This window comes from Megascapheus bottae, chromosome 1 (genome assembly GCF_031878675.1).
Source record: "Megascapheus bottae isolate mThoBot1 chromosome 1, mThoBot2.hap1, whole genome shotgun sequence".
Taxonomy (NCBI): Eukaryota; Metazoa; Chordata; class Mammalia; order Rodentia; family Geomyidae; genus Megascapheus; species Megascapheus bottae.
The window spans coordinates 101,122,999-101,194,373 of record NC_143509.1 but is presented as its reverse complement, the minus strand read 5'-3'; the positions used below and the strand labels follow the sequence as shown (position 1 = coordinate 101,194,373).

The window sequence follows — 71,375 nt, the reverse complement described above, 5'->3', positions numbered from 1 at the left end:
GCCCCCAGGTCCTGCCTCCTGCCTCAGTTCCCTAGGACTCCACATAGCGTAGGCTGGGAATATGGTGTCCACCCACCCCTACATCTGACCTCTGCTGCTTTATTACATGTGCTGCAGAAATACCACCCCTATGTGCAGTTACACCAGCCTTGTTACGTGGCTTGAGCAAACAGCCATGGAAAGCTAGTGAGAGCCTGCTCAGCCTTTACACACTTCCTGTTCCTGGAGCTGTAGGTTCAGGCAGCTCTGCACCCAGTCTTGGATAACAAGCGAGGAAACTGAGGCCCAGAGTGGCAGCTCACCTTCTGAAGGTTGCACAGTCAGCCTGAAGGCTGGACTCTCAGAGTCCAGGCCTGGACTGACTGCTACCCGGCCTGCCTCAGCTGAGGGCCTGGCATCATAAAGGAAAACATAAATTTATCCTTTGCAAAGCTTTGAGCTGAACCACACATCTAGAGAGACTGTCCAGAGAGCCGATAAAACTACAGGAGTACTTTGGATGGAAGAGAGGGGGAGGGTTTGCAGAATTACAAGAATTAGTGATAGTGCATGTGCACACACACACACAGGCTTGGGACTTGGTCCAGCAGTACATGGCTTGCTCAGCTTGACCCCCAACACTGCAAAGAAATAAATAACCAAGTAGGAATGTGGGAGCTCCTGGGTTCTTGCAAGACAGGAGGTTTAGCTGCACACCTCGGCCCTGGTAGAGGTAATACCTCTATCATCCAAAAGGTGGCGCCAGAGCTTCCTGAACCTGACCACCCTTTGCCTTCCCAGGCTGCCTTGGAGCTTCTTTGAATTGTTGGGTAGCTTTGAGCTTTATTCCCAAACAGAAAACTTCACCTCCACTCCCTGTGCCACAGAAGCCAGCTTCCAAGCTTTTGGCTGGATGTGGACCAGGTCTCAGGAGATGAGTGGCCTCAGGCCTGCTAAGTACCCACTAGTAGGTGAGCATTGTGCAATCCCCAAATTCTCTCAAGGAAGACCCAGCTGAGTAGGTCCTTGTGTTTCTAAGCCCCAGGGCACAGGCCAAGGCTGGGACTGAGGAGAGGGTGTCAGTCTGATGGGCCAGCCCTACACTGGAGCTGGGGTGGGCAGCCTGTCCCTCACCTGGCAGACAAGGCTGCCAGCATGCTCCCCCCATCCCCCCGATGTCACCAAAGGAATGGGTGGAAAAGCCTGCCTGGTGACCATCCGTTTTCCTGGTATTTGCTTTTCTCTTGAAAACGGAAGCTGATCCGATTAATTGAAGGTTTCAGTGAGTTGTGTGCAGGCAAACTGGGGATTTCGGGATGACGAATCTCAGTAATCCCGGGATCTACATGGCTCTGCCCTTACAGGAACAGTGAATGTAGTTGTCCTTGTAGCCTGTCCAGGAAAACAGAAGAGGGCTTTGATTTCAAGTCCTTAAATCCCTGCCTTTCCATCCTGCTTTGCAAGCCTTAGCTCAGGTGTGGAAAGAAAGAAAGAAAGAAAGGAAGGAAGGAAGAAAGAAAGAAAGAAAGAAAGAAAAAAAGAAAGAAAGAAAGAAAAGCAGTGACAGGGTGGCACAGCTGGGCTGAAGTTAAGAAGCTCAGCACCTAATTCTCCCCCCACCCCCACTTTCTCCCTCCTTTTCCCACTCCTTTCCTCCCTCCCACTCCCTCTCCTTCCTACCCCCATCTGCCATCTCTTCCTCCTAATATCTTTTTATTTTTCTTTCCTTTCCTTTTCTCCCCCCCACTTCCTATCTTCCTTCCCCTTTCCTTCCTTCCTTCCCCTTCCCCCTTCCCTTCCTTCCTTCCCTATACTTTTCTTCTTGCCTTGCCCTGGCTGTAGGCAGGATCTGTTGTAGAGGCTTCCTCTGTGGAGGCCAGAGTGGCTCAGATCTTCCTGGGTGTGCAGAAATGACTCGAGGCTCTTACGAAACACGAGGATTCCAGAGCCCACATCTGGGCCGAGCCTGAGAGCTTGTGTCTCAGGATGGCAGGCACGCAGGATGCACCGCTGCTCTGACAAGTCGGCTGGCAGGCCGTGGTAAGGCCCAGCTTTCGATAAAGCTGGGGACTGCTAGACGCCTAGGCTCTGGGCCACCTCAGAGCAGTGGCTCTACATCCTGCAGTGGGAACCACGGCTCTTTGTGATACTTTGACTTCATGGGCCTCGGACAAAGTGAGAGCCGCTGGACCAGGTGGTGGAAAGGAGTGGTGCATGCTGGAGATACACTGCGCGGACATTGCGTTATTGGAAGACAGTACTGGGGGTTGGGGATTTTACAAAGAACAGAGGTTCATTATCTGACTATTTTGTAGAGAACCCCAAGGTGAGATGGGAAGCCAGCCCAGCCTTGCAGACCAGGGAAGTCAGGGCTTGCCATGTCACTACCACTCTCCTGAGGACTAGGCTTCAGTCCTCTGCCCTGGTCCTCAGGGAGATCTCTTCTAGGACCAGAATGATCACTCATCACACTCCACTCTCAAAGGCCCTGCCACCCCCCTAACACTTTCCCACTTAGGAGCAAGCTTGTCTAGCATGGGCACTCCTTCCCAGATGGCCTCCAGCTGTCCCCTAGAGGACTAACCGCTCCGATCTGCGAGTTGAACAACTCTCTGAAGATGAGATTAGAGCTTGGCAAAGGTTTGTCCCCCACTGAGGCAACATGGCGGGTATGGGAATTGGGGATGGGCTGGGGATGAAAGTATGCTGGCACCCATACTGAAGTTCAGGTCCTCTTCCCCCAAGAGTCACACCAGCTCGGAAGGCCTCGCTCTCCCGAGGGCTGACCTCTCTCTCCTGTGACCTATCAGTCGCTCCATGGTGCTCGGCTTTCCTGCCTCCTCCCCTCACTGCAGAGCAGCTGGGGTCCTGGGGATGACACCCCCATGGTCTTGCCAGATGGGCGCTGTGGCTCTCTGCTACAATCCTAGGCACTCGAGAGGTTGAGATCTGAAGACTGTGGTTCCCTGTCCGGGCAGAAAAGTCCATGAAATACTTATCATCAATTGACCATCAATCCAGAAGTGGAGCTGTGGTCAAGTGGTAGAGTGCTGACCTTCTGTGAAAAAGCCAAGTAAGCGTGAAAAACATTCAGGTCAATACCCAGATTGTCACGGAAAACAAAACCACCACCACGGATAAAAATCATTTGGTCCTGGTGCCAAAGCTGCCAAGTGTGGGACCAGGGCCCAGCCCGGCCGGTGGGCCCTCTCCTCCCGCCGGCCTTCTCCCCTGCTCTGCCCTAGTGTGTGGGCCCTCCTCCCGTGGCCTTCTTCCGTGCTCCCTGTGGACCCATTTGTCCCTCTGGGGCGGGGCTCAGGTATATTTCCTGTCTGGGGTAAAGAATAGCTCCTCCTTCTGCTGACTTCCGGTGGCCATGCAGTCTCACTGTGTGTCTGGAGAGTTCTCTGTGTTCCACCCCAGTGACGAGGGCTTTGAGGTCATGGGATGTACTGTTTGGCTGACTGACTGTTGACTAAATGGATGTATGAATGAATGAATGAATGAGTGACTAATGTAGCAATTGTCCATTTTGACCTTGGGCTTCAGCATCTCTGGGAATTTAAGATCTGCCTCTGACTTTTTGAGTTTTTTGTTGTTGTTGTTGTTGTTAGTCTGTTTTTATGTATGCCAATACTGGGGCTTCAATTCACAGCCTGGGCACTGTCCTTTAGCTGTTTTGCTCAAGGCTAGAGCTCTACCACTTGAGCCACAGCTCCACTTCTGGATTTTTGGTAGATAATTGGAAATGAGAGTCTCACAGACTTTCCTGCCAGGATTCGAACTATGATCCTCAGAATCTCTAACTCTCCAGTAGTGAGAATTATAGATGTGAGCCCCCTGCACTCGGCATATGTAGCATGTGTCATTTTATCTCTCTCTGAAAGATACAGGGTGACTGACACATATATCATGTCACAGAGTTAAACCAAGTTCTGATGGTCTGGTGGTCTGTGTGCTCAAATTGCTACCATTGGGGGTGGGATTTATCCAGATGGCTTCTGTGTGCACTCACTGTCCAGGCCTTTGTTCTATGCTCTGTAATTCTCTAAAACGATCTCCAAGGTCAAGTCCCACAGTTTAGACACTGGCTGGCATAGGATAGACTGACCTTATTAAGAAAGCATGAAGATAAATCCATTGAGGTTTGTGTGGGTGACACCAGAGACCCAAGATGCATTTTTCTGTAGTGTGTGTGGGCAATGAATCAGGTGAAATGCGCTGTTGGTTACATCTTGAAATCAAGCCAGGCTCCAGAAACCAGACCCTCCCTCCTTCCACTTGTAATGGAATGCATGCCAGTCCTGGCATTGCTCTGATACCTGCCTCATGATGTGCTTTCCATGGCTCCAGCCTTTGGGATCCACCCTGGCCACATTCTCCAGGTACTTGGCAAACCCCAGTCCACTTTGCTTCCTGGAACTGTGGCCAGAGACACAGGAAACAGGCAAGAGAGTCATTATTTCCATAACTCCACAGTTTTCTTGTTAAACCGCATCTCTCCATCCAGCCTTCACCTCAAAACACACACACACACACACACACACACACACACACACACACACACACACACACACACAAATGGAGAATATGTTTTCTTTACAAACCTCGGTTGAATATCTTGGCTGGCTTGTCATTTTCTCTCAGTAGATTCCAGGAAGCAAAGATGCATTCGTCTCTTCTTAGGCCCCGTCCCCCTGGGTTTCCAGACATGGCCCGCCCACCTGGGCAGAGGGGAGCGAGGGGTCAGGTGCATGCTCTGGTTTGGTTTGCTTTCTTATTCCCCTTACACAAAAGCATATGTTTAGCTTTATGTTTTTCTCTTTAATGTCAAGAAAATGGTTCCTTTAATACAATTTGTTATCATGAAGGTGAGGTACAGAAATTGCTGTTTCATAAGTCAGATAATGAACACGTTTCTTTTTGGATAGTGTCACCCTTCCCTCACTCTCTCCCAGTCCATGAATGTTTATCTTCTCTGTTGTTTGTAGAGGAGGGAATAACCGGGAAACCTGACTGCTTTTCCTACAAAATTACAGGGTCTGGCGCATCACAGCATGTGATGGGCTTATTGGGGTACCTGGGCCTTCAGGGAAGGGAGAGCCTGCCATGGCAGTCTTCCTTCTCCACAGAACCCTGCCTTCTGGTCAAGGCTCAGTGATACTCTATAAGCTGTCCTAAACAGCGGCTGCTAGAGCCAGGAGTTCTTTCCTTCAATCCATCAGACTGGGAAATCAAGGCCTATGGGGCAACTCATCCTCTCTCCACATGAGGAGCCCTCAGTGCTCTGGGCAGAAGCTGCATGTGTGACTCAGTCACAAATGTTTTGCAGTTGGCCCTAGAGGGGGCCTCAATATATGGACCCACCATTTTCTGAAATAAGTTGAGTTTCTAAAAGCCTCAGCCAAGCAAATAAGCAATGTGCACACTAAATGTAGCACAATCAAACAGAGAAAGCCAGAGAATTCAGCCATCGTGAACCAGGCACTGGTGACTCATGCCCATAATCCTAGTTACTCAGAAGGCTGAAATCTGAGGATCGAGGTTTGAAACAAACCCAGTCAAAATATCAGGAAGACTCTTATTTCTGATTAGCCAACAAAAAAATGAAAACAAAAATCAGAAGCGAAGGTATGACTCAACTGGTAGAATACTATCTTTGAGCAAGGGAGAGTGCAAATCCCTGAGTTTAAGCCCCAGTGCTAGCAGGAGGGGGAGGAGGAGGGGGAGGAGGAGGAGGAAGAAGAAGAGGAGGAGGAGGAGGAGGAGGAGGAGGGAGATCCAGCACTACTAAACACATAACCCAGGCACCTCAGAGCTCTCTAGGTCCCAAGGCACCCAGCCCACCATCACTTCTTTCCCAAGAAAAGACTTCAGACATGACAGGAAGTGCTGCCATTTTCCTTTGGGAATCGACTTGAGAACAGAGGAAGGCCCAATGTAAAGGGATTGTCCACTGTGGTCTGCATCTCTTCTTTTCTTATTCTGCAAACTCTGCTTCTCATGTAGCACCCTTCATAGATAGGGCTTCTTTAACTTGTCAGGAAGATGATGAATGATCTTGTCTTGACCTTGACTGAGAGCCATCCTCCTGCCTTTCCTTCAGGAGCAGCCACAACATCCAAAGACTGAGGATGGCTCCCTACAGAAAGCTGTGAAATAAGCGACAGTCCCAGAGTTGTTGCCTACCAAGATCATTGCTGGAGAAAGCAATTGCTACCATTACTGGATAATTGCATGACGGCTCTGGGCTGGGTCTCATATTTATATATACATATGTATATGTGTGTATATATATATATATATGTGTGTGTGTGTGTGTGTGTATTTGTGTGCAGGGGGTGGTCATGGGGCTTGAACTAGGCCTGGGCGCTATCCCTGAGCTCTTCAACTCAAGGCTACCGCCCCACTTCTGGGTCTGGGCGTTGTCTCTGAGCTCTTCAGCTCAAGGCTACCCTTGAGCCAAGCCCCACTTCCCATTTTCTAGAGGTTAATTGGAGATAAGAGTCTCAGGTCCTTTTATTCCAGGGCTGACTTTGAACCTTGATCCTCAGATCTCAGCCTTCCGAGTAGCTAGGATTACAGGCGTGAATCACTGTGCTGGCTTCATATATATATTTTATCTCTTTATATTTTCTTTTTTTTTCTGTGTATGTGGTACAGGGGAATCGAACCTGGTGCATGCTAGGCAAGCACTCTACCACTAGGCTAAACTCCCAGCCCCTCTTTATATTTTCAAAGCTAGAAAAACTTAGGCTTAGAAAGGGCAGGGGTGGGGGAAGGGAAATGGGGACCAAGACATAAGAAAGGTTATTGATGTTTGTGAAGTAATACACCTTCTATCTGGTAACCCTTCTAATAATTACAATAAAAATATATGAAAAAAAGAAAAACTTAGGCTTAGAGAGATTAGAGTGTTGGACAAGGACAAAAACCTCACAACTCCTAAGTGACAGGACTTGGGGCCTATACAGTAGTCACCTCTTCTTAATCATTGCTCCTCTCCTTTCTTGACACCATGTGAAGATTTGTCCCTGGTGCTTTGGGCCAACGGAGAGTCTGCAGTGGAGAGAGAATATCCATTCCCGATATGCCATGCACTGTTTCATAATAAACACAGAAAGAAACTAGCAGGGTCAGAATCGAGAAGAGGGAGCTGAAATCGTGTTAAAGGACAAAGCTATGTCCTGTTGCAAGAATTTGACCCTCCTCAGCACGCCACAAAGACACTGGAGCGCTCTGTCGGTCCCAGTGGGCTCCTGTGAAGTGGCCCCTGCATCTGCATCTGACCAGCGCTGTCACTTGTGCCACACCTGTTCTCTCTTGTGACATTGTCTCAGGGAGGTCACACTCTTCTCGCTGCCATTGCCCTGTCCCTGGGACCCTGCCCCCATCACCCTGTGACTGATCTGAAACAAAATCTTGTATCTTATTTTAATCCCAGGAAATACTAGACATCAGAATACCCCCTGGCTGTCCTGCTCCATTTCTGCTAAACTCAATTTCTGGCATTAGTTATCTCTAAGTATTGAGCTTTATCTTCATGAAGTGTGTGAATTTGGAGTCCCCGTGGCTTGGCCAGAACCCCTGTTGTTTCTCTCTCTCTTGGTTTCTTCATCTTGAAGATAGAGACCATCACAGCACCTTTCTGTCAAGGGCTGGGACTTCATTATCTTCAGAGGACATAGATAATGGTCTCGAACCTGCCAGGAAGCCCCCTGGTGTGCACTTTATCCTTACTGTACTCCTCCCCTCACTCCCCAGCTTCTCCAGGCTTCTCCTCCATGTTTCAAGGCTTTGCTCACTGCCTCCTTCACCAGCTGGGCTTCTCAGCAGCTGCATCTTTCTAGAAAGCCGTCATTCCCCTTCCTTTTCGTCTGCGAGGCTCTCAGTTCTTCAGGGAGATGCCTCTTTATTCCTCCTCACTCACTTGGCCCTGGGAAGGTTTTTGTTTTCAATGCTCATGCTGCGACTTGAACTCGCAGCCTGGGTGCTGTCCTTGAGCCTTTTTTATTTTATGTTATTTTATTGCTCAAGGGTCGCACTCAATCACCTGAACCCCAGCTCTATGTCTGGCTTTTGGCTTTTTTGTTGTTGTTAATTGAAGATAAGAGACTCAGCTGACTTTCCTTCCCAGCCTGGCTTCAAACCCCAGTCCTCAGATCTCAGCTTCCTGAGTAGCTAGGATTACACCGTGAACCACTGGTGCCCAGCTGCTGTGGAAGATTTTTCTTTGTAGAAGTTTAGTGTCCATCCCTCTGATGTGACCTCCAGGCGAGTGGCATTGCACGTGACACATAGCTGATCGCGGATTCTATCCACGGTGAGTGTGTGGTGAGCTCCTGTCCTCTCCCAGCCCTTCCGGCGGCCGAACTTCCCTGTTCTGCCCTCGCTAGCCCTGGGTAGATGGGCAAGATGGACACTGCTGGAGGTTGTGAAGATTTTGCTAGGGTTGAAGCTTTGCTGGGGCGGGGAGAGGAGGGCCCCAGTCCTGGGGTTTTCCCATTCCCCGGGCCTCTGCGCACAGGTTTGTTGAGATAATGCAACACAGCGACTCCACTGTCAAGTGGAAAGAGCCATTATTCCCTCCACTTGTCAACCCGAAGGAGAGACTCCCAGATCTGACGAGCACCAGACCGTGCTCACAGGAATCTGGGCCCTGTGTCCGTATCCCGTGCTCCAGTGTCCAGTGGCAGCAATCAGATAAGCTAAGGGGAGTCTGCTCGTGTCCTCCTCTCTCCAGCTGATGGAGGAGAATTTCTGTCTGCTCCATTTCCTACACGTCAGAGCTCCATTCTCCGGGAGATGGCAAGGTGGCTTACAGGAAGGGGACATTCATTAACTACAGTGTTCCCGAGACCCATGGGGTGGAACTGCGGAGCAGGCAGAGGGAGGATGGGAGCTGGGAGGCAGGGAGGCAGCTTCCGCTTCCTGTGGGAACAGAGCAGCCTGCATGGAGGCCTCGCTCAGGGTGGAGGAGGAAATGGCCATGTGCTGTACCTGTGTGCCCTCCCTCACTCTGCCCCCGTCAGTCTGCCCCCGAGGTGCCTGGCAGCACCCCATCCTTCACTGTCCTCCATGAAAGGAGAGCCAGGGCAAGAGCCACCCCTCCTCTAAGCCAGGCCTGACCTCCTCCTTCTTCTGCTGATGTTTGAGTCTGCCATTTTCCTGCCCTATCTCTTGCTTCTTAGCCCCGTGGTGAGGCTGAAAGAGTCTCCTGAATGAGGGCTGAGCTTGTATAGAACAGGTTGTGTGTCTGGGGCTATAGGAATTGTGGTCTGGGACACGTGACCCTGTGTGGCTATGGGGTCTGAATAACTGAGGAGAGTAAAGGGTAGTGATTAAGGAAATGCTCTCTTCTATTGGAGATTTTCCTTTTGAGATCTCCTAGTTTCTGTAAGTAAAATTTCTCTCTAGCTGAATGCTTGCACAATTCACATCTTTGACAAAGGCCTGCGTTCTTCTCCTCCGTGGCCTTCTCCACCCTCCTGGTTTCTCATAGGGAAGGCCAATCAGAGGGAACCCAGGGCACTGTAGCCACCGGGTGTGAAGTCATAGCCTAGCAGAAGGGGAGCCTGGGTCTCCAGACCTTAGGGTCTGTGCACACTGCGATCTCTAGAGAGCAGGAAGTCAGTTGGGGGGCAGAGGATTACGGATCAGGGTGGTGGCTTAATTGTGCATGAATCTGGAGTAATCATTCATGCCATACGACCTGAAATGGTTGGCCGGCCAGAAGAGCAGGAGCCTGGGTTTACGACTGACTGCTCCATGACCCCCCAGGGAGGCAGAAAGTCCTGGCACAGGCACAAGAGAGCCACGGCTCAGCGGAGTTTAGTTAATGCGTCGTCATCATCAACAACATAATTACAGTTATTATTAGTCTGTTTATTTGTGTCTCAGGAGTTCAGGCTCCAGCTTCAGCTGACAGAGCTGTAAGCTGGCTCCCATGTGAACCCCCTCACCCTGCTCCCCTGCCCTCCAGTCTGCAGGACCATGTGTAAATCCGGCACAGGCTACAGTTTTCCAACAGTCTGATAGTCATTTGAAGGGGGCCAGAGATAGAGTTAGCGTTCTGCAAGTAGAAACAAGCCCACATCAGCTTGGTGATGGGGCGGGGTTAGGGTCTTTGACTTAAGGTCACTCTTTCTTGTTGCTGTCGCAGTTCCTTCCTTTTCCTCCTCGTCACTCTTGGCACTGGCTCAGGCTCTCGCTATGGAGCCCGCACCAGTGGGTGCCACTCAACCCAAGTGACCCTGGGGCAGACACAGCATAAACACATCTCTCATGAGTTAACCATCTGGAATCAGTGAACAAACATTGGGTTGAAACCCTAGAACTGGGTGTTATTTAAAAGCTATCACCCACTCCCAGCCCTTCACAGAGCTCAGGGCTGGCTGGATTGTAATATATGTGTCTGTCTCATCCAGATCCACAAGAAGGGCCAACATTTTATCAACACTCAACAACCAAGTAAACACTTGCAAGCACTTACATGTCCCTGGCTTTACTCTGGGTGCTCACAGAGGAAGCGCTCTGGGAGAGAGAGTGATGGACACCTCAGGAGGAATAACCACTTGGTTCTGGGCAGTAGTGGAATGCTTGGTCCCCAGAACTGGCCCTCACTGCCAGACATCTTCGTGGATTAGAAAGACGTTTGCCACCTAAGTCAGTTGTGGTCATTTTCAGCTCGTGATTGTATGGCAGTTAACGTCATTGAGGCTGTGAGAAAGAGACGTTTCGATGCCTATAAAGTAGGAAAGATAAACAGAAAGCTCATTTCCTAGCCTGGATGCCAGACTCAAAGGAGCAGAGCGGATCTATAGTCCTATCTGTCACGCTGGTGAATGACACCTCAGGGGTAAGAATGAGACCAGGAAGCATGGCAGAGACAGCGGACCCAGTGAGTATTCCAGGCGACAGACCGATGGGGTCCATCCAGAATCTTTAACCCAAAACACTGCTTCTGCTTTGTGAAAGTCTCCAGGAAGTAGAGAGGTTGAGGAGGGGGAATGATAAAGGAAGATGGCTATGGTGGGAATGGTACCTCACTGTGAGCTCAGGAACTGAGCTGTCCTTCCAAATGGACTCTGCCCAGAAATGTCTGCTTGGGTTTGAGGTAAAATAATGGAAAAGATCCAACCCCTACAGTAAGACCAGGCAAGAGAGAAGGAGACCAGGAGCCATGTCTTCAGAGACAACATCCCACCTGGTAACTGAGAGCTAGGCTCTCCTCCTGGGGCAGAAGACTCACCAACTCCTGCTACTACAGGTATCCCAAAGCTGGTCAGTGAGAACCTGGGACCCCCAGGGCAGGGAGGGGCTTGAGGACACCTCTGTCTATGCATGATCTTGTAGGCCAAGCTTGGTCTACTTGGCTATGATTAGAATTTGATTAAAGCCTCAGAAAGCATAGACAACCAAAATGAAAGGGAGAAGTGGAGTTAGCTGACAGAAAGCACAGTTCTTGTCTTGTGCTGATGGTGATGATAGGTGCCCAGCAAAGAATCTTCGCTAGTTCTAAATCTGAGACATAGGAGTGACAGCTACTGGGTACCTGTGTTTGGTAGAATAAAAGGTTCCATCATTTCCCTTTAAAATCAAAATGCACATCCATCCCATCTCTGTCTGATTAGTGCTTTCTTAGGTGCCAGCAGATATCTGGGCACAACGAGTAAAGTAATGAATCAGAAAGGGATCTTCCTGTTTGCACCGAGCTGCAGTCGTGCTCAATACATTAGAATTAATTGAAGATATTACAACAGAGAAGTTTTATTTTTGGAACCACACCAGATCTCATAGCTTTTGGTGAAGAGTACACTAAGTTGGAGAGTAAGGCTGGGCTTAATCATGCAAGAGGTAAGGGAGGATCTTAGGATGAGAAGGTAAGGGCGAAGTTTGGCCTGCCCGCTCTCCAGGGCTGAGACTCTGTATGTCGGGGAACGAGGCCTGCCAGTCACTCCACAGTCACCTTAGGGCGACCCTAGGGTCCAGCGTGACTGGTGGTGCCACCACGTCTCAGCTCTTGCCTGGGGCTTGTTGCCTTTGGCCTTCTTCTAGGTCCTGTCCCCACGTGTCTTCTGGCTGGCGTTCTGATGGTCATATGAGGTCCTTTTCCTCAGGATCAAAACACAGTTGCTTGGCCAGCTGGCAGCATGGGCTGTGACCTTCAGGCTAGGATACTGGCAGGGACTCAGGTACCAGGATCACGTGGAGAACCCGCCTCCAGAGGAGAGCCCTCGGGGTCTTGAGAGGAGAGGAGAGGAGGCTTGTGGCAGAGAATTGGTCACTCTGGGCATGCAATGCCACAACTGGATGCTAAACAAAGCCATAACTGCCAAAAAGCCAGTCTTCTGGGAATGTCCAGGGCAGGGGCCAGTGGGAGTATCTGGCTGGGAAGCGAAGGGCCCTTCAGCCAGTGAGGGCACCATCGCTGGGTGAGAAGATGTGAGCTACTGAGACTGGGGCCCATGCCCCTTCCTCACAGCACTGCAGGCTCTCCTGAGAATAAGATATCACAGTGCCAGAACCTGAGCTCCATGGCTGTCACGTTGTGGTCAGGGCAAGCTTTTTCTGTTGTCATGTGAATGGGTCCAGTACACATCTCATGTCTGCCTTCTTCCCTCTACTTGTGGTAGGGAAATGTGGGTAGGTATGAGGAAAATTCATTTTCCCCCTCCTTCATCCACACCTCCGGAGAGAGAGAGTGTTGAAGCAAGTCCACTTGGCACTATGCATAGTTGTGACATTGACCCCCCCCCATCTCTTCATTGCTCCTTGCCTAGATAGGCTTGCAGGCCTTGGGACAGCTGAGACTCTTGACTGTGCTCTCAGGGGAATGAGCCCCCTTTGCAGTGGGTCTGTGGAGAAGCATTTGATGTGGAGCATGAGGCCAAATAACCAATTTCTCCATGGCAGCTGGAAAATGGGTGTAAGCATGTGGGGAGTTTTATGGCCCTAGGATTCCTTCAAAGACGTGCCCCCAATAACCTGACTTCCTCCCGCTAAGCTCCTCCTCCTCAAGCTCCTATCACTTCCCAATAGCACCCCCATCAACTGGGGAAATATCCCTCTCTGTGGTCTTTCAGCTTGCCTATTCTCCACATCACCCCTGAATGGGTTACAAAGGAGTAGCAGAATTCACTATGCTTTCATCCACAAAATGTCTGACCTGCCCACATCTCAAGATTCCTCCCTCCACGATCATGGGGGACTTTCCTGAGGTTGTCACAGGTGTAGTTGAGAAACTTGAAATTCAGGACACTGGGTTATGGGTACCCTCCTACGAACAGAGCTGAGCCTTCTGGCTCTGTTTCTGTCTGATCCCAGATGCCATTTCCCATCTCATGATAGATTATTGCTAAGCTGCGCAACCTTTTGATCTGGGGTTAGACAAAGAACTGCCTGTTCACCTTAATGCTAATCGATGTACCCGTGGCCTCCACCGAGTTCTACTAGCACTCCAGGCTCTGTATGGCACTTTCTTTTCTGTAGTGGGATGCATGGTGTCCCAAGCCCTGTGTATCTATACCGTGATTCTTCTGTATTGGGTCCATACGCCCGTTTCCCATCATAACTGTATCTTTTAGTCTGTAGATCATATGCTCTAGTGGGCAGGGCCGCATACACCATGGTAGGCCTCTGAGATACAATCCTTTCCTGTTTGGTGCCCTAGGGAAAGCTGCAGCCTTGTGTGGAGGGGCTGGGATGTAATTTCTTAGTATGTGAGTCTTCAGGACTCCAAGATGTCCTCCCAGACCTGATTGCCAGCTCTGGGAAATGGGGGTCTCGATTGCTTCTGTCATTATGAGAGGATATCCCAGCCCACCTCATCTGACCCCCAGGACTGAGCCTCCATTCTCTGAGGAGCGTGTCTCCCTAAGGCGTCCAATGCTCTCGTCACCGTTCCTATCTGCATGGTGGTATCGATGTGGTGAGCTCTGGGGTGTCTAGAGATGGTTTTCATCAGGAAGCACCGAGACTCTTTTGCATATAATAAATATTTAAACTTTGCAGAACACATATTCTTTGTTTCCTTGGTCTTTTTCTTTTATTCTTTTTTTTTCTTCAGTTTTTGCCAGTCTGGTGCCCTGGCAGCATTTTTCTCTTACTAAACAGTCCTTACAAAAGTCATGTTGTCATGTCACACTGCATTCTCACACCCATCTGTGCTACTCAATGAGGATGTGTCCTCATGTGAAGACTGGAAAAGGCACTGGCCTCGATCTCAGGGACTACTGTTGTCGGGGGTATCTGTTGGTGGCTGAGAAGGAGAGGGGTCATGATTTGGTTAGAGTCCCTCTGAGCTGTAAGCCCCTGTCCTCCTAAGCCATCTTCCCGGTACCTTGAGGATGACTTTATTGATTGAGAAGATCTTTGCAGGAGTAACCAAGAAAAAGATCTTCAGATGAGGCCATCCTGGATGACCCCAGTGAGCCCCAAACCCCGTGACAGGCGTCCTCAGAACACAGTGGGGAAGACACAGGCAGCGAGAGCTTGGGGTTGGAGAGTCAGAAGCCCACAGAGGCCTAGAGCCTCTGCAAGTCGGAGGAGGCAAAGAACAGACTTCGTGTTGGGTCTCCAGCAGCTGTGTGGCCTGTGGACACTCAAATCTCAGCCCCACTGTTTTCAGGTATCCATTTTTGTGCTCACTGGCTGCCACTGTGCTGCTGCACTGGGCCTTGGTATCCATTTCTCTCTTTCCAGTGGAGTGGGAAGACTCTTCCTTCCTCTGGGACCCCTGTCCCCAGTGCCTGGCACACTTATAAGATCTTTGTTTTGGTCCAGCTCTTGCCTGCCGTCTTTGAGGCAGGTCTGGGGGAGGGGGTAGAGACTCAGGTAGCCTCGTCCATGGTCAGGGGTTGATGCCCCCAGACATAAGGAGAGTCACATGTGTAGGTGACCCGGTAGCTGGGCAGGTTCCAGGAAGAAGGGAGGTGAGATGCCAGGCAAGGCCACAGGGAGCCCCCATCTGCAAATGTAGGGGCCGAGTCTCGTCTCCAAGTAGTCATGGAAACTGTAGACAAAGCTGCCGTCCATCCCAGAGTCCTGGCATTGATGTGATGCTCTCAGCTTTTCCTTCCTGCCACCAAGAGCCTGGAGACACCAAGTGTCTCCATGGCAAGCTTCAGTTTTTGAAAATGTCCAAAGGAATAATGTGCGTTTCCAGAGGCCACAGGTCAAGCTTGCTCTGTATTGCTGCTTCTCAGGAAGGAGATGGTTTTCTGTAGAAGGCTTCTGGGGCCTCTGTGCAGCTTTCTCCAGAAAATGCTGCCTTCTGGTTGGATTTAATCTCAGGGAGGCTTGTTGAGAAAGGAGGGAGGAAGGAGGAAAGAAGGGAAGGAAGGAAGGAAGGAAGGAAGGAAGGAAGGAAGGAAGGAAGGAAGGAAGGAAGGAAGGAAGGAAGGACTGACCGCAGGCAGGCTAACTTGGACACTAAGAAGCACTTCACATTCATGTTCAAGCCCTGATGAGCAGAGCCAGTCACATTCCCCCACGTAAGCACAGAGATGGCTGTGACAATGTGGAGAGGCATCCAGGGAATGTTTGACATCTGTTGTTCTAACCCTGCAGTCCCATTTGGGTTTCTTAATGTCCCAGTCAGAACATGGTGGGCTTTAAATGAGATGTGATTTATGTTTGATCTTGCTACCCTAGGCTGAGAGTTAAAAGAGGGTCTCTACTACTACTTGTGACTCTTCACCTTACCCATCACTGTCACTGCTCCTTGGAGAATGTCTTGCCCCATATTGTGATCCAGGGGTGTCTCCTGGATTCTCAGCACCACAAGAAGTGCCTTCCTTCTTTTCTCCTCAGCAGAGATCAAGGTAAAAGGTTATTGCCCAGCCTCCTGTAGGACAGCTCCAGGCAGACAGACATAGATGCCTGCCATACGATCCTGGCTTCTTATTGCAACCCAGGACCCCAGCCCGAGCCTTCAGTGATAACAGCATGGGTCCAGGCCACTCTAGGAAGCCCTCAACACTCCCTTGCTCACTTCCTGCTATGTCCTGGAAAGAGAAGAGATGACAAAATAATGGTAGAGATTCACGTTGGCGGATAATGTGAGACTCTCGTGGGTGTAGTTTTGGGTGTGCATGTGTGTGCACGCGTGCGTTGTCCTAGGTTTCTTCACTTAAAGTTGGCACTCTACCACTTGAGTCACAGTTCCACGTCTGGCTTTTTGTGGTTAACTGGACATATGAGTCATAGAGGCTCTTCTGTCCCGGCTGGCTTCAAAGCGTGGTCCTCAGATCTCGGCCTCCTGAGTAGCATGATTTACAGGCTTGAGCAATAGCACCTAGTTCCTCTGACCCTATCTTTGATAAACTGACCCATATTTCTCCTCATTTTCCAAGACATTTTTAAAGAATCTTTGTCGAGCATATAACCGACTACTTGATGTAGTCATGATTCTAAGGACACAGATTTCCCTGAAAGTGTGAACTTCTACTTCAATCCACATTTTGTGGCCTACAAAGTTTTCAGCATTGTGTGGTTTTGGTTGTGGGACTTGAACTCTGGGTCTGGGCGCTATCCATGAGCTCTTCAGCTCAAGCCTAGTGCTCTACCTCTTGAGCCACAGCGCCACTTCTGGTTTTCTGGTGGTTAATTGGAGATAAGAATCTCATGGATTTTAGTACCTGGGCTGGCTTTGAACCTCGATCCTCAGATCTCAGCCTCCTGAGTAGCTAGGATTACAAGTGTGAGCCACCAGTGCCCAGCTAGCTTTCAACTTTTGTACTCTTAAGTTTAAAAAAATAAACATATAAAATATGTCTTAGTCTTTTTAGAAATTTTACTAGGCACGTTGATAAGCGAAATGTAAGGAAGTGGAGATGTATAGATCAAGTTCTCTTAAAATACAGGAAGGCTCATCAAACGAAGGGATCATGGTTTACAAAACCATGAATTCTTTTTCCCCCCTGAGCCATAAGCACTTGCACAAAATAATTTGAGACACCCAACAATTCCAAATCATGACAGGGCACCCCCATCCTTAATTTCAAAGGAAATTGAATCCATCTGTTGTTCACTTACACTGAGCTCACCCAAACCCTCTTTCGTCAGGGCAAGGGGACATGCAGGAAGCTGCACAGGCCTGTTCTGAGGTCACATTGCCCTCAGCTGGGAAGTGGGCTTGCCAAAGCTTCTCTTGGACCAACCTCTGTATCCTCATACAGAGCCCACAGAATCCTAAGGAGCTGAGAGCTAGCGGAGGCAGACTCCCAGGTCTGCGAGGGCTCTGCTGGAGAACTCTGGTCCCTTGCAGGTGTTGGTTGCTGTTGAGAGTCCCCGTGACTCCAGTTTAGTCCTGGCTTCATTCTTCTCTGTTTCCGTGATCAGCATTGACCTGCTCCCTCTCCTGAACACTCCCCAGCTGCAGTAGGCACAGCTCATGCAGCACTCAGTCCTCCTGAGACCCTTGTCTCCAGTTCCAGGTCCCTCCCCCTAACCCCTGCCCTTAGTGGCTAGAGGCTGGACCTGCACCCAGAGAGGTGGAATCAGGAGTCCTCCCGGAAAGATGGACAATCAGCTCTCTCCCTGGAGAACCAGTGGGTGCAAATGTTGGGTTGGACTATCAGAGGGAACTGCAGAATCACGCCTGCCTCCTGTCTCATCTGCAGCCATCACGCTTCAGTTGAGCTGAATTTCCTCAAAGTGAGAAGAGCCTTAAACCTCGATCCTCTTTCCCAACGGCTGGAGAGAGAAATGGTATGGCCAATCCCCGTGCATCCCTCCCAGCCCGGGCTCAATGGCAGGAGGAGACACCAAGGGAAGGCACGGGGCTGTGTCCACACAAAGATGGTGTCACCAGTGGGAGGACAGGAGAGAATGGCAATGATGACAGTCTATGTTCTTGGCAAACAGCTCAGAGCAGACGCTGCTCGTGCTGGCCCTGTGGGCAAAGGATGGTGTGTGTTCTGCCACCTGGGTCTGCCTGACACAGGACAGTGCTCCACCAATCAGCACGTGCCACAGAAGTGACAGAGGGCCTGATGCCTGGATGACCACCGGCAGGCCTGAGTTGACACATTCTGGGATCGCAAGCCCATTGAGGGTGTGGAAGGTTTAGATTTGGATCCATGGCTTTTGCTAATCAGTTGGGTAAATGTGTATATAAATTGTAGATGAATGTAAATTTGTATGTACAGACCAGGAGGTGGGACCTGAGTGAGAGGAGTCGTCACCGCAGTGCATTGTGTCCCCAGCCCCTCCCTATCTCCCAGGCTGCTTCCTGACCTCCTTGAGGAGCCACTTGGCTCTACTTTGTGCTGTTCCAGCCTCCATGATCCTGCAGCATCTTCCTCACCCCAGGCCAACAGCGCAGTCAGCCGACCATGTGTAAATTAAAACTTATGAACTCCTGAGCCAACATAAGCCTAGCTTCCCTGAAGCTGCTTTCTCAGCTCTCCGTCCCAGCAACAAGAAAACCAATGTGTGCAATGGCCTTGCACAAATCACTTCCACCCCTGTCTGAACACCGAGAAATAAGTGCACTCAGATAGAGCTTTGAGAACCGTGCCCATACTCTCAAGCACAGTTCAGTCACCATCAGTCACCGCGGTGCGGTGTTCAGGCACAGGCTCCAGCTCTGGACATAGAATCTCAGACTTTTCTGCTAGGCGTGCCTTTGAGTTATGATCCTCTTAGTCTCAGCCTCTAATGTAGCCAGGCTTATGGTACCAGCCACCAGCAATGGGGCTCAAAGATTTAGTACTAGCATTACTAGTCTTACAAGTATTGTAATTTTTGGTTTATAGTGGTCTGACTGCGCCGCCCCTGAGCATAGTTCTTAATACGTGTGTCCTGCTTGAGGTCCGCTGGGCTTCTATGATCTGAATCCATACGTGGTTCACCAAATGCAGATCATTTCTGGTATTTTCAATTTTGGGGGCTACTTTCATTTTGGAACTCTGCTTGTCTGTGCATATTTGATATTATCCCTGCTGTTTGTTAAATTCTTTTTTTAGTTCTTTTTGCCCTTTAGTGTAGATATTTGTATTGTTTTATGTTTCACTATCCTTCCTTCTTCATTCTTTCTTCCTTCCTTCCTTCCTCCCCCTTCCCACACTCCATTCTTTCTCTCTTTTTATGTCAGTCATGGGGCTTGAACTTGGGGCCAGGGCAGTGTCCCTGCAGTTCTTTTGCTCAAGGTTAGTGCTCTATCACTTGAGCCACAGCACTGTTTCCAGTTTTCTGGTGGTTAACTGGAGATAAGAGTCTCACAGACTTTTGTGCCTGGGCTGGCTTTGAACCGCGATCCTCAGATCTCAGCCTCCTGAGAAGCCAGGATTACAGGTGTGAGCCACCAGCAACTGGCTTATCCATTCTTCTTTCATGTCCATTTTTCTATTAAATCTATTCAGTGCACGTGCGTATACACAATTTTAGTTTTTTGGTAATACTGGGGATTGAACTCAAGGCCTTATACTTGCTAGGTGAGAGTTCTACTGCTGGAGCCACACTCCAAATCCTTTAGCCTTCATTTGTTTTTTCAGATATAGACTTAATGTTTTGCCATGGTTGGCTTTTGGCCACAATTTTCCTGCCTGTACCTATCTAGAAGGGGATAACATTCATATGTCGCCTCTAAGCCTGGTTTGATTTTGAGATAAGGTCTTACTAACTTTACCAGGATTGGGCAATTTTAGCTCTAAACTTTAATTCCAAAATTTCCATTTTATTCTCTTATATATGCTGTTTCTCTAGTGAAATTTCTTTATTACATTTTTATTCATTGTCATTGTACTTTTATATATCATAGCTTTGTTTCTTTCCTGTTTCTCCTCTCTCTCTCTCTCTCTCTCTCTCTCTCTCTCTCTCTCTCTCTCTCTCTCTCTCCACCCCTCTCTCCCTCTCTCCCCCCTCTTTCCCCCCTTACCTTCTCTTTGGTCCTGGAGATTAAATCCACAGCTGCCTATATATTAGGCAAACTACCACTAAGCTATATTTCCAGTGCCATCAATTAGAGCTTTAATAGCTACTCAAGAGGCCGAGATTGTGGTTCAGAGCTAACCCGGACAAAAAAGTGTGTGAGATTCTATCTCCACTTAACCATAAAAAGCTGGAAGAGTAGCTCAAGTACTAGCCTAGGGACAGAGCCCAGACTCAGAGTTGAGGCCCCAGTACTAGAAGAACATAACAAGGGAGACAGACACACACAGAGCAAAGATGATAGGAAATCAGAATACCACAAGGAGAATACCACCGTGTGGAGATGGGGAAGGAGGCTGGAATTAAGTTACCACAGCCCAGGGGACTTCCCGGATTGTGAGCAGCTGGAGAGAGGTCAGGAGCATCCTTCCCCTGCAGGCTACAGAGCTGAGGATGAGTCTGTTGACGCCTTCATTTTAGACGGCTCACCTCTAGAAATGGAAATAAATGCACAATTTTCTGTGGTTCTAACCATCAAGCTTGTAGTAAGTTTGGTAAGAAAACCGATAGGGAAAAATGTATGTGTGATGTGGCTGTTTCAAGAAGCTGCTTTTAGGGGCTGGGACTGTGGCTTAGTGGTAGAGTGCTCGCCTAGCATGCATGAAGCCCTGGATTCCATTCCTCAGTACCATATAAGTAGAAAAAGCCAGAAGTGGTGCTGTGGCTTAAGTGGTAGAATGAGTAAAAGAAGCTCAAGTGCCCAGCCCCTGAGCTCCTTAGAACAATGTTTACATATTCCAAAACATATCCTAAGGAAATCAAGTGGTTGATTAAACGTCCCCACTTCCCTGGGTAAATATTAAGTAGAATCAGGAATAACTTATCGTGAACTACTCTCTGCTGAAATGCACCCTGAATCTTCAGCATCCTTGTCCTGGTGTCTAAACTTCGATCCAGGAAGCTCTCACCAGAGCTCTGCTGTCTGTCTCGGATTCCTTGCTTAAGCCATTGGCTCCTCACCAAATCTATACTTCTTTTTGGGTCCACCTTACTACAAACCCTTCTTTCAAAAATCAAGGAAAACAACACCTACCACCAGGAACAACAACAAAGAAATCTTAAGAAGTATTTTTAAGGGTTATTATGGTTACTTCACTGGAAACAATTAGTTCAAAGGCACGTAGAGTTGAATTTCCTGACCCCTCCCCCACCCCTCCCCCACCCTCCCCTTCCTGGCACTATCATTCCCTTGAATGAAAAGAAACTCGGACCACAGAATCAGCTTTATTGCATTTGTTCTTCTTTCACAGATTAAGAAAGAAAAAGGAAATGGAGATACATATGAAAACGGGAAGGGGCTTGATGAATAGAGGTAATCTTGCATAGGAAGTTTGGTACCTATCAAAACCAACAGGCCACTCTGTGGTCCATCCCAGTGGGTGACAGGGATAAGGCCACGTAAAGTCAGTGTAAAGATTCCAACACCCATCAACCTTCAGACACACCAGGCACAATGTGTGCTAAGGCAAATCCAATGCTAGTTTAAAAACTCATGGCACCCAGGCCCACTCATGGAAGAGACCAGGCATGTAGCAAGAAATGAAAGGTATGATCAGGCTGGTGATAGCCACATATACCCACGTAGCCTGAGAAATAGGCTGTTGCCTGATGGAATTTGGGATTTCCATTCTTGCTCTGACCCCCTGAATGTCATGAGGTGGTGTCCTACAGTGGGCCCTTCGGTATTGGAGGGTCTATTTATTAATGGTATCTTTCTGTAACTGAACAATTCCATGACACCCTACAGAAATAACTCCTCAAAAATAGACCCAAGTTGGCTGCTCTCCCACCTTCCTTCACTGGCTGCCACTTAATCCTCTGTCAGCTCACATACACAGTTTCCTTTTGTGAGCTGGAGTTTGTAGAAAAGGCCCGGATACAATCATGCTTCCTGTGACCACTCGGTTAGACCCACATCCTCGTTCTTCTAACATTCCTGCAGATGGGAGACACTCCTTCCTGCAACCTGCCTCCACTCACCTCGGGGCACCCTTCTTTTCCATAACATGGACTGTATTTTTTATTATAACAGTACTGGACATGATAAGCCAAGAGGTTAGATAATTACTTTGGCTCAGAGATGATAACTGTTGATTTCTAATATTTTTAAGAAAAATAGGTCAATATTGTAGTCATTCCCTTGGGGTCTAATTTTGAGTGTATTCTACGACATCTATATAGATATAGATACTTTTTTTTTACTTGAGTAGTTTTGAGGACTAAACTGAGATATCCTAGGATGTGGGGAAGTGTGGATGCTAGATACTGTCTTTGAATCAAAAGTTACAGTTAAGGACTATAGCATTTTGTGTGTTGATAAACAGTGGAGACTTGGAGATGAAGCTAGAAATCCTGGGATTCCCAGTTCTTTAACTCTGTCTCTCCAGTGCTAGCGAGACATATGAAGCCATGAGCCAAATTCTACCATGGAGAGTGGGCTGAACACATCGGAGATGTGTTCTGATTCAGGGTGACTTCAGGCCCAGCAGAGGATGGGAAAGGTCCTGTCCCCACCTAGTCAAAGCTCCCATGGTACACAACTCTACCCTGAGCAAAAGAATTACAGATGGGCCCCGTGTTCCCTTGGCAGTTCCTTTTGCCATTTATGGAAATACATTTTTGAACTACCCACTCCTTTTTTCTGTTACTAGTTGTTACTCCAAAGTAAGGGGCATGCGTCCATTCTCCTTTAGAAATGAGCATCACTTGAGAGTCTATGAATCCTTCCCAGAGGCCTTTCAGATTGGCTAAATAAATATACAAGCTCGTGGTTCTACTTGGAGATCATTCAAATTGCCTTGGTGGTTGTGTGATATCTTGGAAACAGTTGACAGCAGGGCATGGATGGTACCCTAACTATCTCCACACAGAGCCTGGGCACTGTCCCTGAGCCTCTGTGCTCAAGGCTAGTGCTCTATCACTTGAACCATAGCACTTCTGGCTTTTTCTGAGTTGTTTATTGGTGATAAGAGTCTCGCAACCTTTCCTGCTTGTGCTGGCTTAAAATGGCAGTCCTCAGATCTCAGCCTCCCGAGTAGCTAGGATAGCAGGCCACGGGTGCCTGATTTTTTTCTTTTAATAAATATTAGTGTCTAGTGGGAAATCTTTAAAATAAATAGACTTAATCCATGAATATTTCTTACAAACCTAGGAAAAATTTCCCCCAGGAAGCCAGAGATATAAAATGGCAGCTTGTTGTAGTGTAGAGTGTTTAACTGATATTCCCTACAGAATTCTACTAAAAATCTAACTAATTTCCTCTAAAAAGATCCAGCTTATAGGCTATTAGTTTATATTTCTTATACTTTTTTCCCTACCTTCTTACTGTGAAGACAAGAGTGTGTTAAGATTTCCTTAGGAAGTAAACAAACAAAACAATAAAATAAACTAGGAGTTGCTGTCAAACACCAATGCCTCAGGAAATTAAAGTCCTTTGGTCTTTCAAATTCTGATAAAGTTCTCAACCTATCATCTCTTTGCAAGTTTGAAATCTGGGCACTTCGGTATCTCTCATCAGTCACATTTATTCTGAGAACAGTGACTATCCACTGGCCTAAAGATTGTCTGGCAAGATGCTCTGATTGAACATGAATTCCACCTCACACAAGGCAAAGCTCAGCAGTGCGAGCTGCAGAATTTCAAGTGTAAATCTTCCCAAGGAAGAAAACGGAGTGTCTCTTAGATATATCCAGAGGCCAGTAATCAGAGGCTGGGTTGAAAGTATACAATACAGAACATGGAAACCCAGACTTGAAATGCGAACATCTTTAATTAAAAAAGAATCACATCCTAGAAAGCTTTGATAAAAATAACTGCCACTTCAAACTAGTTGTTTTAAGGTTTCCACGGGCAAAGCAAAGTCTAGCAAGAACAACCGTCACGACTGACAGTGTTCTTGGGTCTTGCGGTCGAAGGTCTGAACTTGGATCACAGTGAGGGCGGACAGAAACTAATCTATGGTGATCCTTTAGTCTCCTTTCCTCTCTTTTCCCTCCTCTCCTCTCTATTTTCCCATCTTCCTCTTTTCCCCTCCCTCTCCTCCTCTCCCCCAGCTCCTGTTTCCATAATGTGGTAGAACACCACTCTAAAAATACATCTTAATTTACACTTCAGGAATACTAAAATCACAATCAATCGAGACTAACAGTTTAATTTGGAGAAGGAAATCAAACAAAGTAGATGGTTCACTGTACTTAAATATTTGATCCACGATTGAATATTTCTCATCATTAGCCTGAATTTCTGGAAGTTCTCTGTCATATTTTATCCATGAGCCAAAGGGAATGACTACACGCCTCCCCCTTCCATCCCAGCCCAGTGTGACTGCTCACGGTGGGGCTCAGCTGGCGCACACGAAGGTTGGTCGTGTGGGGCCCTTGGTTTCCAGGTGCCTTGTTGATATCACCCATCCTGTTATTGATCTGCTACACTTGGCTCTGTGGTTTTCCATATCCAGCCTGGTATTTCCAAACACTCTCAAGGAGAAGGCCTAAAGCACTGGAAATGTTTCAGAACGAAGAATCCCAACTGGGCATGGCCACCTCAGCCTTGAGGAAGCTGAGAGAGGAAGATGATAGGAGGCCCATTTGGGCTAACTAGACAGACCTGATTTCAAACAAACAAGCAAAAACAACCCAGGAAAACAAACAAAAGCAAATGCTTTGGGGGCCAAATAACAACTCCATGAGTTGGATCACTTCTTAGTTGGATATTTAGCATGCGTCTTTTTCAATCATGAAACTGCTAGACAGGATCAAATAAATTTGCTCCTCGAATCCCTTGTTAACATAATGAAATGATGATGTTTTATACACAGTATTAATAGTTAGGTGTGTCTGGAACAAACCAATGACAACGTTAGAAGTACTTGTTGACGATTGTGTTGTAATAGCTTGTACACACTTCCACATGTGTTGGTTTCTAAGACATTCCTTATTGTGTTGCTCGTGGAAGATTAGACAAATCCCTGCGGATTTGTCTGCAAATGCTTTTCATGTGCAAATGAAAGCAGATGCATAAAGAGGTTTCTAACTTTTCCTTATCATATCCAATATACATGAACAAGATCACATTTACATCAACCTTAATCTAAATACTGCATAATGAATAATGTGACAGAGAGAATGTAAACATATCCACAACATTATTTTCTTGGTCATCGATACCACAACATACAATGGAATACACAAGCGTAATTATAAAATGGCTCTCCAACTACACTAATATCTACTGTACATGCCTACTTATATTTGTCAGTACTGAGGTTTGAACTCAGGCAACATTTTTAAAAGAATAATGATAAAAGTAAACTGCCACAAAATTATCAACAGAAAAATAAAAAACAAAAACCAAGAAAACACTCCTGAATGACTGAAGGCAGAATTATGCATGCAATGACTGATTAAAGACAAAAATGTGCTCTCTCTTAAGTGGGTTGAGATGATCCTTTAAGCCTTTACAACTTTACTTCCCTTATATTTACACTAGCATTAGATTAATCGAGTTCTAAGCCAGAGATTCATTTCCTTGTTTTCTGATGAATGCAGGGGCATGGGTTAATGCGCTAACACCATCAAGATAGGACCCGGCATGCTGTCACAGGCCGTCAGTGCACTGACAGCCGGAACGCAGCTGATTCCCCTAGCTTTGTCAAGTTCCGGTGCTCAGGGTCTTCCAGAGCTGAACAATGTGCCTGATGGTAGAGGGCCTTGTGGATTCCAAATGTCTTTCAGAGATACTTCCCATAATTGTGCATAGAGACTGGAGCGCACAATGCGTGTGTGTGAGTGGCGGGGGCAGGAGGGGAAAAGTTCACAAGTGTGTGTGTGTGTGTGTGTGTGTGTGTGTGCCTTGCCTGTGTGCATGCATGCTCACATTATACTTGAGTGGAGACAGAATCTGGGTGTGAATAAAATGAGCATCGCAATAGCTTTGGTGCACTTAGCTAACCCCAGCCCATTTAGCCCCTTCCCCGAAGACAACTGGGGCTCTAGACTCCTAGATTTTGCCAGAGGTCAAACACCACCTCTGTAACACTGAGTTGTATGAGCTGCATTTAAATACTAAGGACATTCTTTACATGTTGTGAGGTTATTGACTTTTATCTACCATCAAGAACCATCCTGGGTAGGACTTTCCTTACCCTTAGCTTCTCTTGTCCCTCCTGCCCCCGCCCCGCCTTACACTGGGCAGCATTCCAGCAGATTGCCGCATGTCCCTTAAACTTGTGTTGTGGTAAGGAGGATCATCAAGCTGGGTGCGGGTGAGGTACCACCACACTAGCCACTGTTCTTCAGAGCTCTATTTGCTCTTGGAATTGTATCCAGTTCCTTCAGGGGGCAAAGGAAGACAGCTCTCTGAATAAGGAAGAAGTAAAATAGCTGGAAGAAATATTGATTAGGCAACGATGACAGCAAAGTCGCAGGAAGTGAGCGTGTGACCTGGAAAACCACATCCAAGGCAGAGCTTCCCCAATGCCTGTCCATCCACACGTCACTGAGGGTCTTCTCAAGATGCAGATGCTGGGTCTGCAGGGTGGGCTATGGTCTGCTCATCTATGTCCCCAGCAAGCTCCAGGGGGAGTGGTGGCCTGACCAGAAAGCCTACGTTGGCTAGGAAGGTGCTCCTGCAGCCCCACAGCCAGCAGAAGCAGCCAAGACCCTGGCGTGGCACTAGGATTTGGGCCGGTCACACCGCTGCTCCTGGTTCCTTTCGTCATGCCATACAGCTTGTCCGTGGGAGAAAGATGCCTGGAGCGATCGTATGTTGTCAATGCAGTCTAAATGCCCAACTCTTCCTGGGTATTACTAGCTACAATATCAGCCTTGTGACATGGGACACCTTCTCTGCTTGAATCAAAAGAATATGGTGGAAGGCCTTGATCGGAATGCATACTGAGCCACGCTGCAATCCGCAGCCACGAACACCGTGGATACTGGGTCAAATAAATACTTTTATTTCAAGCAGCTATTCTTGTATAGGAATGCATTTCTTTCCGTTTTCAGCATCCACCCAGTAGGATGTCATTTTCCTCATCCTACATCCTCTTCCTTGAATGGCAGCTCCAATTTCGAGGATCTGGAGAGTTCTTTGAAGGAAGTCCCTCAAACAGGCAAAAGTGAATTTAGCCCCCAGACCCCGGTGTTCAGGCTGCACTTTTATCCAAATGCATCCACACGTGCTTCGCGCTCATGATCACCACTGTGCCGGCTGGTGACCTGGTGTGGCTCCACTGTGCAGCCAACCGAGGTCCCCCCCCTCCCCTCCCCTCCCCCCGCAGGTCACACATTGCTTTGCTGCAACAAAAGGGTGCGCAGTTCGCGGTCCCTCTGGTCCTCCTGCCTGTATTTCTCTTCGAGTTTCTGCTTCTCAATGTCTGCACAGTAAAAAGTGCAATCCGGGCTCTTCCGGATCTGCTCAAACTGACTGAAGTCGGCCACGTACTTGCCGTTTTTGGAGAGAGAGACCACTGGCACAAACTCAAAACCCCAGTGGATTTCTTCGGGGATGTAAGATGTGCGGCTCTGGCAGACAGCGCTGGTGGATTCCACGGTGGCGTTGAGGAGAACCACCAGCTCGAATTCCTTCTCCTTCAGGTTTTGGGGGGTGAGGTCCCTCAGGGGACTGGTGTCATCCAGCACGTGGTAGAAGGTCATGGGCAAGATGAGGAAAGGGCTCTCCGAAGAGGAGTCCACGTGGAACTTGACGGTGGCCTGGTTGAGGAGGATCCGCTCGCCCTCCTTGGTGACGCGGGTCTGCAGGAGCTTGCCCGACAGCTGGCACTGGATCAGGAGGCTCTTCCTCATGTTGGCCACCTGGATCACCAGGCACAGCTTGCCGTTCTGCTTGGTGATCACGGCGCAGTGGCTGAACTTGATGGTCTCCGCACGCTTTTTGGGTCTGGCGATTTTGGCCAGGAAGGTGCCCGTGATGAAGATTTCGATCAAGGTGGTGATGACCAGCTGGGCCACCAACAGGAAGATGGCATGGGGGCACTCCTCGGTGATGGAGCGGACGCCGTAGCCGATGGTTGTCTGGGACTCCAGGGAGAAGAGAAAGGCCCCCGTGAGAGAGTCCACCTTCATGATGCAGGGGGTGTGGTTGGAAATGGGCTCGCTGGGCTCCAGATCGCCGTGGACGACGGCGATGGCGTAGTAGAACACGCCAAAGAGAAACCAGGTCATCACGAAGGTGGCGGCGAAGAGCGTGAGCTTGTATCTCCACTTCATGTCAATCACCGTGGTCCACAGGTCCTGCAGGTACAGCAAGTAGATGCCGTCCACTTTGTCGATCCTCACGTTGCTGTGCCCGCTCTTGGACATGACTCGGGGTCTCTGGGCCTTGAGCCCGGCGTTGGCCGTGTGCTTCATGAGAGGAGTGCTGGCCATGCCCTTGTGAATGGCGTCCGTGCTCGTGTGCTTGAGACCACCTGAGGAGAGAGCCGGAGGGGGCTGCGTGAGTGTCACGTGTAGCCAGCCACTGGACGATAAGACAGGAACGATCCTGAGAAGCAAATCTGAGTGGACAGTGGCCCTGGGGACTGGACAGGGACTGGGCAGATCTGTGGACACAGGCTGTCATATAAAGTGGTGCAGTGGTGCAGTGTTTGCACATGAGCCCCCTTGCCCCCCACCAACCCTCTCCCGCTGGCTCCTGTCACCAAAGGCAATGTACACACTCAATAGGCTATTTGGTTAAGGGCCCAAAGATAAGGAAAACATCTTTATGTGTTCAGTACAGGTGCAAGTTCCCCTCATACTTTGAATCCATGACATGGCGTGATAACACAGAGGCCAACTGCACCTGGTTAGAACACAGAACTGTCTAGCCGATTTGTACCTGCAGAAGTCAGAAGGGAGAAAGAAGACTATGAGCTGGGAAAAACAAGTCTGATGATTGGTCTGTGTGACCCGCCACAGCTATTTAGTCTCTTTGGACCTCCTCTCCTTAGTCTTTCCATTGGGAATAAGTCTCACTTCTCAAAGTTTCTATGATGACTAAGAGTTAAAGTGCCTCTACAGAGCCTTATGCACCACACACACACACACACTTTCCTAATCATATATACTGCCATGCAAATATCTCACAAGTATTATTCATATACATTTATTTTCAGCTCTCATAATTTCCTACTACAGAATTTTTTTTTAAATCTCTGTGATCAAACTCAGGTCCAGAGCTGACATAATTAAGATCTATCATCCACAAGATAGTTCTTGTATGGTAATGGGGACTATTAGTATAAATCTTTAAAGCTCAAATAGTATGAGTAAATTTTTAGATTTTTTTAGTGCTGCCATTTGTATAATATTCTCTGAAGCCATTTTTCACTCCAATCTAATGCATGATTTTGTGTTGGTGATCTCTCTTAGTTCCTGAGCACATCTGGGGAAAATTGAATGACCAAACAACACAAACCACTCTGAGAGCAATGAATTAAGCTTTCTTAATGGCTGGACTGCTGTAATGGTTATTCTTAGAAAATTGCTCCCAAAGCTGGTTGTGGTGGCTCACGCCTGTCATCCTAACTACTCAGGAGGCTGAGAGCTGAGGATCAAGGTTCAACGCCAGCCCAGGCACAAAAGGACCTGAGACTCTTATCTCCAGTTAACCTCTAGAAAACGGAAAATGGGGCTATGGCTCAAGGGTAGGGTGGTAGCCTTGAGCTGTAGAACTCAGGGACAGTGCTAAGGCTGAGTTCAAGCCCCATGACCCACAAAAAAAAAAGAAAAAAGAAAGAAAGAAAATTGCACCCGATGGCAATTCAGGGCTGTCATGAAAACCCTTCCTTACCCTTCAGGTGAGGGGAGAAGTCGTAGAAAGGAGGGTGGTTTCATCTGGAAGAACACATGGGAAGGCAAGCAAGGAAGGGTAAACATCTAACACTGGAGCAATGAAAACCTACCAAGTGATAACGCTGGGTCCTGGCTCAACCCAGGAGACAACAGCCAGGACGAGCTGTCTGTGACAACCCCCGGCCCCCCAGCATCTGCCTGGTGGCAGAGGCAGACTGCCTTGCACTCCTTGGAAGAGCTGATGGGAGCGACTAAAGAGCAACCTTCCCGACTGATGTGGTTGGTTTTGTTTTGTTTTTTTCTCAGCTCACTGGTATTGTAAGAATTTTTTTTGGGGGGGGGCGGGTCATGGGGCTTGAACTCAGCCTGGGCATTGTCCCTGAGCTCTTCAGCTCAAGGCTACCACCCTACCCTTGAGCCAAGCCCCACTTCCCATTTTTTAGAGGTTAATTGGAGATAAGAGTCTCAGGTACTTTTGTGCCTGGGCTGGCTTTGAACCTTGATCCTCAGATCTCAGCCTCCTGAGTAGCTAGGATTATAGGCCTGGCTGTAAGAATTTGTTTTAGAGGAGTGAACATATTGTGGTTTATGATTGACATAGTAGTCTTTTCTGTGACAGGGACATTATCTCAATAAAAATTCTGAAACGAATCCTCCAGCATGTGGGTCAGCGGGCCCACGTTGTGAAGGGAGCATCATTTGTGGATCGCTCCTTTCAAGGGACTTTTCTCTTATTCTTGGAAAGACAGTTTTTAAAAAGTATTCATCAGGAGGAAGAGCTGCGGGTTACTCAGAAGTCCTATTCTTTTGCGGGGTCCATTCGGAAGGAAATGGCAGGATAGAACAGTGGGCAGAGCCTTCGTTGTCTGGCCTGCAGCAGCTTCTCAGAGGCAGCAGGCAGCCACAGGGAAGAGCACCGGTGCTGGCCCGCCCAGAGTCCAGACACGCTGGCAACGCGAGCTCTGCCAAAGACACACGGAGCTCCAGTACAAGTAACTGCATGTACATTCATTTTTTAAAAAACATCGTGCTGGGGAAAGTACATATAATAAAGCACCGAAATACAAACAGAAACTTAGTTCTTAAGTATGAATGATACTCAAATGTCCTGGGGACGCCAGCAGCCCCCTAACCATCTCCCACTCTGTCCTCTGAAGAGTCTGGAAACCTGGGTGTCACTTCTAGGCAGTCACCACCACAGGGCTGTGTTTTACTCTGTCCTGCAACTCAGGCCTGGGATAAGCTCCCTGCTCAACTTTCTGCTGAGTTCTGGCTGGCTGCAGACCCCCTCTGGGGGCTGGGGTTAGGGGCAACATCAGGGTTTGGTGACACAAGTCACCAAATGACAGCTACAGTTTCTACATGAGAGAGCAGGTGTCCACCAGCCCCTCTGGCCTCCCTGTCCCTTCCCTGTGTGCCCTCTGCCTAAAAACCCTTCACTACCGGGTCACTCACCCGCAGTCAGGGGCAGGAGTCTCCGTCAGTGCAGGGATGGTTTCCTGGCTCTCCTTCACCCACCTGGCTACCACAGGACTCTGCTCCCGCCTGCCAGAAGCTGGGGCATGTGCTGTTTGTTCCCAGGTAGTGAGAAAACACCAGCAGATCTGGCTCCTGGCAATTCCCTAAGGGTTAAGGCGGTGGCATTTACCTTTGGCTTCCTGGCCATCTGGCATGGTGCCCAGAGCAGGAGAAAGGCTCAGTACGTCCAAGAACGAAACCGAAGCCACCACCATGATCCTCATCAAGAATCCAGCCCCTGGAGGGAGCTCATTGACAAAAGGCTTGGGAGAGGAGAGGGGGCAGAGGGAAGGCGAACCCGCCCCACAGAGGCCAGGCTGCTTCAGTGAACCGAGGTCGGAAGGGGAAGTGCAGAGGAAGTAAACAGTGAGCATCGGAAGGGAAGAGTCCAGAATAGTTCTAGTGCCTGTGGAAACGCGTGGTGAGTCAGAAGGTAGTATGGAGAGGGCTGTCAGCTCTGACCCCTGATGGACACACGCCTGCCACACAGAGCACGGGCTGAGTATTAGTAGCTGGGAACGAGCAGAGGCCAAAGGCTTTGGTGCTATCTGGCCATCAGCTCATTCCCTGCTGCTGCATGAAAGCCAACGTTCTGCCCGACATCCTTCACCTCACTCCCCTCCTTCTCTGGTATTTACGTCCATCCTGTGCATTCACAGTAATCTCAATTCTCCGTACTGTGTTCTTTAGCAGTCTTCTTTGAAGAAGGCTTAGTTTTGTTGATTAACTCTCCAGTTTTATATATCATCACGTTACTACTTCTGAAAGTTAAAAAGAGGAAAGTTGTTCTCTCATTTCCAAGTTCTCCAGATAAGCAATATGCCATATGACCCACATCCAGTTTTCTTTAGTTTCCAGAAAGAAAACTCAGTTCTCTAGTTTGGTTGGAATTGTCATTCTCAAAATGGCAGTATCATCACGGAAGTCCTTGAACTGACTGAGCGAAGGTCAACAGTACCCTGTCCCACTTCAAGCCAATACACGATGCATGGGATAGTGGACTTTAGCACCTCTGCATGTGTTTTCTGGAGACAATGGGAAGAAACCACACACATTTCAGAAAAAACTGGACTAACGAGTATGCACATTGAATAGGGGCCTAAGCTACGTGGAGATTAGTGGAAGAGCTGTGTGAAAGGGGTTGGAGATGAAGCAGTGAGAGCGGGTAGATGGAACAGGAGTCCTTCATCCCTTCACCGCCGCAGGGGAGTATTCTGTCTAAGAGGCTGTCCTAAGAATCAAACCGAGGAGCAAGGAAACCAAACACAGCATGAAGGCCGGACAGAAGAACTCAGGATCAGCCAGGTAGGGCCACGGGTAGGTCTGGAGTTTCTCATCCATCATGCTGTGCCAGGTGGAGCAGGAGGCATTTCCAGCTCACACTGTTGCGTCTGCTCTGCACCCAGCATACCAATGACTGGTCAGGGTCCCCCATCCCTCTCTTCCCTTTAATATCCTTAACTCACGTCATTGCTTCAGCCCTGCGACGCCTGCTGTCACCTCTAGGAATGTGTGCTCCAAGTCTTTACAGGTGGATGTCTCCTAGTGACATCCACGGCAATGAATTTTATTTTTTTCATCAGTCTTTGTACTTGAACTCAGGGCACTATCCCTGAGCTCTTTTGCTCAAGGCTAGCACTCTACCACTTTGAGCCACAGTTCTACTTCTGCTTTTCTGGTAGTTAATTGGAGATAAGAGTCTCAGAGTGATTTTTCTTCCCGGGTTGGCTTTGAACCATGATCCCCAGATCTCAGCCTCCTGAGTAGCTAGGATTACAGGCGGGAGCCACTGGCACCCCGTGGATTTGTTTTGAAAGCAGGAATATATGGAAAATGTGATGATAACTATAATATGTATATTTATGATTTCAATTTCATATAAGTAGCTTATGGAATATGTAAATACAAAGGCTTGTCAAATTTACACTAAATAAATGAATATATTAATTTCATTTGAGGTCACCTATATATAAAATAATATATAATTCTAGCTAAATTTAAGCACAGAGAAATTCCCACAAATAATTGTTGATTTTGTTTTTTTCTAGGGGAGGGTCATACTGGATTTTGAACAAGGCCACATTTATGTTTGCTAGGCAAGTGGCAGGCAATCTACCACTGAAACTATATCCTTTAGGATTGTTACTTTGTTTTTCTATATAGGGTCTCATACTGTTTGCCCAAAACAGCCATGGAGTGTGATTTTCCTACTTCTAGCTCGTGCATAGCTGGGAATACAAGTCTGGCTTGTTGTTTGACATGGAAGCTTGGTGACATTTTGCTTTAGGTTTGCCATAAACCATGACCCCTCCTTCCTCTGCCTCCCAAGAGGCTGTGATTACAGGCCCTGTACGCCATCCTGCAATACATCTTTACTCATTACTTTTGCTAGTTAATACCTGGTTATACCTCCTTGCCCACACCCACCCCCTGCCATCTCAAAAATAGGATTCTTCATTTGTCAAATGGATGATTTTTTTTTTAAAGGGGAAAAAAACAGCTTAAGAAAAAAAAATACTTTCCTCTTAGTTAGCAAAACATAGAGACCTTAGCGCTCTGTGGGAAGCTTCCAATTTGTTTTTCCCAGGAGCTTTCCCCTCTGTGCTCTGTGGTGGCACTTTCATTTGCAGAAAATGATCAGGGTCGGGGACAGGGAGACTCCACAGGGGAACAGCAGTAACTCCCCAAAATGGAGTTTTTCAACCAGATCTCAAATGACCTCATTCCTTGTATCCTCAAAGGGGCAGTGAGACCTGAAGGAAGGAGATGGGAATGAAATGGTATCTTCACTTCACCGGGCTAAAATGAGAATATCCAAGCTCCGAGAAAACAGAACTTCCTGTTTGTAAGAAAAGTTGCTTAAAAATCTTTCTCACACACCCAATAGTTCTAACACATGGCTTTTCTGATGATTTCTTTTTGTCTCTCATCCTGAAGTACCTGCAGTGGATTTCTCTTTAAGTAGACACAGGCTTAAATATTAAATAGATGAAAATGCTGGACAAGAATCTGTTTGGGGTTCACTGAGCTTGTAGGTTTACAAGTAATTGCAAATGAACCCAGTGGGGCTTAGCTTTCCTTCTTTGGACCCTGTGACTCTTGTCACACAAACACATGCTCAGGGACCTTTGATTCTGGCCATGTGACAGATTTCTCCCCTGCTCTTAAACTCAGTCCATAATCTGCTTTAAAGGCTTGTCTGGAAGTTCTAATGTCATTTCTTGACTTTACCAGTGCCAGCTGCGGACACAGATGGCTTTTTCCAGGTGGCCTTAAACATGGACACCTCCCTCAGAAAAGAGTAAGGTGGCCAAAACTGACTCTGGACATCGCAAGGGTAGTTCTGTTTTGTTTTGTTTTTTTTAATCTCTTGGGGGAAATTACACTTACCTTCTGCCAACTCACTCTGTCCCTCAGGCACTGATGACTGAGGATGGCTAGAAGGAAAGCAGCCTTCCAACTAGTACCTTGATGTCATTGACTGCTTTCATTCCTGTAGGGACAACTGGAAGGGATCATGAACTCTCCAAAACAATGACAAAAGTTATTTTTTTTAAATCTAATCCTTCTCTTACTGAAAAAGAACTTTCTCTAGTTTGTAAATGAGGAAATTAAACTTAGAGAAACTCACAAAGGCAATGAGTGAGCAAACCAGATCAGTCTGCCTCTTGCCTGCAATGTGCCTGTCTGCACATTGCAACTAACTCGGGGCACCCTTGCCTTTCATGCAAGTGACCACTGCATGCTCACTGCAGAATCACTAGCTATGGTTGCTCAATTACCAATTCAATGGCAGGCCTCCCACAGAGCAGTCTATATTAATTTACTCACCACGTCAATTCTGAGATAGAAACAACTATCATTCCCATATTCCAGATAAGAATCCTGTCTGGTGTGTCTAAGTTGCTCATCTTGCCTGTGGTCCCTCTCACCCTCCTCTTCTTGTTCCATTTCGGGGTGGGGGCAGAATCATGGAGAGGGCTGCCTATGAAGGAAAATCTCTCTTTATTATAGTGTCGAGCTCAGCAGCATCAGTGTGGGCCAGGGGGCCCCACGTTCAAGTTCCCAGATGGTGTTTCATGTATGAGTCCTGAGAACGTTCCATCTCTGGAAACCCAGCACTAAATGAGTTACAGAGAATATGGGGAAAACGAGCATGGGCTGTGGGGTGGAAAGAGAGGACACATGCTGGGGTTGAATGCGCATGGATGGTACCTGCCAGGATTAGGGGTATTTTTGGCAACATCCCTCAAGAAGAGAAGCTCAAACATATTGTCTGGGGGCTTGAAGCAAAACTGCTGCATCTGTTCCTTGAATGATGGATCTAACCTAGGGTCCTGTCCTCCGAATTCTGGCTGAGAGGGAAGAGCTCTGCCTGGGGGGAGCTGGGGTTCCAGGGCTGGGACCACAGGTTCATGCTCTAGTGCATGATGGGACAAGCACAATGGAAGGGATTTGTTCTTCATCCTACAGTTCTACAGTTCTCCAGTGACCACATTAAGTCCTCTGGCCCACATTGTACACCCACATATCACAGATTGTCGAAAGTCCTACAAACTTATGTCATTATAGAGAGACCCTCGACCTGAATGTAACATTTGGAATGTTGTTGGTTTTTTTTTTTTTGCCAGTCCTGGGGCTTGAACTCAGGGCCTGGGCACTGTCCTTGGGATTTCTCAAGGCTAGAGCTCTACCACATGAGCCACAGCACCATTTCTGGCTTTTTTTCTGTGTATGTGGTACTGAGGAATTGAACCTGGGTCATTGAGCATGCTAGGCAAGCACTCGACCACTAGGCCAAACTCCCGGCCCTGGAATTTTTTTGAATGCCAGTTATGGGCTTAAACTCCCTGAGTGCTGTCTCTGGGCTTCTTTTGCCCAAAGCTGGCACTCTGCCACTTAATTCACAGCTCTACTTCCAGCTTTTTGAGTTGTTTATTGGAGATAAAAGTCTCATGGACTTTCCTGCCTTGGCGGGCTTTGAACTTCAGTATTTAGACTCCTGTGTGGCTAGACTTTTAGGTGTGAGCCACCTGGCAGCTTCTAGAAGTATTTTAAGAGGTGCTTATCTGGTCTCAAATCTACACTTTCTACGTAAGAGAAAGGTAACCTCAAGAGAGGGAGCATTTGTTCAGGTTTCGTGAGCCAATTACAGGACTATAGCTGATAAAAGCCTTTGTGATTCCAAATCTTTTAGTGGACACAAGTTGCTCTGTTGTTGTGAGATGTGGATAGGAAAAGTTCATCTCACTGGATCCTGAAGAGATGAAGAGTGGTCCTTCCCCCACCCAACAGCACCAGCCTGGCTTGGGGGAAAGCACCTTAGAAATGCACATTCTCAGGTCCACACATGAGGGACTGAGAATCTATCTCCCCAAACCTTGTGTGTTAAGAAGAATTTACTATCCCAAAGGATTATGTGGCTTCATAGGGCTCAGTGAACTAGAGGTTTTTTACTCTATCAGACATCTCAAGAGCAATGAAGTTTCCTATAAAGACAGTCCCACATTTCACATTACATGTGAGCATCTACTGATCCAGTTTACTTCTGCAATCAACCATTTAGCCTTTTCCCTGTGTTTCCATTCCATTATTATTGTTTCAAATTCCATAAGTACTGAAAAAAATAGTTCTTTCCGTCGTTCAATGTGGTTTGCATAGTTACACCCTTACTCCTCCATTCAGATTGTTTTGTTTTTTCATTCCATACAGCATCAACCCTTCTCTACTCAGCAAAGACAAGTTTAAACACATACGGAGTTCAACAGAAGACTCATTTTTCCATTTCCCATGGCAAAAAAAAAATCTGAGCACTGGAATAAGTCAGAGATATCATTTGCTGAATATTTTTGTAAAGACAGTTTAATTTCAGGCCCTTTGTTTGGGACAGGACTGCCTAAACCAAATATAACATTATACATCTGTCTGTTGTTACGAGTGACCAACTTGAGCTGAACATTATTCCTTAATAACAGTTAACTTTCCTATAGTGTAAGAATACGCAGCAGCTAAGGGCAGATGGGAATTTCCTTTGGTTTACCACCCTTCGTCTGTCCTGCTTCAACATGTGAGGAACTTGGGTAATAAGCATTTTCTCCTCTTTAATCACAGCGTGGCTAGGATGTGCATTGTTATAAGATGATTGGTAAAACAGGAAAATTTATGTCTGGAGGAAAAAAAACAAGGAGAATGGTGTTGTGTTAGCTCCCCCCCCCCACACCCCCAAGCATGCTGGCCTAAGTGTTCCCTTCAGGGAATACATTTTCACAACTGGCTCTCCCAGAGTCTTGCTTTCTGTTCTTGGCTGGATAATTCATACCCACAGAAGAAGGTGGCACAACCCAGTGCCGTTTGGTCAAGCAAATGGGAATGAATGCAGACCATGCGGCTTTATTTGGCTGTAACACGCTAGAGCTAGTCAGAGAGAGGAGAAGGAGATGGTGTTTGCAGTTAGTCCTTGCAAGGAAAATAAGGGTTCTATTTAGTGTATTTTCTTTCATGAAACTTCAGACTGAGCACAGTCACAGCCTGACAAAAAGAGACAGAGCCAAGCAAGCAAGAATGACCGTTCTCATTAATAACAGATAGGCGTTTTCATTGATGCCTGTCTTCTTGAGCTGGGGAAGTTGTGTGATGGATTTTTTTCCCCTACATAAATCTCTCATTGAATCTAGCACCTTTCCTCACTCACATGAATCTTTCCTAGGCTACATCCCCTCTTCCCTCCACAGTGAGGTGCAGGCGGAGAATCACAGGAAATGCACCATATACATGGGTACCAACCTCCAGCCAGCTTGATTTTCCAGTTTCCTGGTGTTTCTACTTTTGTTTAAAAACAGATTTGGAACCTTTCCTCCACAGCACTGAGCTGGTAATTAATGCTCTTTTGTGTGATACACCTGCGGTCTCCTTGTTGATTTTCATGATCATTTTTATCCTTCGTAGGAAGCTCATTCCAGGCGAAGAAAATCAGGACTGTGGTCTGATTTGGAAAATCAAGCTATTAAACAAGACCAGGATCAAAAAGTTTCCCAACCTCGTCTCCCTGTCAGCCTAAACTTTGACCACATGTCTCTGATAGAGCAACTGGATCTCTCAGGCTTCAGGGAGAACCGGAGTCCACCACAATTCTTACATTGTGGTTAACTGACTTGAAGGACTGGTAACATTTCTGAGTTGTTTGCTTGTCCTAAAGTTGAAAACATATACGCTTGTGATCGCTGAGTGATAATAAGACATTTTCAGATTTCAAAATACCTTCACATTCAATCAAAATCTCAGACCTAGCAGATCTCCATCAGTAAACAGTACAAGAAAACACATCAGAGGCATCTGTACTTCATTAGGTGGGGACTTATCGGCCCGATTTATGTGCCATTAGACCTGCCAGGTGTAGTACAAAATGTCTAGTGTCCCATTCAGTAATGCTATATGCCTACACTAAAGATCATTTGCTATTTCCCTGAATGCAAAGGCTCATGTGTACCTCCTCTGTCTTTCTAAATGCCTCACATGTGGAGAGAGGAAGAGGGAGAGGGAGAGAGGGAGAGAGGGAGAGAGAGACAGGGGACAGTGCTGCTATGTTTTTATTTGCTAACTCTGCTATCTTACAGGAGTGATACATTCATGCTCTAGAACAGCTCAGAGGCCAGAGCATATAAAAACTGGGTTTTTAACTCAGGGATAGCATTTTAGGAGATCCCTAAGAGGAGGAACTCCAAAACAAATTCCACCATTGTGGGAGGGGGTGCAACATTTCCTGTAGGTTCTGGGTATGTGGGTGGGGGCAGGGAAGCTAATAAGCTACTCTTTCTTTCTCTCTTTCTTTCTTCCTTCCTTTCTTTCTTTCTTTCTTTCTTTCTTTTTTTTCTTTCTTTCATTCTTTCTTCCTAAGATTTTAGTTCAAGGGATCCCATCCATTTAAAAATGGTTTTCATTATGGTCCTTTAAAATGGACTGGTGGGGGCCAGGAGTGTGGCTTGGTGGTGGAGTACTCGCCTAACATGCACCAAGCCCTGGGTTTGGTACCACATACACAGAGCAGACCAAAAGTGGTGCTGTGGCTCAAGTGGTAGAACACTAGCTTTAGAGCTGAACAGCTCAAGGACAGCAACCAGGCCCAGAGTTCAAGCCCACTACCGACTTAGACCACATTGCCCTCTATAAGTCCCACCAAGGGCTCCCACTGCTAATAAGACAAGTCCTGAACACCTCCAGGGGAAAACCGGCTACTTGTGAGCCTGGCAGGCATTTGCCTCTGCTGCGCAGCCACTGCCCTTGATAGGAAAGCTCAGTTCCAGCACACAACAGACAAACAAAACCAGCAAGGGAATTCTGCTCATACCATTTATTTCCAAGAGTCAGCTAGTGTCATCACAGGCTTACAACAAACAAAACCCAGAACACACCTGATCAAGAAGAAGAGATGTCACTGACCACAGAGGAATAACAGACAATTCTATTCTGACCCCACCACATTCTCATAAAAGCCACAAAACTCTCTCCAGTGTTTATATAGACATGGTTCAGAACACATGAAAAGGCTGAAAAGATATTTCAACACTTCAACATTTACTCATCTGTGCCACGAATTTATTGTGCCCCTCTGATCTGTTAAGTGTTGTGTGGAGAATTGGCGCCCAGCAATTAGTAGAGTCCTAGCTCTCAGGTAGTGTAGAAGTTGGTGAGGAAAAGAGGCCTAGCAGAAATCATCAGGCAACTGATAGAAAGATATCAGTGGGCAAATCTAGGGAGAAAGTCAAGGCCAAGGGCAGACCAGACTGTGGGTGGGGGACATGTTCGCATGTGGAGTTCCAGGAAGACTTTTCTGAGAAGGTGGCCTTGAGATGGAAAGGCAGGTGAGAAGGTAAACCAGGTAAGTGTCAGGGAAAGGAATGCATAGCATTCTCAAATGCTGGAGGAGGGGGGTTGGCATGGAACCTGGCCCCTCCAGGAAGTGAGGAAGACTCCACCTAGAAGATGGGGAGGGAGGGTGCGGGGAGTGGGAGAAGACAGAACTACACCTTTGCCAACTGCTATGGGCTGATAGAGAGTCGCTGTTGTCATCCTAAGAGAACAGGAACGTCTCAGGGCGGCTACTCAAAGGAAAGAGCATTGAGCTGGCTTGTTCATGGGAATGGACTGGGCACTATGGGGCACAGACTGGAAAAAGAAGAGCTGGGTGCTAAGGGTTCGTTTAGTGGTCAGTCAGCGATGGAGGGGGGAATCCCTGATGTTGGTGCGAGGATGAGGGTGGAGCCAGCAGCCGAGGGAAGCCGGGCTAGGACTCCTGTGTCCTGCAGGGTCAGCAGGTACCTCTGACAGGTGGGGGTGGAGGTGATGCATTAGAGTCTCCAACATGATGCCAAATGAGGTGGTTATGGAGATGGTCCCCATATGGCTAGACTTGTAGGTGGACTAAATGAATGGTGAATCTGGACAGGGCTCTGTCTTACACAGAAGTGGGATGCAGAAACAGCATGGACCTGGGGTAGGATCGAGCTGAGGCTGGGAAGTGTGGGATCCCCTATGCAGGGACAACAGACCGGCATGCCACAGAGAGGGCCATGAGCCAAGGGGGCCATCAGCACTCACTGTCCACAAGAAGAACTGAACCATGACAGCGGTGGACTTTCCCCTGGACAGGAAAACACTAGAACCACCCAGAGCAAGCTGTGCGGTCAGGCAGAGTAGAAATAATGGCAGATAAGACCAAAGTGGAGCAGTGAGACCAAGAAACAAAAAACACCAAATAACAAGAAAGATCAGGTGAAGAAACAAGTGGGCAGAAATAAACAGCTTCAACCGCGCATCTGATAGAGTAATCTGACATCATTTGGGGGCAAGGGTGGAGTTTGATAATGGATAGTTTTGAATGGATTCTCTTTCTGGTAAAAAAAAAAAAAAGTTACTTGGAAGAACGTATAAGAAGCCATTAGCCATGTGTGCGCGCGTGGAGAGCTCATACCTGTAGTCCTAGCTGCTCAGGAGGCTGAGAGCTGAGAACTGTGCCTCAGGCACACAAATCACAAGAGATTCATTTCCAATTAGCCAGCAAAAGCCTAGAACTTGGAACATGGCTCAGGTGATAGAGCACCACAAAATCAGAGTCAAAACACAAGGCCTACACATTAAGCCCCAGAACTGGCAAAATAACTAAATCGAGTATAAGCACGTACATTGGTGACATATAACAAAGTAAATGGCAAACTGTTCAGAGCTGGATCTTCAGTTCATCCCTTTTTTGTATCTGTCTTGAGGTGATTTAAAGAAAAAAAGCCTCTAGAAAGAAAACTGCAGTTCTCTCTCCAAAGGAAAACAAAATTAGGAGGGTTTTCAACCAGACTTTCCATTTTTAGGCACTTAATCTGAAAATTTAATTTCCCTAGCACAGATCGTTCTCAAACATTCCAGATTTTACTGTAAATGAGAATTACTTACAGTGTTCACTGAGAAAATTTCCACACACTGCCCCGGCCAATTCCATGAAATCATTTACTCACAGCTACCTTCTCGTACAGACTCAGCCGCCTGGCTGCAGTGAGCTGGCTGCGGGACCATTCCACATTCGCTTACAGCTTCCTTTCATGGGATGAGGAGTTTGTACTTCCCCGGGAAGAGTCTGCTGACAAAGCAGATCCCTTCACCTGTGCTTGGGCAAGTCCCCTCATTTCACATTTTCTTGGCCCTCTGCCTTCTGGCAAACTCCTACTCATACCTCAAGGCCCAGCTGAAATACCACCTCTGCTTCCAGATAAAGTTCTTCTTGCTTCTCTCTTCTGCCTTCCAAACGTGATTCTTGCCTCACCTCATGACAACATTTAACCTGATGCTGCCATGATTTGTTTTATAATTTGCCTTTCCCCTTCAGAGACGGACTGAGGGGGTTGAATTCAGCTTTCAACCTCTAATGCTGAACACAAGGCCCTGGCCTTTGTAGAGACCCCATGGTTGAAGAAGGACCAGGTAAGGCACAGATGCTGTTTAAGACACAGAGCCCTCTGGGTTCACAGCCACAGCAGTTCATTAAAAGATACCATCCACAATGTTCTAGATCTCTCTAGGCACAAAGTTGAAGGTATTTCACAGACTGGAATGATCAAACAAGAAATGATGATTCAGACGTCTTAATTTGATTCAGAACTCAAAGCATGTTCTTTAGTATCTCACTTTGAAGACAAAATTGGCTCGTATTTCTCAAACTGATGAAAACAATAAAAACCACAAGCCTAAATACAGTTCCTTTGAGCCAGGGAACTGCTTCTGTGAGTGCCTTGCTTCCTACAAGGCCCGTGTCGCTGTGTCCTGTAAGCCCCTTCTGACCTCAGTTTCCCTCCTTTGCTCAGCCATAGCCCAAGTGGGTAGAGTAACAAAATAACAGGATTGTTCCAATTTAGCTTATTCTTGGTCCTTATAAATAATACACTGTATACTTTCAATGTACATTTGTACTGAATTGGTTCAGATTGAATCTGTATTATTACCCATATGCTCCTAAGTAGTTTTCTGTGTCAGGGAGAAAAGAAGGGTTATAAATACTTGAATTCATGCTTTAGATCAATGCTTATCAAACTTTATCATACATACCCACTGCCAGGTGGTTGTTTAAAATAGGAGCAACTGGTTCTGAGCCGAGGTCTGAGACAGATGGCATTTCTAATGAGGCCCACAGGTGATGGAGAGGGGGCAGGCCCCGGGGACACTCAGAATGCCAGTGAGGCCCCTCGAGGAGCTGTGGGCTCTTTATCTGCCTCCCGACACAGGGTGCAGAAGTGACCCAGGAAACTGTGTTGTCGAGCCTCCTGAGGCCGCCCTAACCAGCACCTGTCCGGGGGTAGCCGTCAGTGGCGGGTGGGGTGGAATGTGGGGTTGCCTTCTCTCACCTAGGCTTGTGGCAAAGGGGGACTTGGCCAGAAACTCACACTGACCTCATGAGAAACCAGGCAAAGAGCATTTATAAATCACCACCCAGCGCTCGGAAACAACCCTGCTGTCAGCAGCTCTTTCCCAGAGGTTGGTGGTCATCTGGAAACTTCCCTTCTGGGAAGCACAGCTGGAAACCAAGGTGCTGAACCCTCAGGTCACAGCTTCTGGGGGCTGGCCCTGGGGGGAAGGGGGAGGGCGGTGGAGTCAGGACTCGGTCCACACCCCATGGTGTGTGTGTGTGTGTGTGTGTGTGTGTGTGTGTGTGTGTGTGTGTCCTAGAGCATGAACTTAAGACCTGGGCACTCCCCCTGAGCTTTTCCTGTTCAAGGCTAGCACTCTACCACTTGAGACGCAGCTCCACTTCTGGCTTAGTTTGGGTGGTTAATTGGAGACTTTTCTCACAGACGTTTCTGCTCAGGCTGTATTTGAACCACAACCCTCAGATCTCAGTCTTCTGGGTTACTAGGATTACAGGCACGAACGGCTGGTACCCAGCAGGCCCTAAAATGAATATTAATTCACAGGACTCCCCAAGTAATTCATGGTTTTGCATTCAATTACAACTTTCCTAAAGCTTTTTTGGTCTATATCAAAAAAGGACACTATACCTTAGCACCATTTTGAAGTCACTCGCAGTAGAGCAGGCCTGAGTGCTTGTCAATGTAATGCTTAAGTACTACATCCTTGGTGCTGTGGAACTGGTGCTAACGTAACATACTATATGGTTGAGTCAGACAGACTCTTCCTCTGAAGGCTTTTCTAGGGCCTGGCTGAGGCAGCTGGCTAAGACTTAGCCATCTAGCCAGTTTGATGTCTGGGAGAATGTGGCCAGAGTATTTGAGTACAAGAAGGAAGAAAGACCATCAACTGTAACACCTTGTTGATCAGTACCTAGCATTCTTCCTTGGATTCCTTAGTGAATCCACCCGTGAAATGAGACAGCAAAACCCTTGTCCTGCAGGTGTTTTGATTCTTTTCCCCATAAAGGTGAACCTTGAAGAAGAACCAACAGTGTAGAGACCTTCAAAGAGAACAAGACAACCCCTGACTTCATTTCCTCATGGCCTGTCGTCACACTTCAGCCAAAGAACTAACTCCTCTGCCAACACCTCACTGGTCAGCTACTAGCAGCAGCTCAGCAATGTACCTAGTCCACACCCCGTGGGCTCCCACAGCAGGGCAGCACACTGGCACATTTGCAGGCTCTCTCTCCACTGCCAGTCTTTCCTGGAATTGCCCAGGCTCCCTATCTCACACTATGAGCTTCTCACTGGACATACGCGCTCTCGTCCTGTATCTACCCACGTGGCATCCGAGACCACCTCCAGTCCCCATGAATCCTGGACTCACGTGTCCATCTCAAGTCTTGCTTATAACTGCTCAACCGACAACCGACTCCCTGTGATACCCACAGACACCTGCTCCCACATCATTGCCTTCTCCTGGGGTGCAGCAGGTAAGGTGTCAAAGGATGGTCAGTCATTTCAAGTTGGCCACAGGATCTTGAAGCTGCCACCTCTCTCCTGTCTGCACCCCTGGCTCAGAACACCGTGTATCTGTCCCCTGTACCTGCAGGACTGGTTCTGATAGCCCTGTAGGTGCTCAGGTACTCAAGTCCTACACAACAGGTACAGTATCTCTAGCTTTGCTGTCCTATGTAACACAAGGCAAATGCCATGGAAATAACCACCACACTGTATGGCGGAGGGAATTGTGACAGGGAACAAAGTCTGCATGTGTCTAGAACGGAGGCAGGTGTCTTAGCTGTAACTACCTAGTTTTTGATGAGGACATGGGAGTGTGAGCTCAGCCTGTGCAGAGCACTGCAGGCCACAGCTGCCCACCTTGCCCTCTGTGTGCACCCAGCACAGTGACTGATGGGTGCCACACTCACACCTGGCTCTTTGGAGTTTTCTGTCACTTTCTTCCTCCCTCAAATACTCTCTGCTCTTTCTTGACTGAGTCTTCAGAGGCAGAACGTGCAGGCTGTGAGCTATCTGTGCTGTTCTGGGCAGTTCCCAGGCCCGAGTCATCTTCCCTCTACATCCTTGTTACGGATGGACCTTCAAGGCCCAGCTCCATGGCCCTGTCTCCCAGGAGCCAAAGCCTCATGCTCTCCCCCTGAGGTAAACAGAAGTTTATTTGCAAGTGAAAGGCGTGAAAGAAAGCAAGGAAACCCACCCAGGTCTCCCTAGAGCTGAGGTCTGGTTGTTGGATGGCTTGTGCATGTGCCCCCTCTGCTGTGCTCGTTGGCTGAGTGGGTGTCCAGGGCATGATGGGAAGAAGCAGTATTTGAGTGGGTGCCCAGGACATGATGAGAAGAAGATGTGTTTGAGCAGGAGCTTTCTCCTGTGCCACCCTCTCTTCAAGGAGCAGCTGCTGCTTTCATGGCCCCACACCCAGCCCAGTGACCTCATCCCTTTCTACCTGTATCCAGGACTTGCAAAGCCCCCGGGTCAGATATGAGAGTCCTCCAGGTGATCCCAGGGGCTGACCCCTACCACAGGTTCACTGAAAAGTCCCTCCTTGTCTCCCTAGAGAGTGAGTGTCTCAGCAACATCCTTACCACCGCAGCAGAAGGCCAGCCCTCTGAGGGAGGGCACAGACTGCCCATCTGCTTCATGGCTCACAACAAGGGCTCCCACAACACTTTTATGACTCATGGCTCTAGAGATGAGCCAACTAATGAATCAATAAATGGAGTAACAGTAATCCATAAATTTAAAAAAAAACCTGAATGCATTAGGCACGGCTCTGACTATGTGAGTGGTTTCTGTGTGCGGGAAGTTTTCTGAATTGTTCTCTGGAAATGATTTATACCGGCACCTCGTTCTGTCTCTGTGGGAAACGAGTGATCACGGTGTTGAAATCCTTTGGGTTAAGAATGATGTTTTTTTATCTGTCTGACTCAGACCCTCTTGGAAGCTGAGCGGATCTCGGCACTGTGACTCACGAGCGCGCCGATGGAACACATGGATGATGAGAGACGGCTTCTACTTTCCCCTGTGAATGTTTCACTCCGCACATCCGTGGAGTCCTGTCTGCACTTATCTGAAGCGCTGGAAAGCTCTACTATGAGAATTTCTTGCACATGCACAGCAGTGTGCCATCCCCTCAACCTGCTTAAAATGATCATGTTCATGATGCAGAGTCCCTCTTTGCCTAGAGGCATTTGTTGATCACTTGAACAGCTTCATCGAGAGCTTCAAGAAGCCCAGGGAGATCACTTGGGAGTTACGGTAAGGTCGAGCTAGAAGGAAGGACAGCTCAGATCTCCAATTCTTCTGTATGGTTAAGCACTGAATCATCCATTTCATCTCCACAATTTGCTTTCTGAAATCAAAGGCTTACTCATTTGAGTAGTTAATGGAGATAAGAGCCTCCTGTGATTTCTTGCCTGAGCTGGATTTGAACTGCTCAGATCTCAGCCTTCTCAGTACCTAGGACTCTGGGGATGAGCCACCAGGGCTTGGCTTGAATCTTGCTAATTTTTTCAATTTTCTCATTTGCCTCTAACATGCATGATTGAAAATCACTTTTCTCAAGAAAAGTTAGGCTACTTCAGACTGAAGCCATACTCCTGGGCTTTAGAAGGCAATGACAGTCAGACCGAGAAATTACCTTCCAGCAGGCAGAGCGGATGTAGGGAGATTGCGAGGGAGAAGAGCAGTCGGGGGAAGTTCGTTTGGTTGCTGAATTTGGCTGGGAGATACATGAGCCCCGGGTATGACTAGTATATGGTTTCCAGGAGCCCACCACTGAGGAAAAACTGAGAATATTCAGGTTCTACAGAGAGTGTGGATGCTTGACTCATGGTTCCCATGAGCCCACTCGACTTTTGCTAGAGACACGCTGCCTGTCAACAGATTTACAATGTTCATGTGCATGCTTTTTGTTTTTTTGGCCAGTACCAAGGCTTGAACTCATGGTCTGGGGTGCTGTCTCTGAGCTCTACCACTTGAACCACAGCTCTATCTCTGGCTTCTTCTGGTTAATTGGAGATAAGAGTTTCGAGGACTTTCTGGCCCAGGTTGGCTTCGAGCCAGGATCCTTAGATCTCAGCCTTGTAAGTAGCTAGGATTACAGGCGCGAGCCACCATTGCCTGTCTTCTTCATGGGACGATTCCTGTAACATTTGCCTTGTGTTTTGGGAGGCACACTGCTGTTTTCACGGAATCGAGGGCAGGAAAACAGTCAAACACAACAATTGAAGCATAGCTGATGATAACACAGTACTGACCAGGAGCTTCTCTGAATTGACTGAGCTGTGTAATGCCCACTCGGGAAATGTTTTGTTTTGAAATTTCTTTTGATTTAAAGAAATTCATCTATTATTTTGACCGTGCTTGATTAAGACCATACGTACGCAATAAGCCCAGCGTGGTGAGCTGCCCACCCTGTGCCAAAAGTCTAGCTGGAAAGTAAAATTCCTACTAGATACCAACAGGTGACAGTGAGTGTGAGCAGGAAGGACTCTGGGGTTTGCTGCCTGGATGGGGAAGAAGGCTTGGATGAGGTGCAGAGGACCCTGAAGGCATGGTGGGGAGGCAGGCTCTAAGCACATGCACACAAAGGAGCCTACCGTGAACTCATGAGTCTGGTGGAGGGATGGCGGTCTGGCAACCACGGAACAGAAGTCTATGTTGGCCACTGAGATCCTGGAGAGCACTGAGAGGAGACAGTGGCTGGGGGCAGGGCTCAGAGACCGTCTATGCTGAAGGGAGGAGAAATGATTTTCCTGTAGAGGACTAAAGAAAGAGTAGCCAGGGAAAGTGGAAAACTAAGTAAAGGGGCAAGATCCACAGGCGAAAAATTTGCAAGGAGACCAGCAGGTTTGGGAGGGAAGCTGTGGAGGGAGTCACCTGTTTCCTTGAGTCAGAAGGGAAAAGAGCACAGGATGCATCTGTGCACATACGTTCATTCATCACCTACCACGTCCCACCACTCTAGACCGGGAGGCATGGAAGCACAGCAGGGCACTTGCCCTTGTGAGGTTTATGGGAACAGAAGAGTAAAGTAGCAGATTGGTGCCGCAGTGTGGAGGAGGGCAACCAAAGCAGTGTGACCCCGGTGAAGCCACAGAGAGCCCAGTGCTTTGGCATAGGAGATTGAATAAAAAACAGGGGTTGCTTCTTGGGTCACACATGGGAAGCAACAAGAAGCAAAGGATTCAGCCAGGAAGAAGGACCCGGGAGGCTCCACCAGCCACGCTTGGGCAATGCTGAACAGCCTGAAAGCATTGGTTGGTTGAGTATGAAAGAGGCGGGTCACCCCATCGAGGAATGGGCAAGATCTCCGTGGTGAAAGGTCATCAGGACATGGGATTGCAAACAGCATGTCAGAAACATAAATGTCTAGAAACCACAGACAGTAAAAGCTGAAGGTCAAACCACCGCAGCTTAAGTAATCTATTCAGTAATGGAGGCTTGAAGCAGCCTACGAACACCTCTATTTGGATTGAGAAGAGCTGTAATTTAGAATCGCTAGCTATCAATTAGTCCCCTTTTCCTCATCTGTGGAATGAGAGGTTTGGATGAAATGACCTTAAACCCTCCTCCAGCACCATCGGCGGTGAGCCATCAAGCTCTGTGGAAGTCTGAAATTCACTCAATGTTTGTAGTAAATGTTGAACGCTGCACCAGATTCCTGGCAATCAATCAGTAATGAGCCCAGAAAGTGTGAGTTTTAAGGACCATCCTAGTTTTCAAGTAAGTTGCTCTGAGCTGGCATCAGTAGCTCACATCTGTAGTCCTAGCTACTCTCTGGGCTGAGATCTGAGGATTGCAGTTCAAAGCCAGCTGGGACAGAAAACTCCCCAAGACTTATCTCCAGTGAGCCAACAAAAGCTAGAAGTAGAGGTACGGCTCACTGCAGGGGACATTCTGTCACCAGACCAGGAGGGCCTAGCAGGGCCCTACCCTAGGAAGTGGAAATCAGTCCTTCTGGTGGAGAGAAGCCTCTGTCCCTACCTCAGAGCAGCTTCCTACACTCACCTACCAGGGTGGAGCCCTGAGGCATCCGGGGCTTCTGCACAGGGCTCAGCCAGGTGTGAAGATGACAGGCGGCCTTCTACCACCAGGAGGTATTTATACCTGTAGTTTCTCTTAAGCTATTCAATGACAGAATCGACCAGGCAGAAGGAACACCTACAAGGCCCGGAAAGCACGCCTTCTTCATCCTTTCTTGGTGCTAGGAGACCTTAGGGATTCTCTCCCTTCCCTCCTCTACCCCCCTTCCCCGCTCAGGGTTCTAGAACCTCATGGAAACTATGTGGTAGCCTGTCACACTTCAGTAGTGTTTAAAAGCTGTGAGCTTGGTTGTGTCACCCAGCGTATTTTCAAGCAGCCCCTGTGATGGATGCTGATGGTAAGGAGACTGGAAGCTGGAGTGACCACCATGGTGGGTCACCCAGCCTAGGCTGACTTGGAAGGATAGAAAAGGAGATTTCCAACAGGAAAAGGCAAAGACTGAATTTTCCAGGAAAACTACAATGAGGTAAAACTCCAGCAGCTACTGCCTGGGGCCTGGCAAGGGCGGAGGGAGTGGAGAGGGGGTGAAGTGGGGGCCAGCAGAGGACAGTGTGGATGCAACCAAGACCACTGATACTCAAACATCCCTGGCCCTCAGGGAGACTCAGAGAGCCGGACCTGCTTGCTGTCCCCTTCCTCTGATTCACAGAGCCATGTGCTCTTCACCGTACCAGCTCCACAAGTGTGCAGGCCATGTCTACTGTACAGGAACTCTCCACACCCATCTGTGTTTTCCACTGAAGTCTGTACTTTCCTAGACCCACCCGGATTCCAGAGCAGAGCCCTGAACTTGGCTGCCGTGTCAAGTCCATATTCATTCTCCTGGTCAACTCTCTTCACCATGCAAAACACAAGAGAAAGTGACCTAAGGTTTCCATAATATTTCCTCCCGTGGGAAAAGAACCTCAGAAGAAGAGTCTGGTGACCCAGGCTGTGACCTTAGCTTCTTAGGAAGATGAAATCTGGGGATGAAGGTTCAAAGCCAGCTCAACCAGAAACATTTCCAAGACTCTTTTCTCCAATTAAACAGCTACAAGTGGAGGTATGGCTCAAGTGACAGCCTGGAGCAAAATCAGCCAAACAAGAGCTAGAGCCTGAGTTCAAGCACACACACAGCAAAGCCAGTTAACTGATTCTTTTGTATCTTTGAGGGTTTTTTTTCAATCAGTTTGAGGATCTTATCCCTTTGATAGTTAAAAAAAATGCTGCTCGAATATTTGATAATAGGACAGCTTTGACTCTGGAAGTCAGGCTTCCCTTCTGAAGTAGGATTTTAAAAAGTGAAACAGTGCAATGGAGAATTCGAGTCTTACTACTGGAGAAGGTGGGACCCCTTGTTGGTCGTTTTGAGAGTACCTGATCCCCACGAATTCAAGAAACACAACTCAGATTGGTTTCCCCCACACTGCCACAGAAATCTTTGCCTCTGACCATCCGGTCATCCTGGGGGTGGGAATTGATTAGGGTTTTAGAGATAAGAAGCTGAAATGTCAGATAATTTTCTCAGGTCACCCGGCCCACGTGTGGAGCTCTTACCTACCCCCCAGACTGTCTTTCTCTTCCTCCTCTGTGTTAAGAAAAAGCCCCACAAGGACTGTGAGGGAGCGGTGGGGGTGCTGAGAGCAGGACAGAGCCTCTACAGACACTTCCCAGCTGCCTGCACGGCACTGTGAACCCCAGGCTGAGCCTCTGGGATGGGCACAGTGTCTTCCCCAGGGATGCAATGGTGTGGAGTTTGCATGCCTGCAGTCTAGGGATGTGTCCCATGCCAGGCTCTGCCTCTCTTATTAGAATGACTATTTGTCTTGTGTCCACCATTGCATGTCAGAGCTGCTTCTCCTCCTCCATCTCACCTCTGTGTCTGATCAGATTTTTATTCTCCTACCTAGAACTTTCCCACACATCTGTTACTCATTCAGTCTTCTTTATGGGGTTTCTGTTGCTTTGTTCTGAGACAGCCCTCCTTATGCAGTCTGGGCTACTGTAGAATTTGTAATCTGCTGAGATTACAGGCGTGCTTCTGCGTCACAGTCGGCTTTTTGACATTTACTTAATTAGGCTTTAATTTTTAGAAAAGTATTGTGATAGGACTCTTTACATTTTGCCAAAGTTTTGAAAACCAGAAGAGATTTGAAATAGGTAGGTCATAGCTAGACAGCTCCTGCTGCTTCCCCTGGTTTCTCTTCCTGCTTATTAAGGTCTTTGTCAGGCCCTGTTTGTGTTCAAAAGGTTGCTGATCTTTTGAAGGAACAAACTTGGAAAGTCTTGCTTTAATCATAGCAATAATTAGCAAATTTGGACCTGGCATTATCTTCCTGTTTTTTTTTTTAAATTAGAAAAACATTCAAGATTCGGCTTGTAGTTTTATCCATTGTCTCAGAAACTTGAAGCACAGAGCTGGCAAAGTCTGGGTACTCTCCCAGTTCTGGTGAGCTGCTAGAATCTTTTTTCATGTCTCCAACAATTATCTCAGTTTATGTGACCGCAGGAGCTCACATGACCATCCCTCCAAGCTAAGGATATGCTCTTAACTTAGAGAAGATGTTCACCTATTGAATCATTTACTTGACTTCAAGGGAGAAAGAGCATGGGTTAGCCATGCGATGAATGCCTCTCACCACCCACAGTCTCTCCAGCAGCTCCTGAGGACTCGGCCTTGCCAGCCAAGGAGATTCTCTTCATGCTTTGGCTTTACTTCTGGAGTATGAATCACCCAGGACCAGAGTTCTCCTCTGAGGAAATTCAGCAAGGCTGTGTCTCCTCTGCAGACACAGGCAGCTCCCTGCAATTCCCAGCCATGCTGGGCCCAAGGGTGAATTCATCTATCCACGTCTTCAGGACACCTGCTCTTCCTGGTTAACAGTCTGGCCTTTCAAGTGCTTCTCTGACGGCCCATTGTCTCTCTGCTCACTAGGTTTTCTACCTCCTGCCTTTTCTCCGCCTAATCTTTCCCGATCTCAACAACACCTCCTCAGAGACCCATCCATGTTCCCACCATCCCCCAGGATGCTTCTAGCCTGGAACTAAATTGTCCAACACAAACCTCCTGTGAGTCTCCAAAGTCCAGTTACCTCCGAGTCTTTGGTGCCTGACAATGGCTTCATCATTCTCTCCGTGTCCACCTTTACATGTGTTCACGCCAATGTCCGTTCTTGGGAAAACCCTCAGATTTCCCCTTGTTGATGGCATTTCATGCACAAACCTCTCTTGCCAAGTACTAGCTTCAGTGTGGCCCCTGGCACAGGTCCAGAGTTCGTCTCCTCTGACTCAGCCTCTCCTAGCTACCACTTGGTGACACTGCCAGTCTGGTACTTCTAACGTAGACCTCGGAACCCCAATCCCAAGACCCAAAGTGCTGCTTCACTGCCCACCACACAGATGGGAATGTGTTTCTCCGAACCAGCCCGTGCACGAGTGCCTGAACCCAAACTCTCCTTAGGATGACAGCTCTCGAAGCTCATGACACTGTTCCCAAGACCAGATTTCCACCCTGTTCCGCCTCCCTTCCAATGCTGTTAATGATAAAGCTGCTGGAGGGGGCGTAAGGAGGCTGTTATTACCACGGCCTTGGCCTTTAGCAGAAATCAGCATTATCAGTCGCCCCTGCCTGTCTGGTTTCCCCACTGTCCCAGGCGCATGGCTGCCTCCTTGCATTGCCTTGTTGCTGACATGCCTTTGTGCCTGTGGTTCTGCCCTCCGAGCATCTCTTCCCCACCCTGACTCTTGAAGTCCACTTTGTTCTCTGAGACTCATCTTGAATGCCTCAGGATCTTTCCAAATCACTGTGCAGGATTTGCTTCGACTCTCTCTGACTCTTCCCCAACCTTTGTCAAGGCCACTCATTCAGTACCAGAGCTGTTCTCAGACTAGGAATATTGAATTACAATTTCTCCAACTCCATTTCTATCCACACCTTCTCCTACTGGAAGCCTGGCATTTCCCTGAGATCAGGGGCTAATCATCTACCTGAATCCTTGCAAGCCCACCCTCTTCCTGCAGATTGAGCCCTTAGCATGCACTAAGGTCAGCCCCTAGGTCTTCAAAACATTACAGAGACTTGATTTCAAAACTCATTAAGCATACCTTTCTACCAACCATAGCCTAGGCCCTTTCCTCAGATACTGAAAGCTAAATAGTATTCTAGGGAAAGCTACAAAAAGCTAAACAAAGTGCTCTATAGTTTAAAGAGCATTCCGGGGATATTGGACTAGACAACTTAATATCCATAATTATAAAATTTCATGTTTAAGTATGCAAGCCCTTTTGCAGGCTTAGATTCTATGCTGGCATGGGGTCTCTCAGTTAGGATAAAATGCATTTGATTATAATCACAGAAAAGTGGTTCTTATGAGTTTCAGCCCTATAATATTTCATCTTTAAAATGGATAAATCTAGAGAATTCTCTGCAAGTTTAAATGTGAAACACCTCGAGAGAGAGTCAAATACCTTTACTGCCACAGGTATGCTAACATAGCCATATCTAAACACAGCATTTGAAGGAGACCAAAATGATGTTAATTCGGTTGCTTCCTGGATTTTCTATGCTACACATCAAATGACCTCCTTTCTTCCCTAGGACTGCAGTTAATTCTTCCTTTCCTTTCTTTTTTGTTGCTTTCTTCCAGGATGAAATTCCAGCCCTGGCTTCCAGGCTTAACCCTGCTGTTTTATGTCTAGCATCTTTGTTTTCTTCTTTCCAAAATACTCTGCATGTTTCTTTTTTTTTTTTTCCTTATGAGGTTGGTATGACAACTCTATGGTAGGGAGCTACACCATTTCTTATAAAAGATGGCTCCCTCCATAATAGTTCCCTGCCTCAGGTTTAACAGCCAACCCAATAATTTGCAATATTTACCAAGGAGAAAACACCAGTTGCTGTTTTTCGGACATGCGCATTTTCAAAACATTCCGGATAAGAAGCAGCCTGATGTTTGCAAGATGTGATGGAGGTAGAGCTTTGGGCATGGGGAGAAGTAATGATAACAAAACATCTGCCTTTCAGATCTGTGCACCAGGTCTCAGTAAACATTGCCTAAGGGCTGCCTGTTCCCAGAGTGTATGGTAAGGAAGAATCAAGGAAAATCTCCACTATCACAGTTGGCTTCCCTGCAGAGGGAAACAAGTAGTAAACAGGCCACTGTGGAATGCAGCTACGTGAGAAGAGGCAATCCTCTGGACTGGGGAGGCAGCCTCAGAGGGGTCCACGGGGAGCCCCTCACCCTGAGGTCAGACCTGAACTAAACCAAAGAAGACAAACACATAGTCATATAAAAATGAACCAAGATGGGGCTGGGAGTTTGGCCTAGTGGTAGAGTGCTTGCCTAGCATGCATGAAGACCCGGGTTCGATTCCTCAGTACCATATACATAGAAAAAAGCCAGAAGTGGTGCTGATGCTCAAGTGGTAGAGCTCTAGCCTTGAGAAAAGTCCAAGGACAGTGCTCAGACCCTGAGCTCAAGCCCAGGACTGGCAAAACAAAAACAAAAACAAAACAAAACAAAAATGAACCAAGATAAAAGGACCTGCAGAGAAGAATGGGCATGGCCTTTCAAAAGAATTATAAAATACACTGCCTGTCTACCTGGATTCTTGTGTGTGTGTGTGTGTGTGTGTGTGTGTGTGTGTGTGTGTGTGTGTGTAACTAGGGCTTGACACATGATCTCGAGCTTCCTAGTCTGGAATGTTATACTTGCAGCCCCCTAGGTTCAATTTTAAAACATATTTAAAAACTACTTCTAGGCTAAGCCTGGTGGTCCATGCCTGTAATCCTAGCTACTAGGGAGGCAGAGATTGGAAGGATTGCTGTTCAAGGCCAGCCTAGGCCAAAAGTTAGCAAGACTCCATCTCATTTGATAAACCGGACATGGTGGTGAATGCCTGTGTTCCCAATGACATAGGAAGCTAGAGGGAAGAGAATAATCACAGCTTTGGAAGAACTAGGCAAAAGCTGACAAATAACCAAAGCATTGTCAGGACCTGGTGGCTTAGACCTGTAATGCTAGGAGGATGAGATTTGAGGACTGCAGTTCAGAGCCAGCCTGGGCAGGAAAGTCTGTGCAACTCTTACCTCCAACTTCACCCCCAAATGCCAGAAGTGGAGCTGTAGCTCAAATAGTAGAGCACTAGCCTTGAACAAAAAGCTCAGGGACAACACTCAGTCACTGAGTCCAAACCCCAGGACACACATGCACACACACACACACACACACACACACACACACACACACACACACACACACAAATAACCAAAGCAAAAAAAAAAAGACTAGGGTTAGATGAAAAGGTTTTCATTTCTGAATTCAAACTCCAGCCTCACCAAATCAACCAATCAACCAAACAACAAGAGCCTTTCATTTAGTTTTCAAAACCCAACAAGACTCTGTTCCTGTGGATGCGAGTATATTTTTATGGTCTATATAAATATATAATGCTTTGATGAAGATTTCATCAAATGACCCTGAGGAAACTTCCCTTCAGTTTTTTCTCTACGTATCTTTACTTTATGTTATGTGTATACATGTGTACATGTATGCTTATACATGCCTCTATGTCTTTTGGGGAACAAAGTGGGTATAAAGAAACTGTTTTTTTTTCTTGGAGACAAAAAAAGAAATTGTTTAGAGCTGATTGAAAGCAGCCATCCTAAGTCTCACCAGTCTCCTCCTGGGGTTGCATAAAGCACAACTCGCAGTCACAGAAGCATAGACATCTCTCTGCGTGGATCACGGGACACCCTGCTACCCCCACAGTCACAGCCAACCGAGTCACAGCTAGAGGGGTGGGAAGTTCTGGGAGACAGTTCCAAAGTCCAAAATGGAGGTGCAAAGAGATAGAATGAAAGTTCACTGGAAGTCACAGAATGTGTGTAGTGTAAGACATCTTGGGATGTAATGTAAGTTAATGACCGCTGGGGCGGTTCTGGAGATAAGTAAATGAAGAAAGCATTCAGAATCAAAGTGCAGTGGGTCTTGCTTCTTGCGTGGCAGGACTGACGTGACCCTCCTTGAACTCCCTGCTTACGGCAGAAGCTCCCAGAATACAACAGAGATGATCTGCTGTCAAACTTGATGTGTTTCAGAACCCCCCCCCCACCCTGCTTATCACTATGATCTAACTCCTGATTCTGAGCCAGGAACCCCTCTTGGAGAGGTCTCCCGCCCTCCCAGAGACACAATCTTCTGTCTGCAAGGGCCAGGAACCGGAACCCTGAGTGTTTCTTGATCAGATGATGGTAGCACTTCTGTTGCCAAGAATCCATTCCCGTCACGTCATATCCAACTCTTTTATTAAGGAGTAGTGAACAAAGAGCAATGTCATGGAAGTGACTTTTTCCAACTATCCTTCATATTCTTTTTGACAGTTAAACTTTCATAGAGATCTTAGGTCAAAATGACAGGTTTGAGATGTATTGAACAAGGCACTGAAAATAAAGTACCATTGTACCGTAATATTTTTGGCATCGGAAGAGCATTTGTCCCAACACAGCCATTCCTATTATTACTGTTCTAGCTAAATCCACACTTACTCTGTCTTATATCTCTGTGTGACATGGTTTATTATCTCTTTATAAATTATGGCCCTAGACTTGGGAAAATAGAAAGCAGCTGGGCAGAATTCTCATTCCTTCCTGTATTCAGTATGGCTGCTACCCCAAGTGGCCAGATGCAGCTGGGCGTTTCTTAACTCTGAGACCAGTCGGTGGGCAAGAGAGGGAAACAACGTGTGCAATCAAGTGTTAGAGACTTTCAAAGCGAAGGATCAACTTTTCCAGTTGTTTTCTTAAGATGTAGGCAGAGACATATGAGACTAACTTAGTAAGAAAGGAACATTTGGGGACCTGATCTTATAAGCTTTGGCAGAGAAGATAAGGACCAAAAACCAAGATATAAATCTGTAAATATTTGAGACCACAAACATCACTGTTCGAGAATATTATTTAGCCTGGTAGACTTGGGTTCTGCCAGTATTCTTACCAGGAGATGACTCTGTTAACTGCTAGTAGAAACTGGAAACCATTTCTAGCACCAATAAAAATAAAAAGGAGGGAAGGGCCCATCCCCTGCCAGGCACACAGAAAGTTCTTTAAAGGAGACATATATTATCCATGCTGGGTTCTAGGCTATTGCATGCTGGGCCCCAGGTTTCCAACTAGCAAAATGTTTTTTGAGGGTTTTTTTTGAAATATTAGAATTTTTATTCTATGCTATATAAAATATGCATAGTTCTAGTACATAATTCATTTCCACTTTAGTAAAAGAAAAAGACAATGAGAAAATGGTTTATAAATCTCTCGAGTTTTTTTTTTTAAGTTAAGGACTTTACAAATGGAAAAATGTGCACTCTTCATCTTAGTATCCACATCATCTGCTGGAGGTAAAATTGCTCTGACTATATCTTATCCTGGGGCCTAGATATACCTACGAGTTCAGCCACAGTACAGGAATCTGCTCTTACTGGCCAGAGCCAATGACATAAAATGCACTTACCACTGACCACTAGCCATGTGGGGTACAAATATGGGGTAGCTTTGCCCCGTATTGCTCACAAGTTCCTCAGGGGGCAGCTACCAATTGGCATTTGCATGTATTAATCCATCCCTTTAGTCAGCATGGGGCTGTTATGTCACAGACACAGAGCAGTTTCATGTAACGCTGCTGAGACTCTAGCTATGCGATTCCCATGTGTGCAAGCTGTCCTCAAAGGCATGCCCTGAGTTTCATCGCCATTTCAACCCATTTTCTTCAACAAAAGCCCCCAAATTATAGTTTTTGAGCTCCACAAAATCTTGGCCATTATCTAGCACTGGCGCTAGAGAAAATGCACCAACATTGAATCGCCAACCAACAGCCCAATACCAGGGCCTCTCTGACTGAACACAAGATGTGGAGAAACCCCAATCCCAGACTACTTGAGCCCTTCGGACACCTGGAACTGAGTTCCTAACATCCATGTTTCAAGGGTCACCACCTTTGGGTTCCCATAGACTCACAGGGACACAGGCACACAAGGGGTGCCATCTATCCTGAACCCCAACTCCCGAGGGAGCAGAGAGCAGCCAGGGCCCTGCGGTGACTGTGATCTGCCCGTGCTGTGCTTATGCTATTGAGCCTGCACTGGAGCATTCTAGACAGCTTTCATTTAATGCTGCAGGCTCGTGGGAGAAGCGCGCAGCTGCGGATTCTTTCCACTATCTCTCCTTCACATACACGCAAACGCTTCCAGTCACCAGTGTTCTCCTGGACACGAACCGGGTGTTTGGCCCGTGTGAGCTTTTGTGCCTCAGACTGAAACCTTGTGTTTCTTCTTGTATGTCTTCTACTATTACAAGCATACGAGGGCCATTTTAATTGGTCTTCGTATTGCAATCAACATACTTGAAATTTTATGCCATAGAGCTTTTTGGTGTAGAAGCACAAGTTAAGTTCTGGAAGCATGGGATTGCCTAGAGTGAAAATGAGGGAAGGAAATTGCTGCTGACATCCCCAGGGAAGGCAGGCCTGCCGTCTGAGGGAGAAGAGCTACCTGACTCCACGCTTGTCCTCATGGAAAAAGAACGCACAACGTGTGCACCTCTCAGCCGCATTGCACACACAGATCCCAGTAGTTTAATCCAGACAGCATTTACCCAGACTACTTTGTCAAGTTCAATGATCTCATCTTGCTTCATGGACGTCTTTCCTCTTTGTCCCACCCATCTTAACAAAGATAGGGAAAGCTTGTTTATTGAGTTTTTATTTATGAATTATTATTAGCTGACTCTCTCTCCCTTCATTCACACTTAAAGTGGTGGTGGGGGGGATCATAGGGGGCAGGATTCCTTTGTTCCTAGAGATTCTGGAAGATTTGACATTCCTGGGACCGCTTGCCCTGAGCTACTGGCAGCCATGCAGGTCCTTTACCTACTGGCACAACCCCAGGAAGCAGCAACCTGAGCAGACACAAAAAGCCAGGTACGTGGGGTCATACCTGGCCCTTTCAGGGCACTGTGTCCTTGCTAGACACAGAGCAGGACCTGGCCTTGGTCTCTTTCTGTGCCTGGTCTATGCTGGCCACCCCTGCCTCCACTCCTGAGTCAGCTCTGGGGGGAAGGGGGAGGGGCAGAGCAGGCAGACAGTCTCCAGAATTGCCTCTGTCTGATTCGTTTTGTGTGTCTGCTCATTCATAAGCAACAAACACTTTGTGGAAAGTGTACAAGCAGGCATTAATTCTTTCAGTATAGCTTCCTGGCTATTTTTGGAAGGGAGTTAGCTTTATTTGAAAGAAGAATGAAAACAACACACTGTGAGATGTCCAGTGGACTCCAGCATGGAGATCTGGAGACACCACAGGGAGTAAAACCTGGAGCTACCCTACCTTAAAGACCAAGGAAAAGCCTGGGAACTCTGAGCTGCATGCCCGCATTCCCCAGAGGCAGGGGCTGCCATTATCAGCTGTGCCACCTTCGTGGCAACTTCTCTGGACTGTGTCTAGGCTGGTTCTAAGATTCTGCTCTTTAGAAGGCCATGCCAAGTGTCTGACATTCACTAAGTCAGAAAAAGACTGCCACTCTCTAATCGGTGCCTAAAGCTACAAGGGCCGGGGTGGAATCCTTGTACGTAGCATATTGCTGTCATTCAGGTATATAATTACATACACAAAACACAGGCATGCATGAGCACGCGCACAAGTATATGTGCGGTGCCTGCACACACACACTCACAAAGAAGGAGCCACAATCCAAGATTTCCTACCCACAGAAGCAGATCAGGGTCTGTTTGGCCCAGAGGGAATAGAGCCAAAAGACCTGCTTTCTTTGGCTCTGGGCTTTCTGGAATGTGAAAGCAGGGTCTTGCTCCTTCTTGGCCCCCTAAATATGAGCTGTCTGCGTGGGTTCTGTGTATGAGGAAAGTAGGGAAATAACCCTTGGGACAAAATGACCGCAACCATTGGTGGGAGGAAGGAGCGGGAAGAGAGGAGGAGGACTTTTTAGAGAGAGGTTTTCCTTAAGCAGCCAGGATCACAAACTTCAACCAAGTCCGTTGCTCTAAAATCCCCACAGGAGGGACTTCTGCCTTCACCCAGGTCCGTGGAAGGCGCTTGCTCTGTTAGCTCGCTAGCATTTGGAATGGGTGAGTTGGTGAGACTCTCCTACTCCCCCTTCCTCTGAGAAAATCCACCAAATGACCTTTGGGTCACTTCCTGAGTGGTCATTTATTATATTGTAGTGAAGGAAGGAGGGAAAACCAGCCCCCACCCCCCAGGAAGGTAAAGCCAGAGGTGGTGCTGAAAGCCATGTGAGAGGTCTAATTGTTTGGCTAATAGGCAGTTTTCGCAGACAGATGACATTTCAAAGGACATTACAATTTTATGTGGCGTTTCTTGCAATTTTAGGATGCTTATACATTGGAGCGAGTTTGATTGTGAACTGATTGTTTCAATGTTCAGGAGACAGGAGAAAGTAGGATTGGGCCAAGTTATAGTTGATTGTGTGTGAAGGTTTAAAGTCTCCTGTCTCCCCCTCTCCCTGCAGCCCCAGAAAAGAAGAAAAGAACTGAGATCACTTACAGCTTCTTAGAAATCCTTGTACAGGTCAAGGGGAAATGTTACATGTGTCCAGATACTTTTTTTTAAGCAACAAATGGAAACATTTGAATTTTGTGCTCCAATCTTTGGTCTTTAGTTTTCTAAAATGACACATTGCTTTCATGGCCAGTTTTCTATAAGTAAAAGGGGTCCTGACACTGTAGACATGTACACGCTTATTTCCTGTGGACAGCTAGCTGCATTCCTGCAGCGAAGACAGACAAATTGGGTTTGTAGGAGCGATGTGGAAATCTCACCCGGCAGAACATTTATTAGCTGAGACGAGTCCACACTCAGGCGTAATTGTACACAGCTTATTAAAAGCATTATCCCTGGGTTGTGAATCAAGTTTCCAACGTTTCCAAAGTCAGAACTGTTTACATTCCTTATACCTACCACAAGAAAACTTACATAACTTTTTTGTTGTTGTTGCGCCTTTTCTCTCCTAAGGATAGGTAACAGATTTAAAAAAATATTCTCCTGAGGTTTCGCCTTACAGCAACTTACACTGATTTCTCCACTGACAAAGGAAAATACAAGCTAGAGAATTAGCCAAAGTCATTTACAAAGTCCGTCTGACAGACACTACGCTAGAAAAACACTTGCAAAGACAAGTCAAAATAATTCTCTTCCCAGTCTAGACCCCTACACCCACAGCAAGCCGGCGAACATCTGGATACTGTTTCACAGGCAACAAGAAAGTACTTCTCCCCTTTCCCCATCATTAAGGAAAAACCCGTTCATTTCCCACATGCAAAAAGCACTTGTAAATTCCCCAGATAAGCTTGGCGGTCTTGAATGGTTTAAGCAAGCTGTAAAAGAATCACAACTCTTTCCTTACGTTTAGAAGTCAAGTTTTTCCAAAGGCAAACTATGTCCAGCACGCCGGCTGTCCCCAGGTGGACGCAGTGAGCGCCTCTTACCTGCAAAGACCCCAAGGACCAAGGGTGTAGGCTCCCGGCTGGATGCAGGAGGAAAAGATCAGCTCATGCAGGTTGCCTTGGAAAGATAGGTGCTCAGGCTTCCACCAGATGAAGAAACTCTCCCTCGCTGCTCACTGTCAGTCAAAAACAAGTTGGAACAAGTTTGAGTAGGAATTACCTGAAGGAACTAACGAGAGAAAGAAAGATTGGGAGAGATTGGGCGGAGGAGGGAGGGACGGACAGGCGGAGGAGGGAGGGAGGAAAGGAGAGAGAAAAAAAATGAGAGAGAGAGAGAAAGTGAGAGAGAGAGAGAGAGAGAGAGAGAGAGAGAGAGAGAGAGAGAGAGAGAGAGAGAGAGAGAGAGAGAGAGAGAGAGAGAGAGAATCTGAGAAAGGAGTCCATGATGTCAGCGTGTGTTTAAAGGTCTTAAGGAAATCTACAGCCCGGCAGCCAGCACAGAACAGATTCTTGTGACAGCCCGTGCCAACCTTTCTGCACACCTGTATGAAACAAGAAACAAGCTAACACCCTTTTAAGAGAACACCAGCTAATCTCTGAAGAAACTCTGGCCACTCTTATCAAGGCTGTGATTTTTCTTAAATATATAAATAAATCTATTATCGTTTATAACAAGCCCTCCTTTACCTCTCCTTCCCTCTGCCTGCCTCAAATAAATATTAACAAGAAGTCCTGCCTGCCTAGAACCGCAGGGAAGCCCATACCTGGATCAAATATGTCTTAGTAAAGTATCACCCAGGGGAAACTCTAGGTGTATGCCCCACCACTTACAGGTATAGCCATTTTTTTCTATTGCCTTTGTTTGTTCTCATGATGAAACATAAAAGGTTCAGGTAATTAAAAATAGAACTGTTCTTCTGCATTGAGTGAACTCAGGGCCAGACCAGCGCTCTGATTGCATTGAGGATGAGTATTTAAATAGCTGGAGCTCAAGTGATCCTAGAATCTGGGCTCCAGAACTCTTACAGAGGCTGGTGTTCTGAAGGACATCTTTTGGGGGTCTGGAGATGGTGAGTGGTATCTTCCTGGCCCCCAGCTGTGTGTTCTTCCTACTCCAGGTGCCACGTCTATCGAGGTGGGAGGGGCCGGGAACCTGGAGGGGCTTGGGTGGGACAGAGGACAAGGGGACCTGGGAAGTCCTGAGAGAGAGGCTGGACTTTCCACAGAAGCTTCCAACAATGAGCAGCCCTCCATGGTCCAGAGGAAAGCTAAGAGGAGCAGTTTGTCAGAGGAAGAGGTGGCACAGATGGCACATCCTTCATTCAGTGCCCAAGTTCTTATCACAGGTCCGGCACTGGCCCTTTCCAGTGGGTCCCTGTCCATGGAGACCCACCCTCACTCTGCCCCTCCACTCTATCTCTTAGCATTCACCACATCTACCGTGGCTACTTACTATCCTCCGTCCAGGGACGGGCTGTGCCCTGGCACACAATAAATGAGAAGAAAATGGGTATATAGACATTTTTCCAGGTGGATGTAGGACATTATGAGTGGAGGATCTAAAGTAATAAAATGGAACTTTATCTTCTTCTCGCTAATGAGTATATCCAGTCTGATCTTCAATTATTTGAATATTCTTTCTCAGTGTAAAAAAACTCTCTCAAAGGTGGTAAAGTCAAGGTACAGACCAAACTGCAGGCCTGGTTAGTTGTTATTCAAACACAAGGAAGGGTGATTTTTTTTCCAAGTCACAGAACTGCAGAGTGGCTAGTGGAGACAGAGCAGCTCTCCTTGCAGTCCATGCCTTTCTCATCATAATGCATTTTTGTCAGATCAGACTATAGATGACGTACATATGCATTCAGAGACTCCTCTGAGCACCGGGCCTCCCACTACCGGAATTACACACACAGTCACCAGTGGTAAGTTTGATTTCTTGCAGGACTTTGTAGAGTAGGCCTCTTATCCATTCATAACCCCATCATAAAGACGATGAGAGGAAAAAGTAATACGAGTGTATTCAAATACTTAAATACTAAGATAGTATTCTTCATTTTAATGGTGTTTACCTAATTTGGTACCGTTTCAGCAGTTAAACCTTAAGGTTATAGATCTGACAGAATTTACCAAAGGAGTAAAGTTTTATGAAGTCACGCATGGAGGGTTGACAGGTGAGTGGGGGAGTTCTACAATAATCATCTCCAAGCCTTCTGTCTCAGAGGACAGGTTTTGTTTTGTGCGATTTGGTCACTGAATAATCTGCCTGAGTATCTCTGGAAATCTCTTAGACCAACTGAAGGAAATAGAAAATCTTTTAGTCCTCACAGCAATTATTTTGTGCCACTCAGTGTCTATCCCATGTAGTAGTAAAATATGTTTTATAGTCTGGTTTTAAAGGGCAGAGCCTAGAATCTTCTAGATCAGATCACACGAAATATTATTTTGCAATTGAAGATAGCAGGTGAAAACTTAAACTACAAATATGACGACTATTTCTTCCTTTTCTCCATCTTCCCTTTCTCCCTCCTGCCTTTTCTTCCATCCTTCATCCTCTCTGCCTCACTTCCTTCCTTCTTCCTTTCCTCAGTCTTTCACCTCTTCCCACTTTCAATCCTTGTTCCTTCCAACTTTTCCTCCTTCCTTTCTTCCATCCTTCTACTCTTCCTCCTTCTCTTCTTCCCTTCCTTCTTGCTTTTCTTCCTTTCTTCCTCCTCTTTTCCTCCTTTCCTTCTTCCTTTCTTTTCTCCCTTCCTCCTTTCTTCCATCCTTCCCTGATTACTTCCTTCTTTCCTCCTCTTTTCCTCACTCAGTTAATTACAAATATGACTTACATGGGCCAAATTTGAATAAATATATAAAATAGAATATAGAACATTGAGTATTAAATAGAATATAGAATCTGGATTTTTATCTAAAGTTTTCAGAGAACATCTGAGCACTGAAAAGAAAAATTCATAAGCACTAGCTCTTTGCAGAAGACTGATTGCCCAAGAAAAGAGAATTCTGTCGTGCTTCAATGTCCAGCTCTTGACACCTGTGGCAGAGGCCTGGGGAGACCCTGGAAGTGTGGGTACCAGGGTACCTAAGGTAACCCTCTGTTTTTGGCATGCCATAACACAGACAAGGACCCTTGCCTGCCCACAGGGGCCACAGAGTTAAAAGCTCTACTTGGGTTCAAGAACTAAAGGCAGACATTGAGTTGAAGACACATATTAAATTTGCTAAGGAAGTCATTTTCTGGAAGGAACCCAAAGGAAGCTAGGGGAAGCAGGTCAGAGAAGGGGTAGAGCCAGGATTCAACTACAGACCAAGGCCCATGTTCTGTCCCAGGCTGACCCTGGAGAGGAGATTCTGGACTGATGACATCATCCAGGACCGGAAGCTGCACTTTCCTGGCCTGCTTCAGTCAGTCTCTGGCTAAGGGATGCAGGAGGGAGAATATCACACCATCTCCCATACACTCTCAGACTCCAAGAAGCCTCACAGAGATGGGTCAGGGCTGCAGGCCTATGGCTATAACACACTAGGCATCAGGATGGTCTCAGGACTGGGGTGGGGGGTGCGGGGCATTACAGGACAGGGGCAGCAGTAGCATCCACCACTGCTCACCCCAGTGTTGCTGGGATGGATCTCTGCCTCTTGGTGCCAGCATAACCCTTGTCATAACCCATTACTCCTTCTCCTGCACTCCAGCAATCTCCCAAGCAAACGCAAATCAGGAAGCAAAGCTCTTGAATGTACAGAATTCATGATGCCACTGGTCATTTACTCAGAACAAGAGCTTCTTTTATTTCCTGAAGAAATCCTCTTGGTTGATATCATGTCAGGTTATTTTGATTAGGAATGACATTGGATGCCTTTACTTTGTCTTCTCTTTGCTGATATAGACAGCATAGTCCTCACACTCTGTCATTTACCACTGAGCAGAAAGATGGACAAGTATTCCACCGCCAGATAATGTGGCACATGCCATGCCACAGAAATCACCTAAGTGGCTTCCCAGAAGGTGACTGACTCTCCAGAGGTGAAACGGGGTTTCTAGACAAGGGAATAATTAACTGACTTCAACCTTCATGATCACCCTAGAGGGAGACATAGAAGGTTCTGGGTGTTCTAGGCAAGAGGACAGGAGCAGATCATTAAAGATTAATTAGGTGATGACTCAAAATGCCCCGTGCTCTAACCTGCAGGATGGCTAAGCACTGCAGCTCTGATCTCAGCCCCTCAAAGCTGAAATCAGTGAAGATGGTAAGAGTTACACGAAACGTGTCTGTGGTTACAGAATCCCAGCTCTCCTCTCGCCCCCAGATTCCCACAAAGGAAGCACCTGCCTGGGCCCAGCCTCTATTGTAACATATCATGACTCCATTATAACACATTCCCCACCCCTCTTTGCAGGAAACAGTGAGGTGTTGTTAGGGTTTGTTCCCTTGTTACTCTGATTAGATGGCACAAAAAAATTTTTTTAGCCGGGAGTTTGGCCTAGTGTAGAGTGCTTGCCTAGCATGCACAAAGACCCAGGTTCGATTCCTCAGTACCACATATATAGAAAAAAGCCAGAAGTGGTGCTGTGGCTCAAGTAGTAGAGCTCTAGCCTTGAGAAAGTCCAAGGACAGTGCTCAGGCCCTGAGCTCAAGCCCAGGACTGACAAAAAAAATTTTTTTAAGCACCTAAGTTTCCTAATAGAAATGTAATCTTCAGCTCATTCTTCTATAGAATGTCAAAAAAAAAAAGAATCATAGTTTTAAGGCTCAACATTCTAGGAAATCCCTTCGTCTCAGGAAAATTACAATAGCTGGTCCCAATCAGTCAGTTCTATAGTCTGTGTCATGTTAGAAAATGGCTTCAAAGACAAAAGTGCTATCCCATTATACTGCTGTTGGTGCTAAGCGAACATCGGCCAGGGCCACTGCAACATCTGACTTTGATGGGAAAATGTATTAGGAAGCGTGGGGATGTCTGCACAGAGCCGCCCCCTTCCTCTAAGCCTCCCTGGAGTTACTTGGGTGTTCCCAGGGTCTGTTGCAGGTGGATTATACACCTGGCTGGCTGGCACCAGGGTTTCCTCTGTGTTACTCAGACTGGACTCTGCTGCTTCCACCATTATCTGTGCAACATTATGCCACGTGTTCAATGTGCGTGTTCCAGTCACTTTAAACATGCTTTCACTAATAAAGTCTTGTTTTGTCATTGTTCTCTTCAAAGATGAATGCAGGATAATTGTGTCACTGGGAATTTGGCAAATAGAAAAGTGCCTTGTGGGGCTGAGAATTTGGCCTAATGGTAGAGTGCTTGCCTAGCATACATGAAGACCTGGGTTCCATTCCTCGCTACCACATACATAGAAAAGCCAGAAGTGGTGCTGTGGCTCAAGTGGCAGAGCACTAGCCTTGAGAAAGCCCAAGGACAGAGCTCAAGCCCTGAGCTCAAGCCCAAGACTAGCAAGAAAGAGATGGAGTCAACATGTCATGCCCACCACAGCCTGAGCCACCTGCCTTCTTAGAACCCCTGACCCAGCTGCTCACCCAGCCAGGTCCAAAGCAGCCGGTGTGAACTCAGCTCTTCTGTTCTCTTCTGTTCTGCTCTGCTCTACTCGGCAGCAACTAGACAGGTGATACGATCTCACGGTCAAGGGCTCCATCTCTACCTGATGGCCATGCTGAGTGGGTTCCACACAGCAAAGGCTACCAATTAAATACATATGACAGCCAAGGTCGCTATCACCCTGCAGGTAGATGAAAGTGATGACTCACGCTGCATTCTCTCCCTGGCTCATTTTCTTGTGTTTGTCACCTTGGCAGGTGACAAACCACACAGTGCACTGGAGTATCTTTCTTTCAGGTGGAATGGCATCAGGGGACAAGCACATGTGCCTGCTAGATACAGGCACTGCTCTCCATTGCCTAGACTCACACGTCTGTCCCAGAGCCCCTCCCTGCACACCTTCTCCACACTTTCCTCTTAAGACAGTTCTGCCCTGTGCACAGAGATGGCCTCTAGCCTTCTCCAAATTCAGTCCTGGCTTTTCAAAGAGTCTACCACGTACACAGTATATTGTTTTAGACTTGTTATTATTATTATTATTTTAGCATTTAGAAAAATTATCTTGCTGCAACTCTCACTAATAACACTCTGAATGCTTTTCTATGAATGTATGTCATTTCCTACCTTGAATAACCACACAGAGAATGACACTGTTTCTACACTGGTATCCTAATTTCTAGGCATCACGCAAGCAAGAATGCCCAGAAGTCCCAGACCACATTTAAAGTATTTATTATTAGCAGGAGAATGGAGTAAACAACTTGGCTTTTTACTTTGGAAGCTTTCCCATTGCAAAATTGTATCTTGTGCCAAATATTCTAGTTATTATGGAAAAAGTGAGCAATACAAATTGGCCAAATGCTGAAAAGTGAAAGATCTCAGTGGAGTTGCCATAAATTCTACAAGACTTCACATTCGAGGAGAACCAGGAGTGCAGGCAGACTGTGTCACAGGCTCCAGCGTCTCAGCTGTGAGCCCCGCCTTCTCCTTCACTTTCTTGGCTGAGAGGGACTGCTAATTTAAGACTGCTTAGAAAACACATATTAAACAAAACACCAGACTTGAAAAGAAAGCTGCCACGGTCATCTTGTTCTTTCATCTCACTCCTATTATCAAGTCTACATGTAGAGACCACAAAACTCCAAGAAAAACCACTATAACAACTACCTCATCTGCACCATATCTGTGTTTTTACTATCAAGAGAGTTCATGTTAGTAAGAGTTAATGTTATTAAGACTGCAATTTTTTTTGGCCAGTCCTGGGGCTTGAACTCAGGGCCTGAGCACTATCTTTGGGCTTTCTCAAGGCTAGAGCTCTACCACTTGAGCCTCAGCACAACTTCCAGTGTTCTCGATTTATGTGGTACCAAGGAATCAAACCTGGGTCTTCATGCATGCTAGGCAAGCACTCTTCCATTAGGCCAAACTCCCGGCCCAAGACTGGAATTTTTTTTAAAAAAAGGATTACCAATAGCCAGGACTACCAAGTGAAACTAGTAGAACTTAAGCAAATAAAGTTAATGAACTGAAATTAATATATTTTTTTAAGTCTCATAGAAGGCATTCTTTTTTTTTTTTCTGCTGGTCCTGAGGCTTCAGCTCAGGGACTGGGCAGTGTCCCCAAGCCTCTCTGCGCTCACCAGTACTCTACCACTTGAGCCACAAAATAAAAACCACTTCTAATTTTTTCTGAGTAGTTTATTGGAGATAAGAATCTCATGGACTTGTCTGCCTGAGCCTGAGCTGGCTTCCAACTGCGATCCTCAGATCTCAACCTCCTGAGAGCTAGGATTTCAGGCATGAGCCACAGACACCTAGTATAGAAAGGTATTTTTAAATTATGATTATGAAGCATTAAAAGCTTCTAGAAAATGATGAAAGAATCTTATTAGTGCCAAAACCAAAGTCAGACTATCGTAGGTTTCCTTAGTGTTTGATAACATTTGTACAGACTGGAAATGGAGTGAGTAGCTATTATTATTACTGTTATTGCTAATTATTATTAGTTAACTGCCCCACTAAGAGGCACTCCTGTGGGCTGGTTCATGCCTGTGTCTGTTCTTGATAATATTCTAGAGGATACTCTTGGACTCCATCCTTCATTCTGCCTTGCGGGCTCTGTCGTCATTGTGATGGTCACTCCCAGTGAGAGTTGAGTTATAACTTATTCTTGTGCGATTCAGTTTTACTGAAGAATTTCTCCTGACCACTGACAAGAGCTCACTTCCCTCTGAAGTGTGGATACACACAGCGGGTTGCAGTGTCTCCCAAGGTGTGGTGCTGTGATTTTCATTAAACAGTAAATAATTCCTACCATCCTGTAGAGCATGCGCCCTAGCTACCTTTTGTTTTCTGAATTTCTCAGTGGCAAATCTTATCTCACTCGTCTACTCTCATTTTACAGTGTAGAGACCAACAGAAAAACTGAACCCAGGATATAATCCTTGTCTCTGGCTGCTGAATTGTCTTGTTGTTTCTTCCTGGCAAGGAGGAGAGGGGAAGTACGGGTTTAGTCTCCGGTATGATGAGTTCAAGAGCTGCTTCTGAGACTGGTTTCTCTGAGATAGATTGTGTTTGGTGAGAGTAAACTTAGCTGCTTGGCTTTTTGTGCTGTCTGCATGTTGCAGGGCGGAGAAATTGCCTGGCGCCATCCGGCTTCTGTCCGAGAACGTCAGGGAGGGGAGCTCTGTGGTCGAGGGGTTCAGTCACCTCCATGGAAGGTGTTCATTTTCTTTTACCCAAACTCACATCAGCTGTGTACATACAGAAATACCTGACCAAATACCCAGGGTCTCACTTTTGCCTCTGTGCTTGAATTGTATGCCGAAGTACAATTTCAAGTACAATTTTAAGTGCAATTTCAGGACTGTGGGTCATTGCCAGCCTGAGCAGAGACCCACGAAGTTCTTGAGCCTGCAAGGATCTTAGACTTGCTTTCCTGGGAGGCCTTCTGCTTCTCCCAGGCTGGCAGGGAAGGCCTGGTATTTTCTAACTTTCTTCTTCTTCTTCTTCTTCTTCTTCTTCTTCTTCTTCTTCTTCTTCTTCTTCTTCTTCCTCCTCCTCCTCCTCCTCCTCCTCTTCCTCCTCCTCCTCCTCTTCCTCCTCCTCCTCCTCCTCCTCTTCCTCTTCCTCCTCCTCCTCCTCCTCCTCCTCCTCCTCCTCCTCCTCCTCCTCTTCTTCTTCTTCTTCTTCTTCTTCTTCTTCTTCTTCTTCTTCTTCTTCTTCTTCTTCTTCTTCTCCTTCCTTTCTTCTCCTTCTCCTCCTCCTCCTCCTTCTCCTCTTCCCTCCTCCTTCTTCTCCTCTTCCTCCTCCTCCTCTTCCTCTTCTGCTTCCTTCCTTCCTTCCTTCCTTCCTCCCTCCTTTCTCTTCCTTCTTCCTTTTTTCTTCTCTCCTCCTCCTCCTCTTCTCTTCCTCTTCTTCTGTTTCCTTTCCTTCCTTCCTTCTTTCCTTCCTTCCTTTTTTCTTCTTTCCTCCTCCTCCCCCTCCTCCTCCTCTTTCTCCCTCCCCTACTCTCTTATCTTCCTTTTTCCCTCTCTGTCTCTTTCTATCTCTGCCCCACCTTCTTTCCTTTATGTGGAACATTTAAGTAGATAAATAGTTTAGATTACTTGAATGAACAGGGTTTCATAAGCTTATGCCCAGAAAAATGATTTGATGGTGTTCATTTTTCCTGGAGTGTCTTGCATTGTAGTGATAACCTGCAGGATTTCGACCACTTAGTTAAGGGTTCTTTCTTCACTTTTTCAGACATGTGTATTCCCAGCAATCAATGTGGTTAACGAACCTAAAATGACATTTGATGCTCCTCAGGGGAGCCCTTTTGTTCTTCATTTACTAGCAGAATGACTGCAATTGTCCAATAATGCGTCATTCAGCAGGCTGGGCTGCTCTGCCGGTTAGCGTGGCAGTGTACTGATAAGGAGAAGACTCAAACCTGCCGTTTGCTGTTCCCTCTGAGCTGTATGCTCTTACTAGCAAGGAGAAGGTGAGAATGTCCATCACAGCTGTACAAACTCACACAGAGCCAATGTAGCCTACATGGGGAAGCAATGACATTTGCCAGTTCACTGAGTCATTGAGATGGGGTTTGAGTTAAGAGAACAGACTGCATCAGCACTTTCTTTCTTTTTTTTTTTTTTGGTGGGTCATGGTGCTTGAACTGGGTCTGGGCATTGTCCCTAAGCTCTGCAGCTCAAGGCTACCACCCT

General features: G+C 47.0%; 1 protein-coding gene across 3 annotated transcripts; it reads right to left on the bottom strand.

Annotated features, from left to right (window-relative positions):
- Nucleotides 1–26,959: 26,959 nt before the first annotated feature.
- Nucleotides 26,960–62,252, bottom strand: Kcnj15 (potassium inwardly rectifying channel subfamily J member 15). Of its 3 annotated transcripts, XM_090349307.1 has the most exons (3): nucleotides 62,166–62,252; nucleotides 61,666–61,799; nucleotides 26,960–28,342 (listed from the first exon to the last, which is right to left on the bottom strand). In XM_090349307.1, exon 3 carries the CDS (start codon nucleotides 28,299–28,301, stop codon nucleotides 27,195–27,197), a length of 1,107 nt encoding a protein of 368 aa, XP_090205433.1. In that variant the 5' UTR covers nucleotides 28,302–28,342; nucleotides 61,666–61,799; nucleotides 62,166–62,252; the 3' UTR covers nucleotides 26,960–27,194. The 3 variants fall into 3 exon arrangements, with proteins under 3 accessions (XP_090205433.1, XP_090205432.1, XP_090205434.1); XM_090349306.1 differs by lacking the exons at nucleotides 61,666–61,799; nucleotides 62,166–62,252 and adding an exon at nucleotides 41,667–41,753; XM_090349308.1 differs by lacking the exons at nucleotides 61,666–61,799; nucleotides 62,166–62,252 and adding an exon at nucleotides 31,164–31,216.
- Nucleotides 62,253–71,375: the final 9,123 nt, after the last annotated feature.

Coding starts and splice junctions, on each gene's coding strand:
- Kcnj15 (XM_090349306.1), bottom strand. CDS start 41,712: ATGGAATTGGCCGGGGCAGTGTGTGGAAATTTTCTCAGTGAACACT. Junction 28,343..41,666: donor AAATTTTCTCAGTGAACACT/GTAAGTAATTCT, acceptor CTCTCTCCTCAG/GTGGTCTCAAGCACACGAGC.